At 37.4% G+C, this 72,089-nt stretch overlaps 1 protein-coding gene, 1 long non-coding RNA gene and 1 pseudogene across 2 annotated transcripts; 2 read left to right on the top strand and 1 right to left on the bottom strand.

Moving 5' to 3' along the window:
• The first annotated feature begins 25,536 nt into the window (after positions 1–25,536).
• On the top strand, positions 25,537–36,003 carry LOC113280498 (annotated as a pseudogene).
• Positions 36,004–37,403: 1,400 nt separating this feature from the next.
• Positions 37,404–40,335, top strand: LOC113280497. Its single transcript, XM_026529116.1, has 5 exons — positions 37,404–37,821; positions 37,959–38,369; positions 38,447–38,569; positions 38,678–38,779; positions 38,936–40,335. Exons 1-5 carry the CDS (start codon positions 37,404–37,406, stop codon positions 40,333–40,335), a joined length of 2,454 nt encoding a protein of 817 aa, XP_026384901.1.
• An 868-nt stretch (positions 40,336–41,203) lies between these two features.
• LOC113278433 lies at positions 41,204–44,770 on the bottom strand. The gene is made up of 7 exons (XR_003325519.1): positions 44,435–44,770; positions 43,884–43,983; positions 43,676–43,773; positions 43,351–43,567; positions 42,537–42,729; positions 41,760–41,971; positions 41,204–41,471 (listed from the first exon to the last, which is right to left on the bottom strand). It is a non-coding gene; the product is annotated as an uncharacterized LOC113278433 (long non-coding RNA).
• Positions 44,771–72,089: the final 27,319 nt, after the last annotated feature.

Raw genomic sequence — 72,089 nt, 5'->3', positions numbered from 1 at the left:
CAGTAGAAGAAATGATGGATATAGAAGAAGAACACGGAGATCCAAAAAGTTTATTAACAGAACCAAATAGATGGGAGATATTGGTAGATGGATCATCAAATGGAAAAGTAAATGGAGTTGGAATTGTTTTAATTTCGCCAGAAGGAATAAAGATGGCTTTCTCATTCAGATTGGAATTCGTATCGACTAATAATGAAACAGAATATGAAGCTGTGATACATGCCTTAAAATTCGCAATAGAAATGAAACTAGAAAATGCCAGGATCACTAGTGATTCGCAACTAGTTATTCGCCAAATAAAGGGAGAGTATACTACAAATGAACCATCTTTAAATATGCCAGGATCACTAGTGATTCGCAACTAGTTATTCGCCAAATAAAGGGAGAGTATGCCAAGATCACTAGTGATTCAACTAGTGTATGGCCTTTTGGAAAGTGGGGCTTAGATATTGTGGGGCCATTTTTACCAAGTTTTGGACAAAGAAGATACTTAATAGCCGCAACAGATTATTTCACAAAATGGACAGATTCGGAATTCCTGCGCAGTTGGTATCTGATAATGGGAAACAGTTTGAAGGACAAAACATAGAAATGTTACTTAATGCATTTAAGATAAAATGTGGAAAGTCTACTCCTTTATATCCACAAGCTAATGGGCAGGTAGAAGCAACAAACAAAAAAATTCCAGACATATTAAAGAAGAAATTGGAAGGACATCACAGAGCATGGTGCGAACAAGTACATAATGCAATATGGACTTATAATACAACTAGAAGAGAATCTACTGGAATGTCACCTTTTTGTTTAACATACGGAGTTGAAGCAGTGTTACCAACAGAAGTTGTTATTCCGACAACAAAAAGAGAAGCTTGGGAGAAAAATCTTAGTGCGGGTTTGATCTTAAATAAACTTGATGAATTAGAAGAAAGAAGAGAAGAAGCTTTAAAACATATGGAGAATTATCATCGAAGATTAGCCCGAGAATATAATAAACGTGTCAAAGTACGCAAATTCCAACCAGGAGATTTAAGTCTGCGAGAGACACCAATATATCAGCGAGAAAATGGTGGAAAATTAGCGAAAAAATGGGATGGACCTTACATCATTAAGGAGATAGTTGGAACATGAGCTTATAGATTAATGGATCCATAAGGTAGAGATGTTGGTCATAGACTTGACAGACCATGGAACAGGTTGTATTTAAAAAGATATTGTTCGTAAGAAGCTTTGAGAAGTTATGGATTCTGAAAAAATAATTGAAAGAATATTCATATTAAAACAAGATCATGATGTGCGAAATTTTCGCAAAGATAATCACAGAACAATGACATAAAGGAAGGGGCGAACCTTTATGGCGTACACCCTAGTTCGCGAATAAAATTTCGCAAGAGGCAAATGTAAGACCTAAAGTACGTCATATTAGAGGGTACCTGTTGCATGGCTCAGGGAAAGGATACACCGCCACCGGAACCTGAGTCATGGAGATTTGGGGTCAATGTAGCCCATCTGAGAGAGGCACCTTGGATTCTCAGCTTAAGCATGCGACTTGGGTTGGGAGACTAAGGTAGTAAGGACTCTCCCAAGGAATGCGGATCTGATCAAGGTGCCGAGGTACACGGTTGAGTCAAGAGTGCCAGGGACGTTTGAAGCTACTTTGCCATTCTTGACAAGTCTTGGCTTATACTGCACTCGGCCCGAAGAAAACCCCACTTAGGGTGCAGTCTCGTAACCATAACCCTATAGGTAAAAGGGATAAGAGGCTGCGAAAACAACTGGTTGTTGTTAAGACTGGATGGGAGGATCTAACCTTGTATGGTAGAAGTACGCCTCCTTGAAGGGGCAACCAGGGGGAAGATAAGGGCGGCACCCTCCATTAGGGAGCTTATAAGTGTCTTAAGACGCAAATGTCATGAGGCTTTTTATTCGCAAGAGTATTAAGGCTTGTCATATTTTTTCAACAATCCTGAAGAGGAAATAATACAAAAGAAAAAGATAAGACGAGATCAATGGGTTTTCACATGAAAGTGCGAAGACGTCCTTCGATTTCGTCGCAAGACGACAATGTCATGGGGCTTTATTTTCGCAAGAATATTTAAGCCTGTCATATTGTCGTAACATTCCTGAAGAGGCCATAATACAAAAGAAAAAAGTTAAGGCAAGATCAATGGGTTTTTGCATGAAAGTGCAAGAACGTCCTGCGATTTTTTCGCAATGACAAGAGGTGGCATAATAAGACCTTTAATTAGGAAGGAAAAATAAGACCACATGATAAAAAAAATATTTATAAGTATTCGTAACAGATTATTTTTTGCAAGAAAGATAATGAGAGGCAAGTATGGGAATCAATAAACAAGAAGCATTATCTTTCTCATCAGCAAAATACTAAAAGGAAAAATTGATTCCAAAGTTGGTTGAAGAATATTATTCGCAAAAGTGATAAAAGTAAGAAAATTCAAGAAGATAAAACTAGATAAGGAACTCAAGCTTCAGTATTAATTCCAATAGCAGGAGATAACAGACGTTCTTCGCCAATTTTCTCAATATCGCAAGCCTCTCCTTCATTTCGGTTCTGATCTTCGCCTTGACTAGCACCTTGATTATCGCCAGCAATTACTTCTTCAGGAGAGATTTATTTCTCATTTTTATTAACACCAACAGATGCTTCATTAGAAGGAATTTCTTATTCACCTTCCAAGAGATCATCCTCTGCACCACTTTCATAATCATAATCACTATCAGTAGGACGAGGAACTTCATCATCATCTACTTCCAAAGGTTCAATTGATGTAGGAGGAAGAGATTTGGACAATAAAATATCATTTACAAGGACTTAAGCCCGGAGATGAACTTGACGAAGAAGTGCTCTATGATGATTCCTATCTTGAATATCCTTAAAATAAGCAAGATAATCAAGTCTTTTTTCTGCTCGGTCGCGAGAACCAGTAAGGACAGAGACGAGCAATGCATTTTCTTTGCGAATTTTGGCATATTTAGCCTCCAAAACAGAAATGGAGGAATGAAGATTCTTCCCAGACTCTGCGAAAGGTAGAATACAAAATTTCAATAAGATGAAGAACTCAGAAAAATATGACAACGAAAAGATAGTTAAGGCAGTCAAACTATTATGACTACCTTCCTTTTGCGAAATAAGGTGTTGAATCAAGGATAGACAACTATTCTCCCAACGGTCCATTGCGTCATCAAATTTATCTCCAACTAGACCTTTAAGTTGAGATTGAAGGTTTTTCTCTTTAGAAATAAGAAAGGCATTTTTCTTCGCAAGAGAAGAATAAGATTCTTCTAATTTGGAATATTGTTCTTTAAGTTGATTCGCCTTTACACTTAAAGCTATTCTACCTTGAATGAGTGTATCTCTTTCAGTGATAGATGACTTTGTTACTTCTTTAAGTTCATTTCTCAAAGAGCGAAGAGATTGCTCTTGGTCATCACATACTTTCTGAAGAATGCTAAGTTGTTGCGAAGATATCGCCATTTTGTTTAAACAAGTTCGCTTATTTTGAGATAAGGTTTTATTCTCATATGATAAAGTTTCCATCCCTAAATTAGCTTTAGTTAAAGAATAAGAAAGGCGAGATACTTCATTACTTAATAAATATTGTCTCTGAACTAATTGGGTATTTCCATTGGTAAGATTATTTATATGATCAAGAGAATATGAATAGAGGTTATCTAATACTGATATGATAATAATATCTCCATAATTCGTTTCTGGTTTACAGCTTAACATGCGAAAGAGGGATTTAAAGGATAATTAAATATGAGAGGATGAAACTATTAAAAAGGAAAATTGAAGACATGGATAAGAAAATCATACCTCTCAATTCATCATTCTTCTTGAGAAGATTGTCACGATCCAACAAGACATTCTGAAGCTTTTGATTTTCAAAACGAAGAGCATTACACTCTTTTTCCAAAGCTATCTGCGAAGCAGCTCTGTCAGAACCTAAATGCTTTCTCAGAATTTCGCAAACATTAGACTTGATAGGATCAATAGAAGACTTCTTTCCATCATCCAGGACTTCAGATAAAACTTTGAAAGCAATATCTATTCCTTCCACGGTTTCTTTCGAAAGAGGAATAGACTCAGGTAGAGAACTGACAGTGATAGAAGGATGAGAAACATTCTCAATAGGAAGAGAAGAAGTTTCATTCATATAAGGATCAACAAGGGGGGTTTCAATCATTGAAAGGTCAGCTGAAGAAATGAAGTCTGAGGCAGCTTTTTCGCGAATTGGAGATAAAGGAAGTTTATCTTGCGAAGATGTCGCAGGAGATTTAGAAGAGATGAGTAAGTGGAATGGAACGGAAGTTTGAACAGTTTTAAGGTGGCGAGATTTCTTGAGAGGTTTATTGACATCCTTATCACCCTGCGAATTACAATCCAGATAAGAAACAGAGGCAACAATAATGTTATTAGAAAAGGATAGTGTTTCTTACTACCTTCTCATTCGCAGACTTTCTTTTATGCGCAACAACCTTATGCTGCGGTTTGGGGATATTAGGGTTCTGAACTGTAAATTTAGTGCTGGAGGCGCTTTTGCTGAAATAACAAGAGTATGGGAATCACATAAATAATATCAAATAAGGCAATAAACAAGATCAATTTCAGCAAAACCCATAAAGAAGAAAAAAGAAAAATAACCTTGATGAATCCATGGAAAACAGTAGCAGGAAGATTATTTCGAAGAAAATTACGAACGACGAAGATCTGTAGAAGAAATATTATGAAGATGAAGAAGAACTTAAAAAGATTGAAGAAGAAAGAAGAAAAATTGCAATAACGGATTTGCAGAAGAACGATGAAGTTGCAGAGAAAATAAAAAGAAAGAAAAAGAGAGTGAGAAAAATATATAGAGAGGGAATTTTTCCTCGAGAAGATAAACACGATTAATACGGAAAATATAAGCGGTTAAAAAGCAGCGGTTACAAAAGACGTGTCAAGAAACAGGTGGAAGAAAGAGTACGTGTGATAAATGCAGAATATGAAGAAATGAACAGCTGCGGCATTTCTCACATCATTCTCTACTTCGCAGAAAAGATATGAGAATAGGCAAGATGTAGGATCAGAACCTCGCAACAATAATATCTTAGCGAAATTATCAACAACACAACACCACAGCGTCGCAGAACAATTTCTGAAATGATATAGTAAACGACGTCAGCTAAGATCATGAGAAAGATGTGATGGTCCTGCGAAAATTAGAGAGTTTGCGAGATTAAGATTTGTAAGGTTGCGAGAATATCGCAAGTCATTTCCGAAAATAAAGGACAGATTAGCTGTCATCCACTATGTATTTCCCTATAAATAGTCGTTCAATTATAAAGGAAAGAGAGAGATCTTTTTGAGTAAGAAACAAGTAAATAGGAGAGAGAAAGTCTAGAGCAGATGTCATTCTTGATTCCTTTATCTTTTCTAGTAAGAATATTCAAAGATTGATCAATAAAATTAAGAGTGTAAATCTAAAAATGAGTTGAGTAATAATGAAATCATATGAGGGATGTAGTGTAGGATTTCCTGCAACTACAATAATAACCTAATTCTTGGATCAATTTAATTGACATAAAACAGATGAAAACTGAATCAATATAAAAAGTAGGAATAACTATTTAGTCCAATTTTTCATGACCCAGTTAATGGCTAGTCCACCCACGAAAAACATTTACTCGTTACTCCAAAAACATGTTTTTGGACTAGATTATTTACTCGCTAGTCCAAAAACTTTGTGGAGATTATAAAGTGTATTTTCTAAATGCCTAAAACACCCTTACAGATCTAATTAGTATCAACACATTTAATATTACTAGTAATATGTTACTACATACTAATAGTATCAATATGGTCATACTACATATCAATATGTACTATATTAATAGTAAAAAGAATATGTTACTCGTAAATTAAGTAACTACCCTACTATACTAGTAGTAACATGTGTACTAGTAGACTAGTTTACTAGTAGTAACTAGTACTATACTAGTATACTAGTAGTACTAATAGTAACTAGTATTATACTAGTAAACTAGTATACTAGTAACATATTAATATGTAATATCAATATATAACATACTACATACTAATATGACACTACATATTAATATGACACTACATATATTAGTTACATATGTTACTACATATTACATATGTATACTAGTAAACTAGTATTAAGTAGTAACTACTCTACTATACTAGTAGTAACATGTGTACTAGTAGACTAGTTTACTAGTAGTAACTAGTACTATACTAGTATACTAGTAGTACTAATAGTAACTAGTTTACTAGTAAACTAGTATACTAGTAACATATTAATATGTAATATCAATATATAACATACTACATACTAATATGACACTACATATTAATATGTAGTGTCAATATATAACATACTACATATTAATATGTAGTATCAATATTAATATGTAATATCAATATATAACATACCACATATTAATAATGTTACTACATATTAATATGTAGTGCCAATGTATAACATACTAAATATAGTAGTATCAGTATATAACATATTGATACTAGTAACATATGTTACTACATACTACATTTGTTCTATATATGTTACTACATATTTTACTACATACTACATATTAATACTAGTATACTAGTAGTTACTAGTATACTACTAGTTATTAGTTACTACATATTACATATGTTACTAGTTACTACATATTACTAGTTACATATGTTACTACATATTATATATGTATACTAGTATACTAGTAAACTAGTATTAATACTAGTATATATGTTACTACATATTACATATGTTACTAACATACATAGTATATTATATGTTAGGGTTAGTAGAGTAATTTTACTCTTTTCAAATCTTTTTTGGACTAGGGAGTAAATGTTGTTTCCCGCTGGACTAGCCACTAATCCGGATCGGGTTTAGTGGACTAAACAGGAAATCTCTCATATAAAAAGGGAATTAGTCGGGTAAAATAACTTGATGGGTCAACAACTCACCTGTCAGACTTAATCGGTCCTAGTTAATGGAACCAGGACATTATTAGGCTATATGTAATATAAAACCTTCAAACCCCAATTTCCATAAACTTAATCAGTAGTATATTTCATTAAATAATCAAGCATTCTGATCCTTAATTAATACTTGGACTTTTAATTGATTCCTTTAAAATTGAGTATGCGTTCACATTAATCACACCACGCCACAAGAAAACAGTTTGAGACTTGAGAGACGAATGGTTGGTCCACGTGTTAAGGCCAGAAAGAAAACAAAACGGTGACAATAAGGTCTCTTAACGAACAAAACATTTTGGGACACTCATTAACAAAGAACTATCATTTTGGCATACCAAAATCTTCCAAGGCATACTGAATGAAGACAAAAAGGTTGTGAAATAGCAAAATCAGATAACCCGTTAACCCAAAAAAAAATTAATGGCAAATCTGCCCTTTACGTATTAGTGTTAATAATCTTTATTAGTGATTAAATATTTTGTTTAGTGATTAAAATAATTTTTCAGAATTATAAGAGTTGTTTAGATGAAAAATTTGAGGAAAAAAAAATCAAAGTTTTGATTTGGTTAAGAAGGAGAGAAAGAGAAGGAGAAAGTGAGAAAATTCTAATTCTTGATTCAATGGAGGATGAGGAGGGTCATCATTCATCTAAAAAACCTAGGAAAATACATATCAACTACAACAATGATCCAGAAATGGCTAATTTCTTAGATTATGAGAATGATTTTACACCCACTCAAACTCAAGCTCAAACTCAAACACAAACTCAAGATGATGATTTTTATGAGCCAAATCCTGATGATGAAGACATTGATGAGGAACCCAATGCTTCTAATACACAGGTACACTTATATCCTATACTTAATCTCACTTCCATAGCTCTCAATTATCAAAAGTTAGGTTTTTTGAATCATGGTTCGACGAAACAGGTTGAGGTTCGGCTCACATCTATGAGTCGAATCTACCAATTGATGAACAGTTCGGCTTACTGAATCTGTTTACTGCATGCGCCGAACCTATAATTTCCAATTCCAACCCTTTTGCTAAACACTAGTTCGGCTTATATGAAAGTTTCATAGTAATCCGAACAACATCATGAATAGCCCGGAATAGAATCATTACTAATTCGGCTTATATATCCAAAATCGTATGTGCCGAACATAATTTTTTAATTTGTTAATTTTTGGGTTAATATCGTATAAGACGAAACCTCTTATGTTAATTTTTGAAATATTGTTACTGGTTCGGCACATATGGAGAATATCGTATAAGACGAAACCTCTTATGTTCAAGGTTCGACACATAATATGATTATCGTCTGAGCCGAACATGAATTTGTTAATTTTTGGGTTAAAATATTGTTCGTGGTTCGACACATATTGAGGATATCGTATAAGCCGAAACCTGTAAATGTTTACAGTTCGGCACATAATGTGATTATCGAATGCGTCGAACCTTGTTATTATATTCCCTTTCTAGTGTTTAACCTTGTGATATTCTTTGTAGATCGTGCTTGGACCCATGGAAAATCAACCTGATCAAGTAGACATAATTCACGAGGATACCAAGGATCACTTCCAAAATGATTTGGTATGTAAGAACCTTTTGTTTACCATAATGTTGTCGGAATATTCCAAAGTTTTTCTTACAAATTACTTGTTTTGGAATGAACGTAGATATGGAAAACTAAACCAGAAGTTCTGGATTGGCTTGAGGAACACGCGATGAAGATAAATTGTGTACTAGTTAAAGGACAACAAAGCCGATGGGATCGGTTTGAAATGTTTTGTGAGCGTAGTGGAACCGGCGCTAGCAAGGTTAAAAAGGGTACTGTATACGTTGGGAAGACCGGGAGAAAGAATAGGACGAAGACGAAGAAAAGAAATTTCCCTTTCAAGATCGTTTTCAACCTCAAGAATAAGTCCATGAACAAAGAAGATAATATTGGATAATGAATAAAGATATGGATTGTCGTCATAACCACCCACGTCCCAAAGACCTTCATGGACATGCGAAAGTAGCGCGACTCAAACCCGACGAGATGCTAGAAGTGGATAAAATGACACGAGCACGTTTGCCACCTTCTAGGATTCTTAGAAAATTGAAGGCGGACAACAAGAATAACAAGTCGACTATGCAACCTATCTACAATGCAAGACAAAAGATTAGAATACTCAATTTTCAAGGTAGGATGGTGATGCAACAAGACCTTGCAATGATGGTGTAAAGGATAGAAGACTTGTTCATGGATTTGTTCAAAATTGTCATTTTATCGGCCTCAAACTTAGACCCGGTTGCCCATTACCACCCTTGATGAGTGCAACCTTTTGGCCTAGATTTGAAATTAATTTTGCGGTTGGTGTGAAAATTATGCGACAGAAATGGATCTTTGGAAATCTTTGCATGTGCATCCTCCAAGTGGACAAGTAATTACGTTTTCAAGTGATGAGGATGAAGATATTAAGCAAGAGGTCAGTGAACATGATGAGAATGAGGTTAGTGAAGATGATGAGAAAGAGGTCAGTGAAGAGGATGAGATTTGTTAAGGATCTCCATAAAAAATGTTTCATGGATTTATCCGTTTATTTTGTGTCAGGTTCGGCTTATAAGAACAATTCACTGAAAGCCGAACCTGACAACAAAAAAATACTAGAGTTTTTTTGTCAGGTTCGGCTTATAATATTATTTCACTGCAAGCCGAACCTTGAAATTTTAAAAAACCAGAATTACTTTGCTAGGTTAGGCTTGTAGTATATTTCTGAAGAAAGCCGAACTATATACTGGATTACACCAATAATGATTTTTAAGGCTCGGCTTATAACTCAAATTATAGAAAAAGCCGAACCTGAAGGACAAATGATTCGGCACGTAACTAACATTTGAGGATAAGCCGAACTCTATACATTCGGCGCATAACTGTTAAGCTATTCATTAAAACATGAAATTGAAGGTGTCCATAACCCAATCCCAGCACCATTAAAAACAAAGTTGATCACCTAAAAGCAAAGGTGTTTGCAACACCATAAAAGTGTACTTAAAACTTAAGAAAAACATTAAAAGGAAGTTGGAAACATAAAAGGGCATTCAACCACGACCCCTCTTCTTAGTGGTAGGCCTTTGTTCGGGTTCCTCGGGTCCTTGTCCTTTGTTGATGATTGCATCCCACTTGTTGATGAGGTATTTTTGTTCTCCCACCGTCATTGGTGTTTTGCAACCAAGTTTGGCCTTCATTTTTTTCAACATCTCCCTACCCGCGGCATTGGTCCTGACACAAGTATGAAAGTTATAAGACTAATTCGGCGCAAGTATGAATCATGTCTTGAAATTTTTATTGGCTTACACAGAGAGTGGACCGGCTCATACCACAAAACAATTATAAGCCGATCTTATATATTTGGCTCACAACCGATACCGTCGAATAAGCCGAATCTATGATTATGAACTCAAACATGTATTCGGCTCAACATGATATCATATAAATAAGCCGATCCTATACACTTGTAAAATTTATGAAATTTTAACAATGATATTGGGCGCAACCCTAATACTATCGAATAAGCCGAATCTAGACTTATGAATTGAAACATTTATTCGGCGCAAAACTAATACAACCATACAAGGCGATCCTAAACACATGCAAAAATTCTGAAATTCAAACAACATTTATTCGGCACAAAACTAATACAACCATACAAGCCGATCCTAAGCACATGCAAAAATTCTGAAATTCAAACAACATTTATTCGGCACAAAACTAATACTACCATACAAGCCGATCCTACACACATGCAAAATTTCTGAAATTCACAAAACATATTCGGCACAAAACTAACACCATCGAATAAGCCGATTCTAAATATAAGTCTCTGTGTCACTAAGTTCGGCTCAAAACGGATTTCAGATCTACGCCGAGCCGTTCATATGCGCTTTCAGGGTTCAGTTCCAAGAACAGCTCGACGCACATCTAACATTTTTTTTACGCCGAACCATACCCTGTAACCGCCGCAGAACACATGATTTTGACGAATTAAATCTACCAAAAAAATCAAAAACATCAAATATGAGATGGGTTTGTAGAACTAACCTTCTTATTCTCATTTCCGGAGTTGGTTCTTCTTCAATCTCTTCTTCCGGTTGATTTTGTCGTTGATTTTGAGTTTGTTCTTCACTCTCTAAATCTTCTTCTTCATCAATAGGTTGTTCAATCAATCGATTTGAACGAGATATTGCCTTACGACGACCCATTATATAGATGAGTCTAATCGTCGATTAAAGTTTCACGATTCGACAATTAAATTTCCGCGATGAAAAAAAAAGAAAGGGAAGGGTGAATGAGTTCGGTTGTGGATAGGAAGAAGAAGAAGGTGAATGAAACTGATTTCTAGAAATTACTAGGTAGTCCAGGGAACTAGTACCGGTTACTCTCTAATCCACCCCTAGAATAAAATTATCCGCTGGTCCAAAAACATGTTTTTGGACCAGAATATTTATTCCCTAGTCCAAAACGTGCGGGTCACACAAGACAAGTTTTTCAAAAGTACCAAAAATACCCTTTCTGCAACTCCACGAACAAATCAAATTCAGTTTTTTTCTCTTTTTTTTCATCTCAGATTGTTTCTCTTTGGTTTTCTCTGCTCCTGCGTTTTGGTTCATCACAGTATCTGGTAGCGTCTTTCAATTAGGCTCATCACAGCTATTATCTCGTAAATCATCTGTGCTTCGAAATCAGATTCGAACAAGGTATTTATCTCGTAAATCATCTTCCTCTGCTGTTGTTCTTGGAATGTTGATGAATAATTAGGTTTATTCTGATCCGATTTCTATCAGAATAGTTGTCTATGATGTACATTGTTATCTTTCTTTTATGATTTCAGTTTTGTGATGATTTATATTGTTCAATTCAGTTTCCGTTCGATTTACATTGTGATTTTTGTGTGTTTCAATTAGGTATCTTAAAATCGAATTAGGTTAATCTCAGATTCGAACAATGTATGTTACTATAATCACCTTTTCTCTGCTGCTGTTCTGTTTTAGTTTCTTGTAATCTGATATAGGTTTGTTTTACTGTATTTTTTGATATAGGTTTGTTTTGTTAGATAGATCGTGTAGTAATTTTGTATTCTCTTTTTGATATAGCTGCAGTTCTTCTATTTATAGAAGATGAAACTCAAAACATATTGATATGTTGTAAAATATCTACATGTTACATACCAATACGTACTGCATATAGCCTGCAAATATATCTTACTAAAATACAGTAGATGCCAATACATATCAATATGTATAACGTATAGGAATTCAGAGACTTAGTTATTCTACATGTTACATACCAATACGTACTACATATAGCCTGCGCTCTTAGTATGTATCGTGCAATACAGTAGATGCCAATACATATCAATATGTATAACTTATATCCATTCAGAGACTTAGTTAATTTTTGGATCATTTACAGGGTTAACATGTCTGACGTTGCTCCCAAACCAGACTTCTCCATCTATTCTCATGTATACCATAAGCAATATCATTTTGCATATGAGGTTACATCGTTTTCAACTTTAGAGGATTTGAAATTTTGCATCTGTAATATGTGGAGCTGGTTGACTCCATCGACTATTCTGGTTAACTATTTCCAGAATCAAGCGATAGTTCCTATTCTTGCCGATGTAACACTCCAGGGCATCTCTGCATTACATTCTTCAAAGCAATCAGCTTTCTTTGATTTGCACGTGGATGTAATTTCAAATGGCGCGTCTAGGCGTATGGAAGTTGACAGTAATGCAGACTTAGTTGTCAGTGCAAAGAATAGTTATTTGAAAGAAGGTAAAGAAGCCCCAAGAGTGTTTTTTCAGATGGTTGGGATAAGATTTTTGATGATACAGATCAATTATTCTATGGTGGTGTTGATGCCGTACGTATAGCATGCCAAAAATACTGCATGAGAACTGGATATGAGGTAATTAAGAAGAAGAATGACCTTGAGAGATTCACCGCCGTATGTAGTGTGAAAGGTTGTTCATGGAAGCTTCACGCAACTGCCATTGGTAGTTCTATTGATGTTTTTAAGATAAAGGAATATGTGGGAAGGCACACCTGTGGCGGTGGTTATATGTTGAAGAATCCAAGAGTTAAAAAAACTCATGAACAGTCTAATTCATGAGATGGTCAGGCACAACCCTCGCATAACACCAGCAGAGATCATAGATTATCTTAAAGTTGGTGGTGGCATTGAAATCCAGTATCACCACGCATATCATGCAATTGAGTTGTCGCATAAACAGATTTTTGGTAATGATGTGAAGTCGTACACTGATCTTGCTTGGTGGGTGAATGCTGTTAGGGAAACAAACCCTGGGTCATTTATTGATTTCGATTTCAATGATGACAAAAAGATTCAATAGACTTTTTGTTTGCTTTGGAGCTTGTATAGAGGGATATAAACTATGTCGTCCCATGATTTTCTGTGACTGTACATTTCTCACTGGAACTTTTAAAGGAGGTCTCATGGCAGCAACATGTCTTAATGGCAATCAAGGTAACTGGTTCTTTTTTTTTGATATGTAGTGTCTGGTAGTTAGATCACTCATATTGACCTTACTTCACTATCTGACAATGAGTATTGACCATACTACATACTACATATTGACCTTACTGAGTATGAGATAAACCATACTGCATGTGAAAATGTAGTGTCAATCAGTTGCTTAACATGTTATTATGTAGTGTCAGGTTTTCACATATCAACAAAGAGGTAAACCAACTGCATGTCAATATGTAGTGTCAATATTAGTTGCTTAACATAACTAGTAATTCCTTTTTGCAGGATTTTATCCGCTTGCGTTTGCTTTAGTACCTGGTGAAGACAATATCAGCTGGGAATGGTTTTTCAAGAAACTGAAGGAGGCTTTGAATGATGATCGCCCAATCACTTTTATGACTGACCGAGGTGAAGGGTTGGTTAAATATATTCCCAAAGAGTTCCCTGATTCTCATCAAAGATATTGTTACTTCCATTTGGACAAAAACTTACCTATCGCAAAGTCTGACGAAAAGTATAAGGAAGTGACTGATGCTTTCCGAAAGGCGACATATGCTCTTTCTCCTGCAACATACGAGGAAGGTCTTCAAGAAATGGTTAATTTGGGAAGGCCTTGGGTTGCTGACTACTGCCGCAACATTCCAAAAGAAAAGTGGTCCAGTGCTTTCTTCAAGGGCTGTAGTTATGGTTACACTTCATCTAGCGTTGCTGAATCGTTCAATAGCTGGATTAACAAAGAGAAGAAATTACCTGCGTGTGCGTTCGTTGACTCGATCAGGTTTGTATCAGTTTCCTTAGTCACAGTACAAGCTTATATTAGTTTTCTTTTTGTAACAGTATTAGCATATATGTTCTGTTAATCTACGTATATTTTAGTATAACAGACTTTGCTATCCCCTTGTCGTGTAGGATACGTATGATGGAAATGATGTCAGAACGTCGTGAAGAGAGTCTCTTGATGGACCCAGAACTGCTAACCCCTACGTATCAAGCCTTGCTTGAACTACACATCCAAATTGGCCGTCCCTGGAAAGTTAGCCAGTCAGATGCTAATCGTTATGAAGTGCATTCTCCAAGGTTAGCGTTTACCCCTAATCTCTATCATCTGAATGTTATTTACTTTCTCTTTCTTTTTTTTAAGTACCATGTTTCTGTGAGAACATATAAATATGTACTGTGTATATTAGGTGTACTGAAAAATAACACATGAATATGTACTGTGCAGATCTCATATGGTAGATCTAGAGAGAAAAACTTGTACTTGCCAACGATGGCGCGTTTATGGTTTTCCATGCTCGCACGCTACTGCAGCTATTACTAGATCTGGAGGAAGGATTCTTGATTACGTTGAAGATTATTTCAAAGTTACCACTTTTCGTAAGCTATATTCAATAGCTATTAGACCCGTTCCTAACCACGACAGGTATGTGTCTTTAATCAGTACATTTTCATATTTTGCATAACAATATGTAATGGTAGATACCACTTACACATGTAATAGCAATTGAAACTGTCAACATAAACCTACTTACATATGGATGTTACATACTGATATGTAATGGTAGATACCACTACATTTTTTTATATTTTTTTCAGGAACAATATACCGTGTACATATTCATATGTAGTTGTGGTTCATTCCATTTATATGATACTGTTTTTTTCTCACAGGCCCGATGAGTATCACGTAGATGATATCGTTCTCCCAGCAGAAGTAATTAGGTCTCCACCAGGCAGGAAAAAGGGGAAACGTTTTAAGTCTGCATTTGAGACTAGTAGAAAATCTGTCAAGTGTTCAAACTGTAATTTGAAGACTCATCACAACAAGGCAACATGCAATCTTATCCGACAGTATGAACTTTCTGAAGAATGATTTTGTGTCAGGTATGTATTTCAGTCAGATACATATTAATGTCTTAATTAAGTAAGTTTGATACAATACAATGTACTTTTAAGCAAGTAGTGTTCTGATTTCTCTTTTTCTTTTATCACAGGCTTGAACGTGCAGCAGAATGTTATATCGATGATGTTGCCAGATTCCTTTTCCACAATTCTTTCCTCTAGCCCTTGTTCTATTCTACCGTTTTTCTTTTTGATTTTGTCAGTACCAACTGAATTTGGTTAATAAGTATTTCATTTACAGTACATACATTACAAGTGTACTGAAAATACTGTTTTTGTTGTTTCTTAGAACATCTTTTGGTTTTTGAAACATTATAAGTCTATCAAAATGTAGTTATTGTAGTTATTTTCGAATAATGAAATATGTTTTTAAGTCTATCAAAATGTCAGTATCTATCACCAGTAGTGAAGTATTTACATACTGAAATTACATGTCAGTATTGTAGTGTTAGTATCTACCACTACATACTGATATGTAGTGGTTGTAGTGTAACCATACTAGATGTTTGTAACAAGAAAACAATTAAATATGTACTGGTTTGTGGTTTAACCATCTTCCACTAAGATTATTTAGAACATATTTTGGTTTTCCAGCTGATTCACCATCTTTTGAGGGGGCAGCGCCCCCTCGTATCAACAACACAACATCATGTTTAAGTAACACAATTGAAATATCACTACATTAAAGTTAAACCCAAATTCAAATTAAAAATCACTACATATTAGATATATGTTTTTGAACATTCTTGAACTCATGAAATGAAACCAAGAATAAAAAGAAAAGAAAATAGGTAAATAGTGATATGTACTGTCAGATTACTTTTAGCAAGTAAGACTATTTTTGTGTCATCTGCCAACTGATTTCCGGTGGAGATGCTTTCAACAATTTGCATGCTAACGAGACCCTTTTGTTACGAATCTTCGCTTGCACTTCTTCATCATCTCCCAAAGGCACTCCCACATATTTTCTTTTTGACATCATCTTCATAAAATGCATCACAAACAGTAGACAGTCTGGCGAACCCCCTTGTTGAGGTGCTTCACATTCATTCACTATTACATTCTTCATTGTTACTTTGTTCTTCTCCAGCAAGTACACGTTGATAGGTACGTACATGTAATCTGCCAATTTGCAGGCGTGTGGATAACAAATACCTCCCCATTTAGCCTTAGAAGAATTGTAGTGGTTGAACACCATTTTTTCGCAGTCATACTCAAGTAGCATCCAATGAAGATTGTGGTGGCACATTGGTACAAGAATCTTCTTGATACTTTCATCCATCGTCAATATTGGTTTGTAAACAGAATCATGTGCTGCTCCTTTGAGGTTATCCGGGAACTCGACATTGTACTCAAAACATGGATGTACTTGAAATAGTTTATATCTATTTTTTTTGTGCAATATTGATATGTAGTGTACCTACCCCTACATACTTTTTTAATTTTTGAATATGTGCTGTAGTAAATATGCAGTGTAAGATAACAACTTACCCAAGCGGACGGATCCAGATGCAACACAGGCAAGTATTTCCTGTATACTTCGTGCATCGGTTGCTCATTATGAAATTTGGTGTTAAGCTTGTATTGTGCGTAGTTGAGAAGATCTTGTTCTAATAAATCGTTCTGCACCAAGTCATCAACTGTAGTTACACTTACACAAAGACCACCTTCTCCCACTCTCCAAGCAATTGAGCTAGAAAATAAACGATGTAAAGGTTAGTATTCTTTGTGTAACAGTACATACTGATATGTCTTTCTCAGTATTTTTTATACAAATATGTATGTATATCAAAAGTACATACACAAACTAATAGTACATATCAATATAAACGTGTCAATTGAGAACTCACCTAAGATTTTTTGCATTATTGATGTATGTGGAAAGAGTACTCTTTTGTTAATCGTTCATGTCATTATAGAATGGTGATTTAGTCAGTTTCCGGAAATACTTGCGCAATTTAAGCTTTCTCTTTTTGTTTAGTGGTAGTGCTTCTGCAGCTGCAGCTTTCGGTCCTTTATATGATGGTGAGAACTTACTTCCACTCTCATATATATCATCTACTTTCTTTGCAGGATGGGAACGAGTAACAGGTCTGGTGGGTGTTGTTACCTGCTTCTTTTCGGGCTTTGTAGCACGCTTTTTGTTCACTTTGACCATTTTTTGTTTCTGGCTTGGGCTAAACTGTTCCTGCATTTTTAATCAACATAAAAAAATATGTAAATATCTATATTGCATAAAACATAGTTACATCACCTAATCATTTTTGAAAGCATGTAGTGGTATATGATTGTATGGTATAGTGATTTCTAGTGCTACCATACTGATATACATATCAGTATGTAGTGATTTGTAGTGTAATATTAACTACACAAAATGAGATTTTTAGTACATATCATTCACCTGTGATGGAACCTCCAAAACATCTTGCGAGGGGACATCCAGAACATCTTGTGATGAAACATCCAAAGGATCTTGTGATGCAACCTCCAAATGACTTTTTGAACTGGTTGTAGGTATGTATTCTTGTTGCTTACCTGTAACTTCACCTGCATCTTTCGGTTCAATGAGTTTTTGTTGCTCAGTTGTTTCTTGTGGAATTTGTAAAGGCCGCAAATCTCTTCCAAACAGATTATCAAATTGTTCTCGTAAGTTAATACCAAAAAGACTATCGTTGTTATCTGGAAGGAGGTCTGCAAACTCTTCGACATAAACACCAATGCCAGAGTTTTCCATTTCTATAATATCTGGCATAGACAGCTTTTCAATGTGTTCCAAACTCGACATCATAGTAAATAAAGGTACATCCAGCAAATGAAACTCTTCCGCCGCCAATCCGGCGTTATACTCTGGATATTTCTGCGAATCAACTACAACTGAAGACTTCGTTTCTAGCATAGTTGTAAGCAACTCCTTTGCTGCTTCCTGCCTAACTTCAAGTTGATCAACCTGCAAAAATCAATTGAAACTTTCAACAAAAACCTACTTAGCTTGAGTTTTTGCTATGTCTACCACCACAAGAATGTTCTGTTACATATAAATATGTTCTACTACAAGAATGTACTGTTACATATCAATATGTAATGGTAGATACCACTACATATTGATAAGTAACAGATAGATATTGATATGTAACAGATAGATAGTGGTATACAAGAATGTACTGTTACATATCAATATATAATGGTAGATACCACTACATATTGATATGTCACAGATAGATATTAATATGCTACTTACCTGTGTGTTTTCTTTGCCCATTTTCTCTGTATCTCTTTGACTTTTTGCTCCAAATTAGACTTAGCCCAATTTTTAACCTCAGAACGCGGAACTTCAACATCATGGAACTTCAATACTGAAGTTGTTGACAATTCAAACTCAGAGGTGGCATTAACATGAGTTTGATCTTTCGGTGTTGACAAACCAACTTCAGGAATGTTGACATTAGCATCTGTTTGATCTTCCGGAGAACCTTGCATTTCGTTCTCAACTATTTGGTCCACATTCAACTCTTCATTGGGGTTTCTTGGAGTAGGTGTACATCCCAAGCTAACATAATCTTCCTGGTTAGCTTCTCTCTGCAAAGGGAAAGCTTTCCGGTAAATATCATGCAACATGAACTCAAGATTTGAAGCGTCAACCAGTTCGCCCTCTTGCTGAATTGTGTTGAATTCACTCCATTTGGAAGATATTGTATTCCTCAAATCATCGTATTTAATCTTCCAATCTTCTCCCCCCAATACTGAGTCCTCTTCTTCTTTCTCTTCTTCCTTCTCTTCTTCCTCTTCTTCTTTATCTTTTTCCGATTCGGAATTCTCATCTAAACAAAAAGCATCATCATTTGCTTCCTGTTGAATCCTTCTTGAAATACGATTAAGGATTTGTCTTTCTTCGTGTGTTATCTCATCTTTGAAATCAACATGGAACTGGTACAAATCAAATAAATGTAAAAAAGCAACTACATATTAGATATTACCAAAAAAAAAACATGTCGTAGTTCTTTCTCTATTAGATACACAGGGAGAACTACATGTTGATATGCTAATAACTACATATCAATATGTATCACCACAAAGTGATATGCTAATAACTAATACATATTGATATGCTAATATGTAGTAGCATATTGATATGCTAATAACTACTATACATATTCATATGCTAATAATTACATATCAATATGTCGAACTACGTGTACTTATCAATATATATTTTTATTATGACAAAATATGTACGGCAAGTTTACCTGATACTCAGAAAGATCAATATCTTTTAGGAACTCAGCACATATCTTTGTATGATTCCACCTAGCCACTCTTGACACATACATTCCTGCAAGTTCTGTCACTATATCCTCGGGCGCCACCAAATGGGTATGCTCCGCAAACCATGGCTGCAAAATATTGATTTGGAGTATTAGATATACTATCAAAATGTAGAAAACACATAAAACAAAAACATTTTGAAGTAGAATAAACAAACAAATAGATTCTTACCAACAAATAAATAGCACAACCATTTGTGCGTTCTACGGATTCCATGTTTTCATTCAGCTCTTTCTCTAAATGAGAATGGATGAGGTCAGTCCATGAAATATTCTTAGCCTTCTCAAGATCAAGAACGAAACCAATATATTTTTCAGTCAAAGCGTTTGCATCACTTGTAGTGAAAAAAATAAAGTGCACATATACAAGCAGATAATCCTAACAAGATCTTCGGCATCTTCCTCGTCTTCTTCAGAATCTTCATTTGATTGATCACCCACGCTTTGCAGAGACTCTTCATCAGATTTCTTCTTTTTCAGATTAATTGGTGTTCGTTTAAGGATATTCAAGATTGCCTTCACAATCATTGGCCTAGTCACTTTATCACCAGCTTTCATATCAGTAGGAAAAGTCCTTTTGAAAAATTCTGTTTCACGCCATCCACTTTTTTTATTGACTTGTGTAAGCCTATAATCAAGATATTCCCTATTTGGAATTCTCGGCATCCCATAAATAAGTGCCATTTCTTCTGGTGTGGATACTAGCTCATTCGGTTGGCCATGCCTTTTAAAGACAAATCTAAGCTTGTTTGGATCTTGACCCCTAACGTAACAGCGTAACATTTTCGTCATTGCATCTTCAATCTTCAACCAATGTTCCAACTCAAATCTTGTGTACCAGAACATTAGGAACAGGTTACCGAATGATGCTTCAGAAATCATCTCCAGCTGCAACTCACTCAACTCAAGGTCTTCAGTGGACTTCGCAATAGCCTTCTTAGTGGTACTAATAGTCTTCGCAAGCCCCCACAAGCCCCTGAAACCGCCACGGTATAAACTTCGTGGTTTTCCAGCTCCTTTCTTACGCTTATTAGCACCTACACAATAACAAGAACCAAAAACTAATACAGTACATATCAATATGGTATATCAAATATGTAGTTACATCATCAATATGTAGTTGTAATATCTACCAAGTCTTGAAACTACATATTATTAACAGTACATACGAGAGTATAAGTATCTACCTCTACATATTGATATGTAATATGTTATGAGAATATAAGTATTTACCTCTACATATTAATATATAGTAGTAGATACCACTACGTATTATTTTAACTACATATCGATTTGTAATAGTACGTATGGCATATGTATCTGCTTTGATACAATAAAAATGTAAAAATACTTAATACCAACAACAAGCACAACAATGTATCATTACATACTCATAAACATATGTTATTAAGGATACATATTATTCATACGCTTTGTTCTTATATATAGTTGTACTACATACCTTCTACATTTGCTTTCCCCCCTTTTGTTTTTGGTGAAGGAGTAGCAGCTCTCAAGGAAACTGCTTTCTTCCCCTACACCATATCAAATATGTAGTTAATGTATCTACCATGAACATGAAACAACTACATATCAAATACCACAATATACTGGTAATTTTATAACTACATACTGATAACTACATATGAACCACAATTTATGGGGGTCGAGGGGGCAGCGCCCCCTCGTTATTAAGAATTATCTTCAGTTTTAACATTACAAACCTTCTTTCAGGAGCGCTTTTTCTGTCCCCCTTTTTGCTTTTCCCTTTCCTTTTGGAGAAGGAGTAGCAGCTCTCAGGACAAGTGCTTTGTCCCCCTTTGCTGGTGGTGAAGGAGTAGCAGCCGTTGTCGCTGTTTTTCCTTTTGCTTTAGTAGTTTCCGCTGCTGTTTTTCTTTTGCTTTTTGCTTCAGGAGCAGCAGCTGCTTTCTTTCCTTTGGTTTTTGCTGTTTTTGTAAACCAAAAGTTTTGTACACATTACATATTACAGGCAGATAATAATATGTAGCACACATATCAATTTGAGATTCTATCATTACATATCAATAACTACAAATTGCAGACAACATATTGATATGTAATACAGATATAAAACATATGAATCACACACTGCATATCAATATGTTGTGTCAAATTACATACACAACAGATGAAAAACATGTAAAACATATGACTCACAGAGATGTTGTGTTTCTATTGAACAAAAAACATATGAATCACACATTTCATGTCAATATGTTGTCTCAAATTACATGTACAACATATGAAAACATGTATACCAGACACTACATACAAATATCTAGTGATTCCATTGAGCATAGAAACACACACTGCATGTCAATATGTAAGAGTAAATTGCATATACAACAGTTGAAAACATGTAAAACAAACACTACATACAGAGATGTAGTGATTCCATTGAGCATATGTAGGATATTAGTTGAACATCACTACATATCAACAGTTTTTCATCAGCACTACATATTGATATGTATTGCATGTCAATATGAAATTCAACAACAGTTTTCTAAGTATTGCATGTCAATATGAAGTACAAAATTAGGCTTTACTTTCTTCTGATTTTTGCTTACCTTCTACCTGAGGAACATTTGTTCGTGAAGGAGTACCAACTTTACTCATACTCCTTGTTGTCGGAGATTTAGCAGCAGGGGAGGATTGTGTTGGTGAATCATCAACATTTTTTCTTCTTCTTTTTACCTGGGTTTCTTCTACAATTTCTTCTGTAATTGTCCGCTTGATAGTTCTAACCATTTTTTCTCTTCAATTGGATGAATAAAAATTAGGTTAGGAACTGATGATTTATGTAATTGATTAGGTCAGGAACTGATGATTTTTCTGTAATTAATGATTTCCGAAATCGTTTTTCAGATGAGTTTGATTGAGAAGAAAGAAGAGATAGAAGCGATTGGTAAAGAAGAAATTGAAGGAGCGGTTCTGTAACTGAAGAAACAAGAGAGAGAGAATCGAAAATGAAACTGAAAATCACTTTTAACGTGTCTATGGGTAGATAGGTAATTTTAGGCAGGTTTAAACTTTATTGGACCAACCGATAAATGTGTTATCCCTCTGGACTAGCCAGTAACACGGGTCGGAATTACTGGACTAAATAAGAAATGTCTCAACTGATTTTAGGTGTAGTTGATTATAGGTTTTGTATTAGGGTTAGGGATAGATTAGTAGTAATTTAAAGGATTTAAGGGCATATAGGTAATTGAACCACCCCATAGGGTACCCCTTATAAGGTCACCCAAGTTAGAACTAGTGCTTTGTATGCCTAAGAAGATTTTGGTATGCCCAAAACCAGGGTTCTTAACAAAAGTTAATATATTTGGATCTTTACCATTGTGAAACGGACATTTATGACCAGCTGTGTTTGCCTCTCGTGGCCCATTAATTTCTTTTTATAGCTTAGAGCCTTAGACGATTACACATTCATATTATTAATCACAAGCCCAATAATTCTACATCTTAACCTAAGTGGAGTCTCTTACTTCGTTCTTCCAACCAAACTTACGGAAAAACAACTGAAAAATTAAGAGTTCATACATCAAACGAACAGGGATGTTCTTTTCCGCCTACCACTTATATATCGCTAAAAACAAATTGACGTCACTAACAATCATAATCGGTTTTCATGTATATAGTTAATCGGTTTATTGCGTATAATCAATCAACGGATGATCATGAGTTCTAAACACTAGCTCTAGATGTCAACTATAAGATTTATTTTATAGATACGTAATTTAGGATCGTTGAACTTCATGATAATCACACGATAAAATATGCAAGAATTATTAATGGAGAATACCTGATAGCGCTAGTCCGTGTTACGATACCGATCATCTTTGGAGCAGCGGTAATACCTTTGTGGAGGTCATGGTTTCTCTCTCTTGACCTTAGCCATAATGAGTAATTCCTTAGACCCAACATTGATGGTTGTTATGTCTCTTTTATAGGTAGAGAAAAGACCAAGTTCTTAAGATTTTAGTTTCAATTTTTGATCTCGACTGTCCATCAAGGAAGAGAATAATTAGGAAATAACTCCTTAATGAAACCTAATAAGTTTAGCAACATTTCAATTAGCCCAAGATTATCAGTTGGGCCCAATGAGATAATTCCATGTTATGGAAATTATCTTACATCTGACAGATAACTGTCCGACTTTATTTTTGACTAAGTAAAACATTGGCATATTGGTTTTTCTTCCTTCGATGATTATAATTTTTACCTGTGAAACCTCCTTTTCTGGACGCTCCATTTTCTGGTCTAGATGTTCTATTTCTACGTTTCTTGTCTCCCTTTTTCTCTGCTCGTTGTAAATCGATAAAGGCCTGTTGTATAAGTCGACAGCGAGGAATTGGTATTGATTCAGGAAAGCCATGCATAAGGAATTTTTTATTCTTTTTAGGAAACGACAGTATTTTTAGGAAACGACATGTATTTGATAACTCTTATATATACTGATCCGAAAAGCCCTTTCAGGGTATTTATGATCCGAAGAAAAAAAACCATGCATGGAAGAAAAAAACTAATGAAGAGTATGTTGGAAAAAATTGGGTTTCATAAAGGATGAATGACACAGAGAAGAAAGTGTTGCACTCCAAAACTTTCAAGGCTTGTATAAATTTTTTTTAGACAAATATTTCTACCCTCCCAATAACAATTGGCGATTACAACAGGTATGCGAAATATTGCCTTCAGGATACAATGAAAGCCCTGCAACGAAAACTGAATTCAAGGTTTGTACCCCTTGATTCAATCAAGAACACACAAAGAGATTTCTGATGATGCTTTTTGAAATAGAGAAAACAGATTGATTTTTCTTATATGTTAAACGAAACTGGGAGAAGCTATTTATAAAGGGTTTTGCACCTGTTGGGAATAGGTTTTTTTTTTTTTATTCGCCAACAGGTTTCTATTCACGAAACGTCAGGTTCCTTCATCAACAGACATCAATGGTGTCTTTTGGATTCGAAATTTTCGAACAGGCTTTTATCGGCCAAATAAAACCTTCAGTTCAAAAAATTCTTCTCTTAGGAATATTCCAACATTCTCCCCCTATTTTCAAAAACCATAAAACAAAGTTAAAACTTTTAAATCAGAGTGACTGCATCACCGAAGTGACTGCCTACGTACCCGAGTGGGATCAAGCCAACGTAGTTCAAGCACAATTGAGACTAAGCATCATCGTTGAAATCAACACATAAATGATAGGTATTTTTTGGATTTGAACCTTCACTTAGTGTAAGAAACTCAAAGCCTTATCGAGGTTCTATGGTGAAACCAGTCTTGAACCAAGTACCCCTTATGATAAAACCGGAGTCTCCACACATATTGATTTCATAAAATCATGTCTTCTGTAGCCAAGCACGTTAATGGCCATGTGCTTATATCCTTGTTCATGAGTCTTCTTTAGAGAACGGTCTTCTTCTCTTCAAAACGGTCTCCCCTGGACCCCCACGACCTGACCTGTCAGGTCGACCACAGCCTGGGGGGCGATGCCCCCCAGGACCCCCCTTTGGTTAGCGGCGTTGAAAATATTCCAACAGAGTATCAGACATAGTGGTGATTTTGACGACAATATATATGGTGAGATATTGAGTTGGCTTCCGGTGAAATCACTCGTCAGGTTTAAATGTGTAAGTAAAGGTTGGCAATCGATGATTAGCAATGATAATTTCTTTATCGATTTACATCTTTCGAGAACAAAAACACGATCAAACTCATCTACATTCATGGTGATAGTTCGCACAGTTGAAGAAAATATTATCGGGTTTGCGGATCTCATTAAGGAACTAGTACGTGTTAGAAGATCGATGATGCAGTTATATGAAGATGAACATGTGCTTAAACCTGTTAATGGTTTGATCTGTTCGTACTATAACTATTACTACCTTGGTCCTGTTGTTTTTCGCATAGGCAATGTGATGACCCGAGAACAAACTCCGTGGATCTTAGCATCAATGACCCGAGAAGAGACTCCGTTGATCTTAACATCAATAGAAGAACGAATTCCACCTCGGCCCTACGAGGCACTAGTGTATGGATTTGGATTTGACATTACCACGAAGGAACACAAAGTGATTTGCATACAACAGTTGAAGCCCCAGGAGGTGAAACGTCTTGGTTGGATGACATAGTTAGTAAGGTAATGACTGTAGGAAGGCAAAATTATACTGCATGGAGAACGATTGATGATTTCCCGCCCTACAGGACCCATGGTGATGGTATTTTTGTTAATACCTCTTTATATTGACTTGTTGTTCAGGAAAAATAAGAATTTCACGCACGTTGAAATCAATGGTATGCCAAGGAATAAAATGTATGCATCGAACAGAATGGCGAATTTCAAAGAAAGTCTTTTGCGGGTTCCCAAGCAGCAGCAACAACAGCAACAAAAGAGTACTCTCTGCTAAAGATATTATTATCATATCAGTATTAGTTGGTTGGTTATCAAGGATTATAATTATTATTTATGAGTGTTTAGTTGGTTTCGTTTTCCTAATTAGTTTCTGTTATTTTCTCTTTAATGTATTTCCTATATTTGTATAAATACGACTTTTGGCACCAAACACAAAGCTATACCAACCGCTATACTTAAAATATCCCTTATCCTAACAGCCATCCAACCGAGGTGGGGTGGCTTATCTAGGATCTAGCCCCCAACACACCAAAATGTATAAAAAGGAATGATTTTTTAGGGACCATAGGTTTTATTGAGGGACCATGATTTTATTAGGCCACCTTCTCTATAGTGATAAGGGGTGTCCTAAAACGTTGAAATGACTAATCTACTCTTAATGTAATTTAATTTAAAACCAACCTAATAACCACCTATATATATATATAATCACCACCTCCTCCCACCACCACCACCCACCACCGCCGATTACCACCACCACCACCTCCGATTATCACCACCACCAACCACCGACTACCACCACCACCACCACCGTCCACCACGCCGATTACCACCACCACCACCTTCGATTATCACCACCACCAACCACGATTACCACCACCACCTCCTCCCACCACACCACCAACCACCACCACCACAGCCTATTTAAGAAATTTAACAACATCAATGCAATCACAATTAAGTTCGGTTACATAATAATTTTATCGAGTATAAAAGACGCCATCTGCAACCTGATTCTGCCATGGGACCACTCCGGAGGTATTTTCCAACAAACCCTTCGCTTTAATTTGATTTTGATTGCTTCAATCGAATGGAAATCATCAAAATAGGGTTTTAATAGGAGTTACAGAGCCATGTTCGGTTAGGTCGATTTTCCAAAAAACCCTAGTTTACTAAACGAACTTCTTGAAAATGAAGAACACGAAGAACAATTCGGTTCTATTGGATTTAAAACTAAGTTACCGAACTCTCTGTTCGGTTGTTTCGCAAAAAAATTTAAAATTACAAAGTAACCGAACTCCACCCTTAGAACCGGAAAAAAAACAAATACAGTTTAACCGAACTGTGTTGTTGTGGCCATTATGTTGAGTTCCAAATTAACCGAACTTAGCCAATAGATGCTGGAACTTCACATTTTTGTTTGTTTGTTAAGTTCGGTAACTTCATATTTTTATCGCAGAAACCGAACTCAGAGTTTGTGTTGGTTAGCTGTTAGGTTCAAGTTTACGAAAGAACCGAACTTTGTAAACTTATATACTCTTATATTACGTAAAGTTCGGTTAGATCAAAAGTGCATGCAGTTTGCGAACCAACCGAACTTTGTACACCAAAGTTCAGTTAGTTGAGAACTAACCGAACATAACGCTGTATCTCCTAGAAATTATTGGAGAGTTCGTTAACCTGCGTGTTTGGAACAAGTAACCGAACTACACTTTCAGATGAGTTCGGTTAGTTATTCATCTCACGGGGCAACCGAACTACAGCTTCATATGAGTTCGGTCACTTGTTCTTCATATAAAGTAACCGAACTGTTCAAAATCCAGTTCAAATTCGGATCATTTTGAAGATTAACAAATATTCTAGGAGAGGATGGAGATGAAGAATCAGATGAGTTTTCATCATTTGAATACTCAAACTTAGTGAATTGGAAAAAAAAATTTATTTTTCATGTTTTTCTCCTTCATCTTCTCTAACTCTACTCTCTCAATAATTCTACTCAACTAATAATAAACCCATCTTTTAATTTAATCTCACTAATTATTTTTAACTAAATCATTCACTAATCATAACCTAAAATTAATTAAGAGGGTAGATTAGGTATTAAATAAATAACTAAATACGGGGTGACCTAGAATGTCTTTACCCAAAATAAAACCATGGTCCCCAAAAAAACCATAATCCCAAAAAATCGTTCATAAAAACCTTGACTGAGGCGCAATAGTTATAAATTAGCCCAGGTATAATTTTTAATTAGCCCAGCGCCGACAAAAGCCCACTTGGCCATTCCTTAATGTTAATGTTATCTGTGACTACGATGTGTTCACACCAAAATTTGATTGAATACTATATTTTAATTTGGCTTTTCCTGACAATTATAGTTAATATGTTAAGTGTATCCCGCGACTGTGATGATCACCGACTTACTCGTGAGGTTATAACTTATAAGCTTCGAAAATGGCATCTAGAGCACTTCTTAGAAGAAACAGGTTACTCTATAAATAGTGGCACAGTGCAACCCTAGTTCCTTCATGTAAACCTTCACACATTCTTAATATGACCGTGTTTGGTTCATACATTTTGGTAATGCAGAATTCGCTCTCTACTGCAATGTGGTTCCTCAACACTTAAACTATTATAATGCCAAGAACCAGGGCCATTTCGTAGGCAATTTTCTTGCACGCCCCATGAACATCCATATGTCCATGGGAAATTCCCTAACCGCCAAACTTACTTTTTAACTGCTAATTTTAGTGCTAGCTCGCACATCGACGCCACACCTGTCTCAAACGGTTAGGTCATGCCAAACTCGGTTATAAAGACACTTTATAACCGTCTCTAACTTTCTCCTCCACTTTGGAATGTGTGTGATGCACACACACTCGCAACTGACAACTTGAACTCAAGTCCAACAATCATTATGCATCACTGATCTTTGGCCCTGCCAATGTTCAACAATGATTTTGCTTCACTCACTCTTGGCCTACGCCAAGTATCCGAAAATGATTACGCTTCATCCAACTTGCACTTATGCCATGTATTCAACAATGGTTGCGCTTCATTCATCCCGATCATGCTCTTAGCTTATTTGGATGCCAACACCCAAATATCATGCCAAATGAGTCTTGACTTGCTTAATTCAACTTCATGCTTCATATGCGTCACTTTCATACTTATTGGCGAACAATAATTATGAATGACGCATTTGGCAACGCCACTGTTGAACATGCATCGTCTAAGCTTTGTCCAATGCTTGGAACGAGGCCAAAGGCATCTCATGACTTTGCATTCCATCCATTACTCTTTCCTTGAGCTGGGCTAACTCTGAGTAAGGATATGCAACACTATCACGTCGTATTGCATTTGATAAGTATCCTTTGTTGTCTCAGCCATGTTGGCGCTACATCGTGGCATATGCAGCTCCGTTTGCCAGGCTACATTCTCAGTAATGCGCAACTGTCGCGCTTAACTGTTGGGCCATGTCATAAGAGACACCTGAGCCATATTGAGGTAACATGGAGTATATGAACATACTGTGCACAACGGATCATATATATGTGAGCACCCCAATCACGAGATCATATGCGAGTGCACCACAAATTTGTGATCATATATATGAATTTGGCTCAAGTGTGTAATCAAGCTTTCCAAGCCTTACCAATTGGCATGGTCTTACAACACCAATACCTTCAAATTTTTTACCCCTAGTTTCATTTGGAGCAATTGGGAGGATTTTATGAGTGAGTGATTTTTTTTGTACTTTGTAAAGGCGTTTTATTTTTAATATAACCTTTCTTCGAAAAAAAAGAAAGAATGGACTTATCTTTTGGTTTACTAGTGAGAACGCATGTACATGAATTTGACTCATTCAACAATATTAAATTTGAAAGCAATGAAATTTTTTGCATAAAATAAACATTTCTTATTCTTATCTGTACTCGTCACATAGATAATCAAAAGAGATTTCCAAATATATAAATTTTATAAAAATCCTATATAAATTTTGAACGATAATAGGTTTTTAAGTTACGTTTTCGATTGATTCTTTCACCTAATTTCTTCCAATCTAATGTAATTTTTTTTCCAGATTTTCGTCAGAATATTAGGATTGCATTGAAAATTTACTATGAGCGTAAAGCCTAAAGGGTTCTTCAAGCACTTATATGAGAAAAAAGTGTTGGCTGCTGGGAATCAGTCCTAACTCCTTAGGTGTCAGCGTGAAATTCTAACCACTAAAAAGTTAAGGCAATTAATGAAGTCACATTGTTTATCGGCTTGGATCATCTGTCTATCATTTTTTGATGCATTGGGGTGATATCTTGGACTTCAAATATAGCCTTTTGTTTTTGTTTTTGTTTTTTTCACTTCACTAAAAGTCTAGAACAACAAAACAGAAAAAATTTGGGGATTTTTCTAGGGTTTTAGGATCTCAATTTGATTTGATTGGGGATGGCTTCTTCAACTTATGGCACTAGCAGATGATATCTTGATTAATATCTGTTAAGGCAGTTAGTGTGGTGTACCCTGGAATCTCTCAACCAACTCAACTCAGTCAAGTAACAAATCTGAAGACTCAACAACCAAGTCTGGTCAGCAACAATAAGATCCGACTAATAACATGGGATAGTTATCTTTATTTTGAATATCTTGTTATCTCAATGTACTTATCTCTAATATAAATAGAAGTGTTTCATCTCCACAAGTTCTATGGAAGTCATTCCTCCAAAATATCTGTTATAAGTTGGTATCAGCCAGAGATCCAACCCACGCTTCTCTTTCAAAAACCGAAAAAAAAACTAAAAAAAAACTTCAAAAAAAAAACTTCAAAACCACTTTCATATCAGCATCCAAACACTCAAATCCCCTCATTCTTCCACTGTGAAAGAAATAATATTCCCCTAATCTGCTCATCAAAATACTTCAGAGAGTTTTAAACTCTACATCATCTTTAGGTGTTTGTTTTTCACCCATATCACAAGTTCCATCACCTACTTTACTCACATCATCCATCCATTTTACCTGCAACACAAGTCTCTATCACCAAATCATAACAATTCACCACCGCCATTAACACCGTTTTCTGCTAAGCAAGCTTGTTCACATGTCTCTAGCTAGTGGCAAGGCCATGTATCAACACTTTAGATCTGGTATTAAAAACATTCTTAAAAACCAGTTCTAAACAAATTTCAATACCAAAACACATGTAACCATTACCAATTACATCTGTTAACCAACACAGATCAGTACTACCAATTGAAGAGGTATTTCGACTATCTCACACAACCATTTGAAGAGGTACTTTGATTATCTCACATTATGAATTTGAAGAGAAACACCAATTTTCTCATACAACAGTTTGAGGGGCAGTTACAAGTTCGTTTCATAAGTTCAAAAGATCAACAAGAAATTTTTCACAAAGATTTTGTCTGCAACAAGGATTCACTTTATAAGAGACAAGTTGCACATCCGTAAACTCCAGTACAACTTGAAGGGGGTGTTAAGGCAGTTAGTGTGGTGTACCCTGGAATCTCTCAATCAACTCAACTCAGTCAAGTAACAAATATGAAGACTCAACAACCAAGTCTGGTCAGCAACAATAAGATCCGACTAATAACATGGGATAGTTATCTTTATTTTGAATATCTTGTTATCTCAATGTACTTATCTCTAATATAAATAGAAGTGTTTCATCTCCACAAGTTCTATGGAAGTCATTCCTCCAAAATATCTGTTATAAGTTGGTATCAGCCAGAGATCCAACCCACGCTTCTCTTTCAAAAACCGAAAAAAAAACTAAAAAAAAACTTCAAAAAAAAAAACTTCAAAACCACTTTCATATCAGCATCCAAACACTCAAATCCCCTCATTCTTCCACTGTGAAAGAAATAATATTCCCCTATCTGCTCATCAAAATACTTCAGAGAGTTTTAAACTCTACATCATCTTTAGGTGTTTGTTTTTCACCCATATCACAAGTTCCATCACCTACTTTACTCACATCATCCATCCATTTTACCTGCAACACAAGTCTCTATCACCAAATCATAACAATTCACCACCGCCATTAACACCGTTTTCTGCTAAGCAAGCTTGTTCACATGTCTCTAGCTAGTGGCAAGGCCATGTATCAACACTTTAGATCTGGTATTAAAAACATTCTTAAAAACCAGTTCTAAACAAATTTCAATACCAAAACACATGTAACCATTACCAATTACATTTGTTAACCAACACAGATCAGTACTACCAATTGAAGAGGTATTTCGACTATCTCACACAACCATTTGAAGAGGTACTTTGATTATCTCACATTATGAATTTGAAGAGAAACACCAATTTTCTCATACAACAGTTTGAGGGGCAGTTACAAGTTCGTTTCATAAGTTCAAAAGATCAACAAGAAATTTTTCACAAAGATTTTGTCTGCACCAAGGATTCACTTTATAAGAGACAAGTTGCACATCCATAAACTCCAGTACAACTTGAAGGGGGTGTTAAGGCAGTTAGTGTGGTGTACCCTGGAATCTCTCAATCAACTCAGTCAAGTAACAAATCTGAAGACTCAACAACCAAGTCTGGCCAACAACAATAAGATCCGACTAATAACATGGGATAGTTATCTTTATTTAGAATATCTTATTATCTCAATGTACTTATCTCTAATATAAATAGAAGTGTTTCATCTCCACAAGTTCTATGGAAGTCATTCCTCCAAAATATTTGTTCTAAGTATATCTTTACTTATCTTCCTCTGAATTCAATCTATTAAGTTTAGATTTTTATCAAAGGTATGGTTATCTAACCTCTCAAACCCTTATTTCATTCTCAAATGGTTCAAACTTAACAGCAAGTCTCTTCCATGGATACAATATTATTCAATTAATGAACGCCGCGTTACTCCTGTTAGGTTTTAGTAATGGTTTGGTACTTTGTTATTCATTACATTCAGATGGTCAGAGGATATATCATGTTTGTTATCAACTAACTCAGCATTGGGTTTCAATTCCTTCACCACCTAGTGCCCAGATGAAAGGATATGATGTCAATGGTATATTTTTTGAGTATTCATCATCATTTGCAAGTTGTTATAAGGTTGTATGTATCCCAGAATTTGATTACCCTTCCAAGAAATTTAATGTTGATATATTTTCTTCTCACTTGGGAGTATGGAAGTTTCCTGTGATGAAATTGTTAAGTGGGTGTGGTCTAATTTTATCAAGTTGATCCTTAATGGTGTTTGGTTTTGGATTGGAGGGGCGCATAGAATGTTAGTTTGCAATCCCAATCAGAAAAATAAAACTGATGATTTGATTAATTTGCCAGATACTGAGATTGATGATGAAGGGTTTGGTATCTTTCGTAGTGGTATTGGGGAGAAGGCAGGATTGTTATGCTAAAACTAGAACAACAAGGGAAATGACTGTGAGTGTTCGGGGTGCTCAATGAGGTCAACTGGAAAATATTGCACAATTGTATTTCAGTAGGTAGTATCTTCGCAGAATTGGGTTCTCGAATTGGTAAAATTGCACTAATCCAAGTTTTAGGTTTCACTCCGATTGACCTAAACGTTGTTTTTCTTGGTTGTAAGCACTGGGTTTGGGGGTTTAATATTCAAACCGGAAGCTTCAAAGAGCTCTGCTTGGATAACAAACATGTACATGATCCAGGTGCGATGTTCCTGCCGTTTGTGGTAAAGCCAATGCCAACAGTACTTCCACCGCCCTCTTGGATAGACACGTAAAGTGATCTTCTCATTTCAAATTTTGAATAGAGGAAAGGAATGAAAACAGTGTAAGGTTTACTAAGGAACTCATTGTTCTCTTTTAGTTGTTTTTAATCTTCCTATTTGCATATTCAGAAACTCAGTGATGAACTTGATTCCTTAGACGCACTGGATTTTCTTTCAAATCCAAAAGATGATATTTTGTTCTTTCTTCTTAACTTTGCCAATTTGGTGTGGGTAGCTTAGTAGCTCTCCTACTTTTTATCATGTGACATTCTTGTTTGTAACTGTCACTGTTACAGCTAACTATTGTATTTGGTATCTTTACATTAACTTCTGCAGTACATTGTTTCTCTACTTTCTTTCTTTTTTGTGATCAGTTTCTGACTTTTCTAACTTGACAATTAGTCCTAGCTTTATTAGTATAAGTTATTTATTTCCTTTTATATATATATTTCTTATTAGGCTTGTTTTTGTTATTTCTGGTTTGTTTCCTAGTTTAGATGATTGCCTTTTCCTAGTCCTAGTATTATTTCTTTATTTCCTATTATGTTTCTTATTAGGCTATGTTTTTCCTAGTTCTGGTTTGTTTCCTAGTTTAGATGATTGCCTTTTCCTAGTCCTAGTACTATCTATTTGGCATTATACAAGAAAGTTCTGGAATCAAATTCCAGTTCTTAGATAAATAAATAGTCGAAACCCCTCCCCTGTCCTCACAAAATTATTAGCTTCACAAAATTTTCATAACAAATCTCTTAAAAATTTTAAACAATTTTTTTCCGTGAACAAATTTTTGTCTGTAAATTACTATAGTAATTTTTTTGTCTGCAAGCTATTATAGCAGTGGAGAATGGCAGGAAAAGGGGAAAGTCCAGCGATCGGTGGGTACAACATATTCATGTGTAGGAGTATCGCAACATGATAAAGTTGAGATTATTGCTAATGATCAAGGAAATAGAACAACACCTTCTTATGTTGCTTTTACTGATACTGAACGTTTGATTGGTGATGCTGCTAAAAATCAAGTTGCTGTGAATCTTGTTAATACCGTTTTTGGTAAGACATTGATTCTTTTCTAATTTTCTTTCAGTTATTTCTGAATAACTTGGTTTTTGGTTTGGATTGAGTTTAACGATCCAGCAAAAAAGAGTCTGCACCACTTTGTTTTTGATGGTCTTGAATTGTTGTGCATCTTCTTGTGTTTGATAGTGCTTGTAGTGGATTACTCTTGTTTATGAATTATTGTGAATGTTTGTACTGAATTTTTCTGGTTTCTGGCATTTGTAGATGCAAAGCGTTTGATAGGGAGGAGGGTTTCAGATCCATCAGTTCAAGCTGATATGAAGCTATGGCCTTTCAAGGTTATTGCTGGACCATGTAAACAACCCATTATTACGGTCACATACGAAGGAGAAGAGAAGCAATTTTCAGCTGAAGAAATATCATCTATGGTTGTTATCAAAATGCGTGAGATTGCGGAAGCTTATGTTGGTTCTTCTATAAAGAATGCTGTTGTTACTGTCCCTGCATACTTCAATGTTTCACAACGTCAAGCTACAATGGATGCTGGCGTCCTTGCTGGTCTTCATGTGATGCAAACTATCAATGAACCTCAATTGCTGCTGCAATTGCATATGGTCTTGATAAGAAGGTGTCAAGTACTGGGGAAAAGAACGTTCTTATTTTTGACTTTGGTGGTGGCACATTTGATGTTTCCTTACTGAATATTGATGAAGAGGGTATTTTCGAAGTGAAGACTACTGCTGGAGATACCCATCTAGAGGGGAAGATTTCGATAACAGGATGGTGAATCACTTTGTGCAAGAGTTTAAGAGGAAGAATAAGGTGGACATCAGTGGAAATTCTAGGGCATTAAGAAGGTTGAGAACATCGTGTGAGAGGGTGAAGAGGACTCTTTCATCCACTGCCCAGACTGCAATTGAAATTGATTCTTTATATGAAGGTGTTGTTTTCTACACTTCTATTACTCGTGCAAGATTTGAAGAGATGGACATGGATCTTTTTAGGAAGTGTATGGAGCTTGTGGAGAAGTGTTTGAGGGATGCTAAGATTGACAAAAAAAATGTGCATGATGTTGTTCTAGTTGGTGGATCAACTAGGATTCCGAAAGTACAGCAGTTGTTGCAGGAGTTCTTTAGTGGGAAAGAACTGTGCAAGAGTATTAATCCCGATGAAGCTGTGGCATATGGAGCGGCTGTGGTGGCTGGGATTTTAGGTAGTCAATATGATCGGGTCATGGGTTGAGATTTGCTGTTTGATGTTACTCCTCTCTCCCTTGGGCTCGAGGCAGCTGGAGGGGTAATGACTACATTGATTCCATGAAACACCACTATTCCCACCAAGAAGGAGCAAGTTTTCTCTACCTACTCAGACAACGAACCGGTACCAAGGTGGTGCTGGACCTGACATGCATGGTTTTGGTGGCGTGGGTCTTTCAATGGGTGCAGGACCCAACATTGAGGAAGTTGATTAAGTGGAGGAGGAATATCTCTTCTTGAAGATGGGGATGTCTTTAGTTTTGCTTAGTTTAGTTCTGGTTTGTCTTTCTTTGATGTTAATGATGGTATTGTAAATACTTGGAAGTATAAGATATCTGAGTTTTAGTTTGGTTAAGTTTTCAACTTTTCATGTCTTTATGCTTCTGTCTGGTTCTCAAAAACTACTTATATCTCTGAGTCTCTGACCTTACATCTTGTGTGAGCATCATTGAAGACAATTGCTGCACCCCAGAGGTGAATTTCTCTCAACAGACTGAAAATCAGAGGGTGAAATAGATTGGTAAAAAAATCTAACATTTGTATCAGTAATGGTGATGGTGACGTTCACAAATTCAAACCAGACCCCTTAAGCAATCTCCTCTGATTAGGACGACCAGAACCTGTCGTGATGCAGGAGATCTCTCAAGCTCAAATTCAGTATTTGGAAGGTTCCTCCAAGAGAGAGCAGCTTTTCCCTTGAAAACACTATATGGAGCATGTACTCTGCCTGAGCCACCAACAGCAAGATGATCCTATAGCTTGAAAAATAAAGCTTCAAGACAGCAGCAACATATCTTCAGTTTTATGACCTTTTCTTGGTAACGTTAAGCCTGAAAATGATCTACTAATCATCTGCAACTATCTTCATCGTTTTCTTCAGCAAAATAGGAAACCAGTTCTTTTACCTAAGTGCAGAATGCTAGTTAATTGATAGAATAAAGCGAGATTACATGGAACAAAAATTGCTTTGCAAGCTCCTCGACAAAAGCTGGCAGGAGAGAATTACACCTCGTCGTCATTCTCCTTGGCAATATGCTTTGCAAGCTCCTCAACAAAATCTGGAAGGTGAGAATTAGAACTCATCGTCATCATCCTTGGCAATGTTGCAAGCTCCTGCTCCTGTTGTTGTCTTTCCCTCCTCTTTTCTGCACTTTTCTTTTCCTTTTTATGTGAGTTTGGAGAGATTCGCAATGCGCACACAACCTCATTATGCTGCATGTTGAGGCAGAAGGAAATACTCGAGTTCAAAGGTATTAGGAAATAGCGTATATTTTGAGAATAGTTATTCTAGGAATGTTAGTTATTCCAGGAATGTTTATGGCTTGCAGGCCAAGATATTGATTGTATAAATATCCTATTTAATGAATGAGAAACCAAGTACTTATCGTGAATTTAACATGGCATCGAGCCATGTTAAAACCCTAAAACCCTAAAGTCAATTTATTTTTTTCATTAAACAGAATGGTAGAAGAAACATCAAAAGATGGAGAAAAGGGAAAACAACCGGAGCATGATTTGCCGAAGAAAAATCCGGTATACCATCTTGGATCCAGTGATGGTCATGGTATTTTAATCACTCTGATTTCTTTAAAAGGAACAAACTATGATGAATGGGCAAGAGCTATTAGAAGGTCGCTGATAGCTAAACGGAAATTTGGGTTTGTTGATGGCACCATTAAAGAACCAACAAATCCTGAACAATTGGAAGAATGGATCGCAGTGCAATCAATGGTGGTTTCATGGATTAATAACACGATGGATTCTTCAATAAGATCAATGTTAGGAGATTATGATGATGCGAGTGTGCTGTGGACACACTTAATGAAGCGATTTTGTGTTGTTAGTGGCACAAGAATCTGTCAACTCAAATCTGCTTTAAGTGAGTGTAAACAAGGAAAATCGGAGAGTGTTGCTGTCTATTATGGAAGATTAAACAAAATCTGGGATGAGTTGGTGACATATATGAAGATCCCACAATGTGAGTGTGGTCTTTGTACCTGTAACATTGCAACACAGGTAACTATCCTGCGAGAAGAAGATTATCTCCACTTTTGATCGGCCTGGATGGTATGTACAGCTCACTGCGTGAACAATTGTTAGCACGAGACCCTTTACCAACTATTGACGCTGCGTATCAAGCTGTGGTGAACTCTGAAAGATTGAGAATGGGAGATGTTCTTCTGTCTAAAGAGGCACAGGAGAATGTGATGACGTTTAAAGTGCAGCAGGATCAGACAACAACTACAAGCACTTATGATGCTACAAAGTTTTGTAAGCACTGTAATAGAGTTGGACATTCTGAAGATGGGTGTTTCCAGATCATAGGTTACCCTGAATGGTGGGGTGAACGATCCCGTGGTGGCAGTGGTGTTAGCAGTGGTAGTAGAGGAGTTGGCAGAGGTGGAAAAACTGGTGGTAGAGGCCACGGTAATTTTGGATCGGGCAGAGGTGGCAGAGGTTATGGAAGTGCCAAATTGTTGGGGTTAATAATCTGAATGCACCAGCAGCACATCCATACAATGGTACTACTTCTGCAGATGGAGCTGGTTTGGTTGGCGTAACTGCGACACAACTTCAACAAGTGCTAGACTATTTGAGTTCAAACAAATCTAAATTTCATTTGCAAGGTAAAAAAAATCGTACTTCCTGGATTATTTATACAGGGGCTACGAATTATGTCACATGTAATATTTCTGACATGATAGAAGTAAAAGATATTACGGCATGCTCAATAGGCTTGCCAGATGGGAAGTTTGCAAATTCTGAAAAGATAGGAACTGTGATTCTTCCTGGTGGTTTGAAGCTTCACAATGTTCTTTATGTTCCTCAAATAACATGTAATCTCATCTCGGTCACACAGATGATCGATGAGTTAACATGTGTTGTGCAATGTACTAACAATTTATGTCTTATACAGGACCGGCTGACGAGGAAGGTGATTGGAGTGGGTGAGAGACAAGGTGGACTATATCTGTTTCGTGGTGTTCCTTCAGTTAAAGTACTTGCTGTTCGGGGAGATTCGTACGAGTTATGGCATCAAAGAATGGGACATCCGGCAGAGAAAGTATTACAAAAGATACCAACTGTGAGTAGGTTAGTTAGGAAGAATAATGATGCTTGTGATATTTTTCCACGAGCAAAACATCGTCGAAGTAGTTTTCCTAATAGTAAGAGTAAAGCTATCTGCATATTTGAGTTGGTTCACTTGGATTTATGGGGGCCTTACAAGACACCCTCATCTTGTGGAGCTCATTATTTTTTAACAATAGTTGATGATTTTTCAAGAGGTGTGTGGATTTATTTGATCAAGAATAAAACTGAAGTTGAATTGGTTTTCCTTAACTTTATTGCTCTTATTAAACGTCAATTTAACAAGGAAATCAAGAATGTTAGAAGTGACAATGGAACGGAATTTAATACTTTGCTTGGCTATTTTCAGACTAATGAAATTATTTTTGAAACGTCTTGTGTTGGCACACCCCAACAAAATGGGAGAGTTGAGAGAAAACATCAGCATATAATGAATGTTGCGAGAGCTTTGAGATTTCAAGCTAATTTTCCAATACAATTCTGGGGGGAGTGTGCATTAACTGCAGCATACTTGATTAATCGAACACCAACACCTATACTCAATAACAAGACTCCATATGAAATCATGTTTGGCAAGGTACCTCCATATGATCAGTTGAAAGTGTTTGGATGCTTGTGTTATGTGCATAATCAAAATAGTAAAGGAGACAAGTTTGCAAGCCGAGGACGAAGGTGTGTATTTCTTGGCTATCCATTTGGTAAAAAGGCGTGGCAAGTGTATGACTTAGACACAAAACAATTTTTAGTGTCAATAGATGTGGACTTTTATGAGCACCAGTTTCCATATATAAAAAAAAATGTTGAGGATTCAAATAATATTGCTCCATCAAGTATGGAGACGTGTTGGAGTGATGATGAGGATGGTGAAGAAGTACGGTTGTCTAGAGAAGTTATTGAAACTCAGCAGCCTGAGATGCAGCAGCAACAAAGAAGTGATGAAACAAAACTTGGTATTGAAGGTGCAACAGAGGAGTTGCGAACAAGTACTCAAGAACATTCTGAGCAGACTGAACAGGATGATACATCCAATGAAACGTCGGGCAAAGTTATGATAGATAATAACATCAGTGAAATGGGTAAAGGGAAACGTCAGAAAATTCCTTCTAGCATACTGAAAGGTTTTGTGACACATACAGTATGTGAGAATAGTCCACCTTCCACTCAACCTACACAATCATCGTCCTCAGGTACGCCTTATCCTTTGACATATTATGTTAGTTGTGATCGTTTTTCCGCTGTGCATAGAAAATATCTTGCAGCTATAAATGCTGAAATGAACCCAAGAGCTTCAAAGAAGATATGAAGCAGCAGGTTGGAAAAAAGCCATGGCTGAAGAAATAAGAGCTCTTGAGGAACAAGGAACATGAGAATTGGAAGAATTACCACCTGGTAAGAAGGCATTAGGAAGTAAATGGATTTATACTGAGAAGCGTGATGAAAATGGGAATTTAATACGTCTAAATGCAAGATTGGTGATATTTGGTAATTATCAAGTTGAAGGATTGGATTATAATGAAACATTTGCGCCAGTAGCAAAGATGACAACAGTTCGTACTTTTCTAGCTATTGCAACAATTAAGAATTGGGAAGTGCATCAAATGGATGTACACAATGCATTCCTTCATGGTGATTTGGAGGAAGAAGTGTATATGAAGATACCTCCAGGGTTTTCCAAAGGAAATTCTAATATGGTTTGTAGAATGAAAAAATCATTATATGGTCTAAAACAGGCGCCTAGGTGTTGGTTTGCAAAGTTGTCCACAACTTTGAAGAATTACACTAGTACAAAAATGCCCTTTAGCCACGGTATATCACCATGACTAAAGGATTATGGTCACGGTATTTCATTTTTAGAAAAGCGTGACCAAAGCCTGCGAGGCCAAAAGTGTCACATGTAGTCTCGTTAATTCACCGTGACCAAAATTTATTTAGTGACGAAATTTTACAGGAACCGTGTCCAAATTTGACCTATGGTCACAGGTTACGTCTGACACCGCCTCCAAATTTGCTCACTGGTCTCGTATTACATTTTTACCCCGTGACGAGTTTGCATGTTGGTCGAGCATTTATACAATGAAAACGAATATAGGTAACGCAGTAGCTAACATTAAATAGAAATTAGATTCCAAATCAAACAATGTATCCACGATATGAAATTTTCCAGCCTCAATTAACAGAGTACATTGATTTTGGGTGGAATTTAGGAGCTGTTAGTTCCTCAATATTCCATAAACACGTACAACATACAGTTAATATGAACGAACAAGAAATGGATGAAGATATCTCTACAAAATTCTGAAAGTACTTGGAATAATAAGATATCCAGAAACTCCCGTTTGTCGTCAGAAACTTTCAAATTCAAGTTTGTTATACTATCTTGTTTATAACGCATGGAGACGTAGAAGACATCGAAAGATGTGAACTCTTTACTTCAGCTACCTGAAATATACAGTAGTATGTCATCAAGATAGAGTAAAACTTCGAGAACTCATAACTAAAGATGAACCACATGATCGAGAATGCAAACATAACTTCAGTGGCAGTGAACTACCATTTGGTGCATCCACTAAGAACCAACTTAAGAAAAAACAGAAAATTCTTAAGATTGAATGTCGAATAAATACATCTTGGCCTTTTTGAAAACTTCGTTATTTTGTCTGCTTAATTCAAAAATAAAACAGTAGTACTAAGGAAACTAGCAGGTAATTGGATAAATGACCTACTTACCACTAAGTGTTCATTGAGGGATATATGTATTGTCATTAGTAATGCATCAATTGATAATGCAATGTTCAAAAACTCCATGATTGTATCCAGGATTGCTGCTCGAAGCCTGCATCAATCCCGAAAATGCTAACCAAATTTTGTACTCTCTTTGCTCCCTATTTTACTTGGTTCTCTTGCAACTTTAATGATTTCACAACCCTGTGTTCCTTGGTCTACATGTTACAACATAGGAAATTATGAGCTGCAGTCTTGTTAATATAGTTCCTTCTTAGACAGTTGTAGAATGCAAGCAAATGAAGAAAACTGAAAATGTTACTGTCTGTCATGTGTGGATCAATTTAGGATAAAAAACATAAGACCCTAACAGTCATGAAAAGTAAGGACAAACAAATCTACATCTAAATATTTAAAAAAATCCCCCTATTTTTTTTAGCATCATCTATAATATGGTATGAAATATAAGCCAATGGCTTCTCTTCGAAGACTTGACTACGAGTTTCAAAATTAGCAGTACTAAAGGGAAGTACAGCCGTCAAGTGGACGTTGATTCACACAATATGTAATATAGTATTTTGATGCAGTGCATTAAACAAAGACCACCAGGAGATACACAAGTCAAAATCTCATCCGAAATACTAACTTGGCATGACTAGATTTGGCACAATGAAAGTAGGTGAATAAGGTTACGTTCTTCATACTGACGGGAACAAACTGTGCAAAATTAGTATGGGCAGAGCTAGGCCGTGCAAGATTCGACGGAAATTAAGAAAGGTATACCTTTATGCACACTTTGGCTAGCACAATAGGTGCATGGATCCATAGCCCTCCATATTTGAGTCTGACAACAGTCAATCGTGTATTCGTGGAAATCGCTACTAAATCCTAGCACTTGTTCTTGATCAAACAGAATGTATAATCTTAATCATCCAATAACATGTAATAGGAAAAGACAAGAACTGCCACATAATGCCTGAAAAAACGTAGGATAGAAGTTATAACATAGATTACCTACCTATAGTGGACTTATAAGCTGCCACTACTACTAAAGAGAAACAATACAATTCAGTCTTCGTGGCATAAACCAAAATCAAAACAATAACAATGACTCATCATGGAACAAACAAATTATGTACAATATATATCCATTATCTATTGAGAACATGAAACGAGTGATTTAATGAACCTATGATGATTAACAGTTATCCGAAGATTCTAAAACGAACACCAAACTTAATTTGCAAATAAGATGACCAAACAATCAGTCAGGATATACATGTGGCACTCCTACTACGTGCTTCACAAGCTTGTACACAACAGTAGCACTGCCAAGCTTTCCTAATTGTGTTTGTTAGAAAAATGGACATCCACTACCAAATCAATGCCTTCTGATGCTTCCAGAGTAATCTATTTAATAAATTCCAGTTGGATCAGAATAAAAATACATCCTTCAAACTAGACAAAAAGCATAACAAGAATTTACACTGGTAAAAAGTTTCAAGAGAGGTACATACTAGATCTTTCCGCTTGCATGAAAATATAACAACAAAGTTAGCAATGATGCCAATGGAGAAACAATTGAAATCGACCATACCTCTTTAATCAGAGCATGGCCCAAGAAGCATGACCAGTATTGCACTCTGAAAGAACTTTCAACATAAAAGGCCTTGCTTGAGCAATTCACGCAGCGCAGAAATCACTCCGCTCCTTCATATAGCATTTTTCAGGTGTGTGAGGCATTCCTAGAAGCTCCAAAGTGCATGCAGATGCAGGTTCAAGTACCTCCGGCGTTCCTTCTATCTAAAAATCACCTGCAGCCAAATTATTTAAGCAACCAATGTGTAGAAAATCTAGGAACCCAAACTCATAAAAATTGAAAGACCAAAAAAAAATTGGCAGAGAAATTCTAAGATGGATACCTGGGAAAAAATGGCATTTTCCCTAAAGATTGAATAAACACTCCATAAAAAAATTAGGATGAGTTCTCCACCCTTGTTGATGATCTTCCCTCAGCTAACTACATAAAGAGAAGCTAATCATATGAATCCAAAGCTTAAGTATGGATGTTACATAGATGAACGGCCAATGTAGTGACACCAAAATTCAAAAAGAAATGTTCGAACTTACCTGAGTTAACACACAAATGTAAAACATTAGTCTAATATGAAACTTAATAGTCTGCAGATACAAGTGTGATGTGTCGCTTCTTTAAACCAGCTTTTTCTACCTGGAACCCCAACCAACCAAAAAAGTAAAGGAAAGAAAATACCGAAACAATTTTAGGCTTCCAGTGAAACTAACAGGACTCCAAATTTCTGAAAGTAACTATAAACCAAGAATGTAGAGATACATATTCTTGAGAAGGGTAAAAACAGAGAAAACGAGACTAACATTCTAATCTTCCGAGTCTCAATCACATATTGAGTTTGTTTACACATTTTATGCAACACAATTCTTTGAATTCAACATTAATGGAAGAGGATTTGAGAAACAATTCAAAACCAAATTTATATCTAGGGTTTGCAGTGATTTTACGAACTACTAGAGAAATCAAAATGAAGTCACAATAAAATTCAATTGTACAAAATAAATTAGATTACGGTAACATACCAATATTGAAGAACAAATAAAAAACATACAACCGAAAACATGAAAGACAAAGAAGAGAAGACTTCCACCTTACAATTTCGCTTCATCATGACAGCAACGACAATCAAAAATCCCATGCAAACAAGTTTCAATTTTACACCACCAACATTCTAACAGTTCCCATAAGAACCCTAATTTAGGATCTTTTATATACTCCACGTTCAATTTTGGGGAAACGGAAAAGAAACATCTCGGACGAAATTGATTAATCAATCAAATAGACAAATACAACATGCATCCTTTTCTACAGAAAGATTTGTGAATTGGATCAGAATTTAGAAATGTTATTGTGGTTAATTCATGGAAGGAGGTAACCAGTCACTCCACCACTTCAAAAAAAAAAAATGAAACGAAGAAAGTGGGGAAGCAGAGAGGACTTGAGATCGTGGGAGCCCTTATCACGGAGCACTCCTCGTTGTTTTAGACACACACCAAACTAAATATCGTGTCTAAAAGGTAAGTGTTTAGTTATTTAGAAACCGTACAAATTATGGTCACGGGAATATACATCCCCATGACTAGGTTAACCGTGACCGAATCCCCTTGTTGTACTAGTGTTATGGTTTTAAACAATCATATTCAGATTATTCTCTTTTTACTATGACAAAAGGAAAAATGCAACTTAATTTCTTAGTTTATGTGGATGATCTAATTGTGGCAGGCAATGATCTTGTTGGACTTCATAATCTTAAAAATTACTTGGGACAGTGTTTTAAGATGAAGGATTTGGAAAAATTGAAGTATTTCTTAGGATTGGAGGTGGCTCGTAGCAAACAGGGTTTCTACATATGCCACAGGAAATATGCATTAGATATGATAATGGAAACAAGATTATTGGGTGCTAAACCTGCAGAATTTCCAATGGAGACGAATCATCGACTGGCATTGGCAAAGGAAAAATTTCTTGAAGATGGGGAAAAGTATAGAAGATTGGTTGGTCGTTTGATTTATCTGTCAGTTACAAGACCTGATTTGGCTTACTCAATGCACATCTTATCACAGTTTATGCAACAACCAAGATTGGAGCATTGGGAAGCAGCACTTCGTGTAGTCAGATATTTGAAGAAGAGCCCTGGACAAGGAATTTTGCTGCGTTCTGATAGTAGTCTTAATTTAAAAGGATGGTGTTATTCAGATTGGGCGAGTTGTCCATTGAGTAGACGTTCTTTAACTGGGTGGTTTATTATTCTTGGTTTTTCTCCCGTTTCTTGGAAGACTAAAAAGCAGCACACAGTGTTGCGGTCCTCAGCAGAAGCTGAATATAGATCTATGGCAGCAGTGACATGTGAATTGAAGTGGTTGAAACAATTACTTGGTGATTTAGGAGTTCATCATACCCATGGGATGAATCTCTTTTGTGATAGTTAATCAGCACTATACATTGCTCAGAATCCAGTGTTTCATGAGCGAACAAAATATATAGAAGTCGATTGTCATCTGGTAAGAGATGCTATCATAAGGAAGATCATATCTCCCTCCTACACTCCTACAACAGTGCAGTCCAATTTCTTTTGTCCAAAATGGGCATTTGTGATCTGCATGCTCCATCTTGAGGGAAGGTATTAGGAAATGGCGTATATTTTGAGAATAGTTATTCTAGGAATGTTTATGGCTTGCAAGCCAAGACATTTATTGTATAAATATCCTATTCAATGAATGAGAAACCAAGTACTTATCGTGAATTTAACCAAGTACATCCCTAGTCTCTAGTCTCCTATAGGAAGCCAAGGGATCCAACAAGAGCTTTACGAGAAGCTTGCAGGAGGCTCTCTTTCATATCAGTGTACTCCAACTGAATAACCCTAACCTTTCCCATGTAAAAAGGGTATCGGCAGAACTGCATAAAGAAAGTACAGTTACATAATCTGACAACAAGTGCCTCACTTAACTTAAGTTGTTAATGGGGATATTTTTGAGTGTTGTTAGTGTAACTGGATTCTCGCTGTTACTAACATGGATAGCAGTAAATTTCTGGAAACAAAAGAAGTTAGGAAAACAAGATGCATCTATGGAACATAAAAGCTCAGGTTTTACGAACTTCGTCCGTTTTTTTTTTTAAAACATTTTTATTTCAGACTTGTCCTCATGTTCTTATGAAATTCGGAAGCTAAAAGGTTCCGTTTATGGGCAATTAATTGGACACTAGTAACAGCTTTTGTTCTTCTATTTTTTATGTGCGGAACAGAATTGCCAATATCGAAAGGAAATGGCTTATAGTATGCTCATTTTCTGGTGGACATATTTAGCAATTTTTATTACACTCTCCAGAATTTGCCACCTTCTTGTTCAGTTTATTCCTCTGTTTCAATCATCTATATTTCAGTTATAGGCATATGGCAGTGAGTTTGAGAAGAAACAATTGAAGGCATTGAAAAGAACAAGACAAGGTTGATTAAAAAGCTTTGGCTTGTAAAGACAAGACAAGAATTTAAGTGATAGAGTTGAAACTGGACCTTACATCACCAGATAACTTGACTAAAGTCGATTCCGATAGATGACCATGTCTGATTTTTAAGAGAACTACATGAACAAGGCTAAAATAGAAAATCAAGTAGTACATATTCTTTTTACTTTCTTTAACGTTGATCTCCCTGGATGTAAATGTTCATTGTTCTAGTCGTAGTCATCTCGAACCACATATCAACGTACTGCTTTTCAACAAAGCGAATATGCATGCTAGGAAGAAACGCACTCCAGGCCAAAGTAAAATCATCACTGGTTGGATTGTTCAGCCAAAAGAAGGCACTAAGGGGAGGAGCATGATGGCCATTAAGTAGTTGTACGTCGATACAGCGTGGGAGAACAATGTTAGCGTCACTTGCCTTGTGCTTTAAAAAAGGCCTGTTGTTACCCGTAATTGTAAGATTACCCTTTAAGTCAGACTTTGTTAACTTTTTCCTGCACAACTGGTACAGACGGTGTGGCGGGGTATTGTAGGTGCGCTGGAATCTCTGCCATGCCGGGGATTGGATGCTCAATCGGAACTTGTGGTTGTGGTCATGTGGTGGTTGCGGGTTCTGAGCTGGCTCGCGTCTGGTTCTTGTTCTACGTTGTTGTGGTGGTGGAGGGTTCTCAACTTGATCGTGTCTGGCCCTTCTACGTCCTTGATTTCAAGGAGCACCTAAACAAAGAGTTAATCGATTCAACTTTCATTATATATTTTATCACCTAAAGCTGGATTGGGAAGGACACCAACTGTTGCAATTGCTTATACGTTATGGTTTGGCGATTTGAATGTAAGTCTTTAATTTAGCCTTACTTGTCCTGTTATGTATACTGTATTCGTATTATTGAACCGGCCAAGCATTTTATTTTTCCTTGCTATGCTTCATTTGAAAATCAAGTTAATGCTTTAAGATGAGTAGAGTCGTACATGACCCAATCTTTATCTAGCTCTTCTAAGCAATCAACACAAACCAAAGCTACTACGCCTAAACACGAGGAATGATCCAAAGCTACTACGCCTCCAAGACACACACAACTTCAGTTTGTACTGTGTTTTTGGGCTCCCTAGGAATGTATTGCAACTTTTGTGTACCATACTCTATAACATACGATATTTTAGAAAGTAGGATTGTATAAATAAGGGAAGTATAGATCTGTGCATAGCATTTTCGCGGAAACAAATGGCACATTTGCTTCATCTTCTTCATGTGTTACTTGGTTTGTTCTTGTCTTCATATTCTGTCTTGCTTCCGGCATATTGAGCCCAACGGTCTGGTAAAAAAAATATGAAAACAACCCAAATTATCGTGATTTTAGCAAATCAATTTTGCAAATATACCTTAAGAGCCATCTTTCATCTTTGAATCAACCACTTGATTCGCTATAAGAATGTCGTTGGTAATTTTTCTTCCATCAACGTATGCACTTTGAGTCTCAGAAACAAGCCTGTTTGCCAAAACCTTAGATATTATTTCGTGTAGATCTTCTTTTGGCATCAAAGTAATGAATGAAGTAGGTGAGGGTATAGGCATATGGCAGTGAGTTTAGACTTATGAGTAGTAGGCTACTACTAGTAGCAAGTCAAGGCAGATCAAGGCAGAGAAAATTGAAAAGAATTAGACAAGGTTAATTAAATGCTTTGGCTTGTAATTCCTGTATCACTAATGGATAGATGAAAAACTTAAAACACAAGCATTTAGAGAACTACATAATTAAGTAACTGAAATATTGCACTTACTGACTTACATCACCAGATAACTTGATAAAGTCGATTCCCATAAATGACCATGCATGTCTAATTTTTAAGAGATTCATACATAGAGAACACTAAAATAAAAAATCAAGTACTAGATATTAATTAAACTCCCTGGATAACATTAGCTTGATCTCCCCGCTGGATGTAGATATTCATTGATGTAGGAGTCATCTCGAACCACATATCAATGTACTGCTGTTGAGCAAGGCGAAAATCCGTGCGAGGAAACAACCCACTCCAGGCCAAAGTCAAATAATCACCACTTCCACCTGGATTGTTCAGCCAAAGGGGGGCACTAAGGGGAGGAGCAGCACCATTAAGTATTTGTACGTTAACATCTAGTGGGAAAACTGCTATATTAGCCTCTTTTGCATTGTGCATTAAAAAAGCCCTGTTTTTACCCGTAATTGTAAGATTACCCTTTAAGTCAGACTTCGTTAACTTTTTCCTGCACAACCGGTACAGCCGGTGTGGCGGGTCTCGTAGGTGCGCTGGAATCTCTGCCATGCCAGGGATCTCATGTTCAATCGGAACTTGTGGTTGTGGTGGTTGCGGATTCTGAGCTGCCTCGCGTCTGGTTCTTGTTCTACGTTGTTGTGGTGGTGGAGGGTTGTGAACTTGGTCGTGTCTGTCCCTTCTACGTCCTTGATTTCGAGGAGCACCTAAACAAAGAGTTAATCGATTCAACTTTCATTAAATATTTGATCACTCTAAAACCCTATTCCAAGAATCAATTCATTGTAAAAATCCAATACCAAGACTTGCACAATTTGTTTCAAGAAGAAATTAATTTTCATAAATCAAACAGTAGACATAATTTCAAACAACAGATCATAAAAATTCTAACTTAACATAGACTAATTAAACAGACTCACCCTCTCCAATAGGAGCAGCAGCCATAGAAACCTCTGAACCTCCAAGCGGAGCAGGATTTTGTTGAGGAAAAACATTGGGATCTAAACCAACATCATCACTTATGATCAAACCCATATTATCATCACTCCATAATCAAATTAAGTCTTTAAGAGTTTGCAAAAAAAGCTTACCAGCAGGGTTAACCATATTCCCACCAATCTCAGCAGCAACATTTTCATAAACTAGCAGTGGATTTAGATCTACAGCATCAAACGAAACTCATCAACACAAGATCCATAAAAAACAAACCGAAAACCAAAGTTCTTCATCAACATGAGCATGATGATCTGCAGCTATCATCAAACTCATAATTACGGGTTAGTTTTAACAATTTTGACAACATCCATATAAGACACTGGTATATATTCGCAGAGATATAGAAATATCTACTAATACTACTCAGATGAGTCTTTGGACGGTAACTTCATCTGAGAAATCTCTTTCAATAATCATAAATCCTACAACTAGTTAGAAATTAAAACTCAATACAAAGTTGAACTCATAAATCAAACATTTGATTACTCTGGTTTACTCAGTTGCTTTCATGAACAATGTATATATATATATATATATATATATATTCAAACAATTATCTAACCTTTTCTCCATATGCTTCTTCTTCTTCCACTACAAGTGTTTCCTGCATCGCCATGAGAACCAGTGTTTCCTTTATCAGCCATTACCAGGAAAGAAGAAGAATAATGAAGAAAGAAATTTAGATTTGATTCTACTGAGTTGTAAGAATGAAGAATCAAATCAATGCTCATCAACACAAGATTCATAATAAACCAACCACCAAAGTTGTCAGAGTTGATGTAAAAAACTTACCAACATTGACCAAGTCCCCTAAATCTCCAAACACATTCTCTTCATCATCAACATTAGCATGATGATCTGCAGCTGCTATCATCAAATTCATAATTAGTTATATGATGAAAATACTACAAATACTACTCAGATGGAATTTGCAAGATTCAAGAAATCTCTTTCAATACAAAGTTGAAATCATCAATCACACATTTCCAGATCATTCTTTAGCTAGAATTTGATTAGTCATTTGAGATTCTTTCATGAACAAAATCGACTAAAAATAACACAAACCATCTTTAATCATGAACAACAAATAATGAGTATATATCTAACCTCTACTTCTTGTGCTTCTTCTACTTCCAGCAGCACCACCACCAGTGTTCCCTCCGTCAGCCATTACAAGGAAGAAGAAGAAGAAGAATTCTGAAGATTGAAATTTTTAGATTTAATTCTGAATTCTAAGAATGAGAATGAGGAATGCGTGATATATAACGAGTATTAGTGGTGGTGGAGAGCACAGGGGACCCACACAATAAATATTCCCTTCTTAATTCACCTCGGCGGTTATTCGACAGCTCATTTCAACAACGGTGCACTCTTCCCTGTAGACATAGAGCACGTACTCCTCCTTTATTTCCCTTTTTAGAATGATTACGGATTGCTGTACTCTTGCTTGGCTACTTGGAGTACGTACTCGTTCTTTCTTGTTGTCATAAAATTGAGTAGGGTGTGGCCCATGTTGGGACATTCTTTGGCCCTTTAGAGCGGTCAAGTGCAATAGCCACAACAGTGTACAATTCATGCAGGTACAGGTACTGTAGAACCAACAGTCTTTAAATCCTTCTGCCCTATGTATCAAACAAATAAACAGATCCAAATTAAAAAGAAATCAACCTCGATGCCGGTCGGAGGGATGAATCTGAACACCCCAGTACCGATACCAAAGAATCAAGGGTAATTGTCCGACAGTGTACCATTTGGATACTTGACTCATTCGACACTCTCTTTGGTGGGGGTAGTAATAGTAAATATGATGCTGTTATTATTGTCTCCGTATGACATGTCCATATACATTTTTTTTTTTCATCTTCACTCTATAAGCTGATCTGAAGTAGGTAAAAAAAAATGAGAAGAGAAAGAATTAGTGGAGTTGGTTTTCGAAGATGCATTTAAAGGGACGGTGATCTCAATCAACATGACTTTGAGTATCATGGCAATTGCAATGGGAATGCCAAATACTCAAAGTCTGAACTCTAAACTTATTATGGATACTGATTTAGTCATGCAGCACGAGTGCAAGAGAAAGACACGACACCGAATACGTAAAGCACTCCAATTGATACAACTGGTTTTAAGCTGGTTTAGTGCTTTGGCAATTGCTACCTGCTGCAATTTGTTGGACAGTTTCTTAGGCTTTAGTTGCCGTTACTTTTTGTAAACTTCTTCTTTTTATTATAATTGATATTTGCTTAGGAAAAAAAAAACAGCACTCCAATTGGTAGTTTCATAATCATCCTTCTACTGACTACCCTCATGAACAAAGACTAGCTTCAGAGTCTCCAAATGGGGGAGTCCTAGCTAGGTTCACTATCCAATGAAGAGCTATATTAGCAGGCATCCAATTTCCAAGCCATACTTAATTGCACTTCGTATCTGACATACTTGGGGAATGGTATGCTGAATTTCTTCCAAACTTCACGTACAAGTCGTTGAACTCAGCATGCTTTATTATATCTGTTTCTATAAAAAAAGGAAACAGAGTCAAGTAGAAGCAGTGATGGAATCAGACCCCAGAGTCATCATCTCATGTTCAAGTTGATGGTGCGAGGGGTTCTGTTTTATAATAAAGATGATTTGCGAAGTGTTAGGAAAGATGAGTAGGGATGTGACACTCACAAATGATGCTACTGGAGATACAAGTTATCTCTCTAAAGCTGATTAACCTGCAGTGATGGATGTTGACGAGGGGTATGATCTAATAAGAACGTAGCAGTGACAACAGCAAAACAAGATCAGGGGTGAGCAGGATAATCAAAAGAAAGCGAAACTAGTCATGAGGAAGAAGTTGTTCAAGAGGCACATTTGAGAAAGATGGGTGACATGAGAAGACATTGCTATGAAGATGAAAATAGCTTCTGAAAGGGAGGTAGTATTGACAGAGATAGCAGGCTAGATCTATGTTTGGAGAAACCTCATGGATGCAAAAGTTAGATATGATTTTCATCCCCCCCAATAGAGAATCTTACCCTAATCCTGCACATGAATTGTATCCCAAGACCACAGACTTTGAAATGCAGACGGATAGTAGTTCTGCTGGAGCTCGACAAAGAAGAGATGGCGAGACGTATGGGAGAAGGGTAAAAGACGAAGACACAAGAAAGAGATTGGGTCCAGGCACGGGAGTAAGGCTCATGGAACTGAAAGTAATGAAAGAGAGGAGCAAGATGAATTGGCACGTAACCTTGAATGATCTTCCCACTAAAGAAAGAACTATGAATGTTGTCAGCATCGGAAGTTATCAATGGGGTAATCAACAATTGCCCAAGTTCCTTTTTCAGTATTTTGTTGGCATTGAGTAATGGAATTGTTTGCTTCAGGTGTAGGAACCAAAGTTGAGAGAACTTGAATTTCGGGGTGGATCTGCACAATTACAAATAACAACTAATTTATGCATTGCCATCTCGTGCATTCAGTAGGATAGTTATAACTACCAGATGCAATGAATTACTGGCATGCCCAGAAACTCCTGTGGAAATAATTTGAACAGTTTTTGGTTTCGAGACAATAAAAGCGCAAAATCAAATCATGAGTAATGCTATTTACAAAAACCTTGAAACTGAACTTTTTTTCACTAAGCATATTTTCTACATATGAAAAGCATTTCTCATATTATCGAAAATGTATCTAAAAATGCATCATAGTAAGATTATCCAGAAATAATTAAATACTTGCGGCATCTAAAAATGCATCGACTAATGCTATTCTGGTCGCATATTTGAACGGGTGTTTCACGGCAAATGTTCTGTTGCAGAGCTCTACGTTATATGGGCTTTATATCTAAGGACCAAATCCATGTTATCTTAAGCCGCCCAAGTGTTTTCCAAAGCAACACTATGGATTTCTTTTTGTGGCGGTACCATCTCTTAGGCCGGTTCCTATGGGGGTGGCTAACCTACCCATTTTCCATGGCAGGTGGCCTGAAAAACTGGCTTCGCAAACTGGCCTCGTCACTATGGGGAAAAGGATAAGCGATAGAGTCTCCACCTAGCGGTCGAGACTACACCGTTAGTGGTCTACTAGCGACCGCCAGGTCCACGGTCAGTGCTCTACAGCCTATAAATATCGTTATTCCCTTCAGTTTTCATTCACAAATTTTTTTCTTTCGTCCCTTCTGTAGAGAGCAGACCAGAACAATTTTTAAGAAATGAGTAGTTCCAAAACAGATAGACAAAGGAAAAGTAAAAGGGAAATCTTTTGCAGATAGTGATATCGTATGGGTTTAGGATAAAGAGCACGAGTTCGCTAATGTTAGGAAACTAGTTGGATCTGGTGTAACATCTACGCATTTATGTAACCATCCCGAGCGAGTTTTGTTACCTAAATTAAGAGGTGGGTGGTCTGAGCTAAGTGAAATTTATGAGTTACTCCCCGAACCTGTTCGAGAATCCTTGAGAAGATATCCTTGGCAGCATTTATATTTCATGAAAGGAAAAACCAGAGGATTCAAATTGTGTGAAGTTGGTGGAACACTACAACTACAATTACTTCACATGATGATCGGATAAAGTTGATAAATAATGGAGAACCTTGGGAAGAAGCTCAGGATTTGATCCAAGAACCAGAAAATGACTATGATTACTACAGTTGGTTCCAAAAGGTATGCAAGCTAAATATTGTTGTTCATCCACAAAACTTAGGTATTGTTGACTTTCCAGCAAATTTCATTAAAACGCGTCCCCAAAATGGAATAAGACGTAACGCACCATCAACGATTGGATGATTAGTGTAGAAAACATAATTCTTGCAGATGCATTCATCTTCTAACATGTTAAAATTGCGCTGATGTGCAACTCTCCAACTATTTCCTCTTCTTAATTCATTTTGCACACTAGCTCGAAGTGCGACTATTTGATTTTCGGCCGCATGTTGCTCTTCTATGAATTGAGCCATAGACATGTATTGAACCATTCGAAAATCTAATAGGAAGAAGGTATGAGTTAAAATGGTAGAGGAATGTGGTATTTATAGGGGGAAGATATATGAGCGTTGGATCAGACTCTACTCAGCGGTGTAAACTAGACCGCCAGGTCTTATAAGAGCCGCTAGCGGTGTAGTAAACACCTACCGATGTAAACTTGACCTGAACTGGCTAAGTGAAAAATTTGCCACTTAGCCAGGCCGATTTGCCAGTTTGCCAGCTCCATAATGGGTGCAAAAATGGCAAACTTTTTGGTTTGCCACACCCATAGGAACTTGCCTTATTTCATAAACTGGAACACCTTTCTCACGCCACTATTATTGATCTTCTTGTTTATTTTACCCCCATAGTTATAAACGTTATTTACTGACCGCGTAGAAAGATATTTTTTAATAACAATACAATGAATGTGGTTTGTCAGTGATCCTACATATTCCGGCATAACTCACGTGGAATTTTGGACTCATTAACTTTTTATTTTCTAAATTAATATGCATTAGTGTCTGAGACTCAACAATGGGCAATATATATTGCGCGTTTGGATATAAATTTTCTTCGGACTTCTGCTCGCGAGTGTGCATCAAAATGCCCTAATAAACTCCGATTATGTATAAAAACGTGTCACCATGGATGACTCATTACCCTCATTTGTTAGACATAAAATATCATACCGGACGAACAAAAAACCCTATGACGTGGTTGTTCTTGCACTACTTTTAGTCTGACGAACGGGCTATGATTTACTCTTGGGATTGAGAAGTGAAAGCTTTTGATGTAAATTGATTACCAGCTCATTTCATTTTCAGGAATAATATGGTACAATTGAATCTAACTTGGAGGTCAATATTATATCGGATTTAAACAAGGGTACATATTCTTGTTTTTAATACATATATTTGGTGAACCAATGGCAGAAGAATTATGCACCGTAAGTTGCAGCTCTAAACTTAGACCATACAATAGTTCAAACAAGAGTTTCTTCTGATAGAAATAAAGTTCCTCTAAACTGATTCGTGTAATTGATAAATTACTTTCTTCTCATGTATGCTGCTCAACCGAATTATTTGCAAAGCCAGTGCATTTTGAATTTGACCTATCATGGCATGGTATTACTTGGCTGCAAGAAGTGCAGGGAGAAATTAGTTGGTGAAGACGACGACTATGGAGACATTAAATGCGAAAGCAAGGTCGAGGAACCCGTACAACAGTATGTTCTTGGGGGAATTAGTTTCCTTTTGGTTCAGTAGCTACAAGTTATGGGCAAATAATCACCACCAAAGGATTAACTTGATTTAGGTACCTTTTTTACATTGAAGTAACAGACCCATACCTGCTTCACCATATTTGTTGCACTGGATAGACAAAGTCTAACAGATTGTCCGAGCCATTGCGTCCGACGTACTCATCATGGGAAAAGTACATAACAGATTCTCTCTCAACTTTATTAAACCATCTAGAGTTAGAGTTAGAAAATCATTTTCATCGTGTACACACTTAATTTTAAACGCACATGTGGGTATGGATGAGCTGCACAATGACTAGGTTGTCGTACCTTAGTTCACCCACCTAGCATCAACTGACTCAAGTCCTGTACTCATAACTGTCAAGGAAGAATCTGTCCAAGATAGAGATGATGCAACGTCTAACGAAAAAGGCTCGGCTTGGCGATACGGTTCCCGGTCCTGCCATGGTTCCCAAATATGAAGACTGGAGACCTGACAGGAGAAGAATCAAACGAACGAAGATCAAAAGAGATACTACATGCAAGGAGATCATCTTCGCAAAACTTTATTCCCGAGTATGGTAATGACAACTTGAACTGGACAAATGAATAATTGTCGTTCATGTCTCTGTAGGGATAGTAGGAACCTGTAAAGAAGTGCAATCACAAACCTAGAATACCAACAACAAATGTCATTTACTTATCAACTTAACACTGTAAAGAACAAATAAACTTTAAAGCAGGAAAACCAAATTAAATTACCTTTGGAAGCTTACATATATTTCAGATTTCTAAAGATCAGCACTAAATCAGCACAATATTGGGGGAAAACTAGAATCTCCAAGATTGAACTAAAGTATATTAAAGGAAAACATATATATCAACCGCGAAACACCTCCCACATGTATCACTAAAATAGCTTTGTGCTCGACTAGATTGTAGCCAATCTGTCAGTATGGACAAATAGACAATCAGATGTGATTAGATGGATCTCATATGATTATCTTTCTTTGGTGATTGTTTGCTTTTCCTCGGCTGCGTCTTGTTGGCTGATGTACGAAGACTTTTTTACGTCGTTGGTTATTTGTAGGTTTCGAAAAAAAATTCACATACTGTACTGCGCATCTTAAACCAATACGTACAAGTCCACATAACAACCAAAACGTATGTTTTGAATTTAGTTTCAAAACCTAGCTTAGGTTTAAAAAGACACGTCTCCTGGTCGGGAAACAGCTTCTAACCTAGGTTAGGTTTGAAAAGACACGTATCTTTCCCAGTAACAGCCGGTTTGCCACATGGCACTTTATATGTCCAGAGAAAACGTAGAAAGATGCACTACATCAATTATGTTTTTCAAATAAATTTTTTTCCAATATTTTAACTATTATATGCATTATTATAGATTTAATCAGCATAACGAAAATAAAATATCAAAAATTGACTAAAATAAAGACTTTTATGTGAAATATATATGAAATGTGATGTATTGGGTTGTATTTTATGCATGATTTGGTGTGCTTTCTAGGCGTGCCGTGCTGTGATGTGCGTCGTGCTTCCACGCGCCACGTGTTGTGCCGTACTGATGTGCCTATTTATCTGACACATCACATCACATTAAGTTAACGTGTTGTGTCCGTGCTGTGCTCGAATTTTAACATGTTGTGTTATGTCATAAACGTGCTGACCCGGCCCAATTTACACCTCTAGTTGTTGGTATGGGAGTTTACTCCTATTATTTGTAAACCAAGTGTCAGATGATTTCATTTCTTATGTATGTGAGCATTGTTTTGTTGCTTTTTCTATCCATATGTGATGGCTTCTTCTAATTTATACCAAAGCTAACTTTGTGTGTTATTCATATACATTTACGTGAATGCGATTTGCTAAGATTGTATTCTAGGCCTCTAGCTGCTAAGTTTTGTAAGAATAAAGAGTTCAATGCATGGGTCACAGTGTGTTGCCTAAATTGAGAATATCAAGTTCAAAGTTACAGTGTCGCGGTATCTGTGGTAGTCGAACCTAAAGGGCTTGGCCTAGTCAGGTTAGTGATGATCATACATGAACCAAACGGAAGGGGCAGAAGTCCCAACAAATTCCTTAGACACATACAAGTATAGTTGGTTGTAGCTAGTATTCTGTCGTTGTCAGATTGTTATTTATAAGACAAAGGAGATTTTAGATCACAAATCAAACTAAGAAGAGATGGCAGTTAAAACTTATTTAGGAATGCCAGCAGGATCTCTTTACAGAAGCAAGGTTCATTGGGCTCCCATTATAGAAAGAACAGAAAAGAATCTACAAAGTTGGCAAAGGATTTATCTCACTTATGGAGGAAGGTTAGTGCTAGTTCAGTATGTCTTGAGTACTTTATCTATATACATGATGTCTGTCTTCTCATTGCCAGCCTCAGTAGCAAAGAAACTAAATAGTCTTATGCGAAATTTTTTGTGGGGAAATAATACTGTTAGTAAGAAGATTGCTTTGGTTTCCTGGGAAACTGTTTGTAAAGATAAAGAACACGGTGTGTTGGGTATTCGGAATCTCAAGACATTAAATGATGCATTGTTGTGTAAATGGATTTGGAGATTTTCAATTGAACCAAATGCTTCATGGAGGAAGATGGTTGCTCAGAAACATGGTGTGGACAGGAATGGTTGGGATGCAGTGAGGTCCAAATTGACGTACGATAGGGGTGTGTGGAGAGGAATTACAAATAGACTGGAAATTTTTCAAAATGGAATTCAATACAAGGTGGGGAAAGGGGACAAGGTGAGATTCTGGCTGGATAGTTGGGTGGGGGTAGATACTTTAAAAACTCTTTTTCCTAATCTTTTTGAAGTCTCTCGGAAGAAAACCAACAATGTTATTGAGTTCTACCATATAAACCCAGACGTGAAAGTGGACTGGGACCTCGATCTTAGGAGACGACTCACAGATTTAGAAATTGAGGAAGCTACTGCACTTTCTGTGCTGTTAGAGGTTACCGTGGTTAATCATGAAGAAGATTCGAGAAAATGGAAGTGGGAGAAGGACGGGAAATCGGTAAAATCTTGCTATACTCATTTGGCTGAGGAACAAGATTTGGGTATCTTTCCTAAGGAGTCAGTTTGGAATTCTAATGTACCAACAAAAATATCTTTCTTTATATGGTTGGTACACCATGCTTCCATTTTAACTCAAGATAATCTTCAAAAAAGGGGGAGAAAGTTAGCCAATAGGTGTTATATGTGCAAAGGTGATTCAGAAACAATTAATCACTTGTTCTTACATTGCGACAAAGTTGGGGCTATTTGAAACCATTTCTTTTGAGAGTTTGGGGTGTTGGGGGTACATAGCTTTGATATCACACAGATCTTTAAGGAGACAAAGAGCCGTAATTTTTCTATAGCAGGCAACCACTGGTGGGAGCTGCTGCCATATGCCATTTGCTGGGTGATTTGGAAGGAGCGAAACAACAGATGTTTCAATGATAAAGAAAGAGACAAGCAAAAGATCATTTTGGACATCAAAGCCGTGTTGTTGTACTGGTCAATCCCTGTAAAACCTCTAAGAGGTATTAGATTTCAGGGTATGATCTTCAAGTGGGCAGAATTAATGCGAAAATAGAGTCCCTTGCTGTCCTAGAGATAAAAGAGACACTGATGGGTCTGACTGGTGTCTTTTTGTTGTAGTGGATGCTTCTTCTTTTCTTTTCTCTTGGTTGCATGGCTGGTATGTCCAGCAACGTATAATCCTTCTTATTCATTTTTCTTCCTATATATATATTCTTATAGTTTTGCGGATCAAAAAAAAAAAAAGAAAACTGCACTTACATCGTTAAGTAACTAAAGTTGTGCTACTATATATATATATACTTATAGTTTTGTCGATCAGAAAAAAAAAAAACTGCACTTACATCGTTAAGTAACTAAAGTTGTGCTATTGCACCCACGTCATTAATAGTATCTAAGGAAATATTAGAATTAGATAACCTGACTAAAGTATACCTGCATGAGTTATATTTCAAAGAACTGCGATGGTAAAGCATCTAAAGTGGATTACCCTGAATATAAATGTTAATAGTTGGAGGAGCTATCTCGAACCACATTTTTCGTATGTTTCTTATTTTTGTTTGTCGTAACATTTTGTTTTCTCTTATAATTCCTCTTTTTGATCTGAAAGTACTCTTTGCCTTCATTAAAGAAGAACGTTCAAAGAGGAGCATATATTAAAAGAGAAGTAGAATTTATAAGATGAATTTTATGCAAATCCTCGTTGCTGCATCTGAATTTATTTGTTCATTATAGAATTTGCTTGAATCTAATTACATAAAATTCAAAGATAATTGCTTCAGAAAAAAAATATTCAAAGATAACTGTTGTACATGATTCATTATATTGAATTTATAGTCAATTAATTGGACTTCGAAAAAATCATGCATTTCTTTAGAGCCAGTCCCACGGGCGTATATATTTTGGACTTTTTACATATCTCCCGGTCTTTAATGCTTGAGTGAATTCCAGGGTTGGATATAAAAATTTCTGCAGTCAGTACTCATTTGGCAATTAAGGGCAACCTGCACCAAATATGACACGATATATATCATCTTGTTTTATAACTGATACAAAGCTTGAGGTCTACTCAAACATGAAAACATGAGTTAAGTTGCATCTATATGAGCAGATTTAATGCATCTAAGGATAGCGCGTGCTTTCTCCCTAATCAAACAAGAAATGGTAGGCTGCATGTTTTAATTTGATCTCTGTTTTCAGAGCGAGAAGATATCAACTAAACTAGAGATCTCTAAAAGAGGGGCGGAAAGGACCAGGTAAAATTCACTTAAATGTTGCAGTATAATTACATAAACATAAATATAATGCAGCCAAAGGGTGCATAACAGAAAACAAAACCACAACAAATCTAATGAGAGAAAACAAACCCCTAACTAATTCATTAAAATATTCGATTTGGCGATAATATTTCCAGAAAACATGTTATTTTATATTTTTTTATCCGCATCTGAAACGCCTTATCTTTTTCAAGCTATTAGGGTTTACGATCCAAATAACACAATACAAGAGAAATAAAATACCATGACTGGAAGAAAAAAACTAATGAAGAATATCAGAGTATGCTGTGATTTTGATGACAATATATATGGGGAGATACTGAGTAGGCTCCCGGTGAAATCGCTCGGCAGGTTCAAATCTGTAAGCAAAGGTTGGCAGTCGTTGATTAGCAGTGATAATTACTTTATCGATTTACATCTTTCACGAACAAAAACGCGCCCATCTTCATCCACACTCATGGTGATAGTCCGCACACCTGAAGAGACTACAATGGATTTTGTAGATCTATCTAATGAAACAGTACCTGTTATTAGACTGATAATAAAGTTAAGAAAACATGAACATGTGCTCAAACCTATTAACGGTTTGATCTGTTCCTACTATGATTACTATCGCCCTACTACTGCCACCGTTCGCATTAGTAATGTCATGACAAAAGAAGAAACTCCGTGGATCGAAGCAACAATAGAAAAAGGATCTCCATCTTGGCCCTACAATCACTATCACACACTAATGCATGGATTTGGATTCGATATTACCACCAAGGAACACAAAGTGATCTGCATATGGAAAACAGAAGTTAAAGTGTCCCAAAGTGATGATAATGATGGTGAGGATGATGAAGTTGATACTTTTTATCTGGAAGACGTAGTTTGTAAAGTTATGACTGTGGGGAGACAAAATTACAGTGCATGGGAAATGATAGATGATTTCCCACCCTATACTATCCGAGGTGATGGTATCTTTGTTAATGGCTCCTTATACTGGCTGAGTTTACATGCTATTCCTACATCACACTGTACGAATAACAAGTCATCTCCTTCTGCTGTATACATTGGTAATTTTTTTCAAGTCATTGTTAAGTTTGACCTCGCAAGCGAAAAATTTAGGTCTATACAAATTCCTAATTTCATCATGGATCAACCTGACCATTATGTGGGCTTGGAATTCCGAGACCGCTTTGTTTATATATTAGAAGTGGATGGACATATCGCGCTACTGGATGAAGTGAACGGTCAGATTGTCAAGTTGTGGATATTTGATGAAGATGGCGATAGCCACGAGAAGATTACTACTAATATTACTGGTGGTAGTAGAGATAGTAATTGGATTGAAGAGACAATTTTGATGCCTTTTGATCCTTCAGGTTTGAAACTTTACTTCTTTGAATCTGTTACCGGTACAAATCGCCTTGTTATAGGAATCGTAATGCCAATGGTTGCTACAACATTATATAGTCTTTATCTTTATGATAGGAAAAATAAAACTTTCACGCTGGTTGAAATCAATGGAATGCAGAGGAATATATTTTCTCAGGCAGACCGAATGGCAACTTTCACAGAAAGTCTTCTACCGGTTCCGAAGCAGCAAGAACCATAGCTATCTTTGAACATAAGCAAATATGAAAGTGAAATAGTTGTCTTTTCCATCTATTTCTTTATTTTAGTTGATTTTACATTGCTTAGTTTGTGTATCTATTCCAGTTTGGCTTTTGTGTTCGGATATCAATTTAAAGTTGGCAGGTCGCCATAGAGGCATCTCTTTTTATTCATATATACTGGACAGGACATGAGTCAAAAAGGAGAATTTCTACACCTTGCATTGTGATCCATGTAAACTTTCCCTAATAAATTAACGTGCCCTCGCAAAATCTGCCATGAGCTTAAAGCTTAAGAAATTTTTTCAATATATTAATTTGACAAACATGTGCCTGCAAAAGTTACTCGTATACAACAAAAAGGACTTGAAATGAGGCTTCCCACAAATACACAACCGGCAAAGGAACTCTTTGGTTGGCTAAAGAAATTCTAAAACCATTACTTGTAAGCCTTAACCACATAAAACCAAGCTTATTATTTCTTGGCAACTTGCTGATATTCTCTGTTTGAACACCTTATATGTGTGATAAAGTTTTGACTTATAAAGTTTTGCTAAACCAAGGATCGAAATATGTTATGCATAAAACCTTCTGAAAATTAAGCTAAATGGGTGTTTTACTTAGCCCACATATTAAGTTAACTTTGAATTTTCAATCGTCTTTTTCGTTGATGCTCTCTTCTTTGCACATCCCGGTCCATGAACATCCCAGCATAATATTTACGACTTCATTTAGGATCTTCTCACCTGGATTCTGGACACATTTAGGGATATTTGACCATAAGAACTAAGAGTATTAAAGGAGCAGTCAAGCTGTTTTATTTCATGTGAATGGCGCGAGCAAATGGGTTTACTAATATCAACATTGGCAGCATTTCCACTTGATCGAGGAAAACATGAATGCTCGGTCTCCTATGAGTTTGTATCAATTTGGATCTCTCCAAGTTTGGTAGACACTCATTTTTCCAAGGTGGCTCTCGACAAGTATTTTCTAGAATGATTTTAATACCCAATCAGTAAACAATGTGAAAGAGCCTATTCACTTCCATGCATGCTTCTTCAAGAGTATGTGGCAGTGAGTTTGAGAAGTAGCAATTGAAGGCAGAGAAAGTTGACAAGAATTAGACAAGGTTAATTAAAAGTTTTGGCCTGTAATTCTTTTAATCGATTGATGAAAAACTTAAAACAAGCATTTAAGTGAAAGAGTTGAAACTGCACCATACATCACTTAAATTGTGCTATTGCACTTACATCACTAGATAACTTGACTAAAGTCGATTTCGATAAATGACCATGTCTGATTTTTTTCAGAAAACTACATAGACAACACCAAAATAGAAAATCAAGTGCTACATATATTGTTTAACTTCCTCTAACGTCCCTGAATATAAATGTTCATTGATGGAGGAGCCATCTCGAACCACATATCAATGTACTTCTCTGCAGCAAGGCGACAACTCATGCGAGTAAACAACTCCCTCCAGGCCAAAGTCAAACTATCACCACCTGGATTTCTCAGGAAAAGGACGGCACCGATGAGAGGAGCAGGATCATTATGTACTTGTACTGCGACACGGAGTCCGTGTCCGAGAGCTAAACCAGCCTCATTTGCCATGTGCTTTGAAATAGGCCTGTTGTCGCCCGTAATATTTAGAGTTTTCAAGTCAGACTTCGTTAACATTTTCCTGCACAACCGGTACAGACGGTGTGGCGGGTCTTGTAGGTGCGCTGGAATCTCTCCCATGTCAGGGATTGGATGTTTGATCGGAACTCCTGGTTGTGGTGGATGCGGGTTCTGAGCTGGCTCGCGTCTTGTTCTTGTTCTACGTTGTTGTGGTGGTGGAGGGTTGTGAACTTGATCGTGTCTGGCCCTTCTACGTCCTTGATTCCGAGGAGCACCTAAACAAAGAGTTAATCGATTCAACTTTCATTAAATATTTGATCACTCTAAAACCCTATTCCAAGAATCAAACAGTAGACATAATTTCAAACAACAAATCATAAAAATTGTAACTTAAATGGACTAATTAAATCACCCTCTCCAATAGGAGCAGCAGCCGTAGAAACCTCTGAACCTCCAAGCGCAGCAGGATTTTGTTGAGGAAAAACATTGGGATCTAAACCAACATCATCACCATATCGTGATACGTGCATGTTTTATGGTCTGGTTGGTGTTGGGTACAGATGTCTAGTACGGTTGGTATGGTATATGACGGATATGTTCTGGATACGTATGTACTTGATTCAGTTTACCATTCTTGTGCTTAATAGAAAAAGCATACTAATTTGTGGTAGATAACCATCTATCATGCATTCAATTAATCTTAGCTGAAGTTTATAAAAACTTCAAATCTTGATTGTTAGTGTTGACAACAATTTCATTATGAACTAGATAAGGATGCCAGTATTTTAAAGCTTGAACCAGAGGATATAATTCAGGTTCATATGTGGACAATTTCTTCTTAGCAACTGGATGATCATCTTGAGATTGTACGGCTCCAAACCCCACTATAGATGCATCACAATCAACTTCAAAAGGTTTAGAGAAATTTGGCATTGCAAGTACTGGTGCACTACATAATTTTTCTTTAAGAAGATTTAAACTCTTTTCTGCTTCCCCAGTCCATAGAAATTTCTCTTGCTTCAGACAATTACTTACTCCATCAGCTATAGAGCTAAAATTGCGAATAAAACACCTATAAAAAGATGCCAAACCGTGGAAACTTCGAACATCTTTAATGCATGTTGGAGTAGGCCATTCAGAGATAGCTTTAATTTTAGAGTCATCAACTAAAATTCCTTTGTCAGAAATAATATATCCTAAAATGGTTACCGACTTGGATAAAAAAATACACTTTTTGAGGTTTACGTAAAGTGCATTATCAGTAAGAGCTTGAAATACTTGAGATAAATGAAAAAGATGCTCCTCTTCATCACGACTGTATATCAGGATATCATCGAAGTACACAATGATAAAATTACCAAGAAAAGGTTGTAAGACTTGATTCATTAGCCTTATGAAGGTACTGGGTGCATTGGATAGTCCAAATGGCATTACTAACCACTCGTATAACCCTTCTCGAGTTTTAAAAGATGTTTTACATTCGTCTCCTATTCGTAGATGAATCTGATGATAACCACTTCGAAGATCAATTTTAGAAAATACTTCAGAACCAACAAGCATATCTATTAAATTATCGAGTCTTGGTATTGGAAACCTATACGGAATAGTAATCTTGTTGAGAGCTCTACAATCTGTAATGAGCATAATTAGGAAGACATGCACCTGGAATAAAATCTATCTGGTGTTGTAAATCTCTTAAGGGAGGCAAAGATTTTGGTATCTCATCCGAAAATAACCAAGGAACTGATTGATGGATTTCGCTTTTCATGGTATGACTATCATTGGCTTAGACTCTTCATGTGAACACAGAGAATGTGTTTGTAACTGCTTTACAATGTTTGCCACTAATGCGCTTGTCTTTCCATCACTATGCTCCCTGTAAATAGTTGTAGATTTACAAGGAACCAAAGTTTTCTTCTTTCCATCCTTGAAAAAGGTGTATGTATTCTCAAAACAATTGTGAACATCACGTACATCTTATTGCCAAGGTCTTCCAAGAAGTAAATGTGCTTCATTCATATTGATTACATCACATAAAACTTCATCTTCATATCCAATGAACAAGAACTTAACAATACACTGATGTGTAATATCTTGAGAAGAAGAACTATTTACCCAACCAACAGAATAGGGTTGAGGATGTGGAGTCACTAGTAAACCCAAATTCTTAAATACGTCAGCTGCAATGTAGTTATCCATACTTCTACTGTCTATAATTATATCAACTATTTTTCCTCCTGTTGATGGTGGTTTTTAGCCTAGGGTTAAAATCGTAAACCTGTACATCTGGCATGACGTCACCATGACCTCTAGCGCATACATTGACCATTAGCACATTTATTGAATTACTCATCATGCTTACGTAAGAATTACTAGGGTACATTTTTTTTATACACGAGTCATGTTCCACGGCAGAACCCTTTCACGCCGAAACCCTAATGTTCATGCTACCGCGCCAAGGCATGCCAACCATCCCAGACGCACCACTGTGCCAATGGAAAACCGTGCTAGCCGCATCTACCGCGCCAAGGCATGCCAACCATGACAGCCGTACCACTGTGGCAATGACAAACCGTGCCAGACACATCCATTGCGCCAAGGCAGGCCAACCATGCCAACTGCACCACTGTGCCAACGATAAACCGTGCTAGCCACATCTCCGCGCCAAGGCATGCCAACCATGCCAGCCGCACCACTATGCCAATGACAAACCGTGCCAGCCACATCTCCGCGCCAAGGCATTCCAACCATGCCAGCCGCACCACTGTGCCAATGGAAAACCGTGCCAGCCACATCTCCGCGCCAAGGCATGCCCGACCATGCCAGCCGCACCACTGCGTCAAGGCATACCAACCATGCCAGCCGCACCACTATGCCAATGGAAAATCGTGCTAGCCACATCTCCAAGCCAAACGCACCTTGCCTTGGCCCTATCCATACTAGCCGCACCATGTGCCAAACGGCATGCCAAGCCATTGGCCCCACCTCGCCAAGCCAAACGCACCTTGCCTTGGCCCTAGCCATGCTAGCCGCACCATGTGCCAAACGTCATGCCAATCCATTGGCCCTACCTCGCCAATCCAAACGCACCTTTCCTTTTCCCTAGCCATGCTAGTCGCACCATGTGCCAAACGGCATGCCAAGCCATTGGCCCCACCTCGCCAAGCCAAACGCACCTTGCCTTGACCCTAGCCATGTTAGCCGCGCCACCATGCTAGCCTTCCCTATGCGGCTACTAAAACGAAGGCGTGAAACAATCAACGGTCGCCCTTCAATCCCAAGAGAAAATCCTATCCATCCAAGGTTACCATACAACGCATGGTAACCTTTGGCCCCAAACCCTAATTTGGCCACGCCAATCCGCGCCAAGGGATGCCATGCCAATGGCATGCCAACCTAGCCGCGCCACCATGCTGGCCTTTCCTATGCGACTAATAAAACGAAGCCGTGCGACAATCAACGGTCTCCCTTCAATCCCAGGAGAAAATCCTAGCCATCCAAGGTTACCAGACAACGCACGGTAACCTTTTGCCCGAAACCCTAATTTGGCCATGCCAAACCGCGCCAAGGCATGCCATGCCAATGGAATGCCAACCTACCCGCGCCACCATGCTGTCCTTCCCTATGCGGCTACTAAAACGAAAGCGTGCGACAATCAACGGTTGCCCTTGAATCCCAGGAGCAAATCCTAGCCATACAAGGTTACCAGACAACGCATGGTAACCTTTGGCCCAAAACCCTAATTTGGCCATGCTAAACCGCGCCAAGGCATTCCATGCCAATGGCACGCCAACCTAGTCGCACCACCATGCTGGCCTTCCCTATGCGGCTAAGAAAACGAAGGCGTGCAACAATCAACGGTCTCCCTTCAATCCCAGGAGCAAATCCTAGCCATCCAAGGTTACCAGACAACGCATGGTAACCTTTGGCCCGAAACCCTAGTTTGGCCACGCCAAACCACGCCTAGGCATGCCATGGAAATGCCATGCCTGCCTAGATGCGCCACCATGCTGTCCTTCCCCATGCGGCTACCAAAACGAAGGCTTGAGACAATCAGCGGTCTCCCTTCAATCCCAGGAGAAAATCCTAGTAGTCCAAGGTTACCAGAGAACGCATGGTAACCTTTGGCCCGAAACCCTAGTTTGGCCACGCCAAACCGCGCCAAGGCACGCCATGCAAATGGAATACCAACCTAGCCGCGCACCATGCTGGCCTTCCCTATGCGGCTACCGAAACGAAGGCGTGCAACAATGAAAGGTAGCCCTTCAATCCCAGGAGAAAATCCTAGCCGTCCAAGGTTACCAGACAACACATGGTAACCTTTGGCCCGAAACCCTAGTTTGGCCACGCCAAACCGCGCCAAGGCATGCTAACCTTGTCGCGTATCCATACTAGCCTTCCCTATGCGAGTACAAAGAACGGAAGCGTGCGACGATTAACGACTACCTTTCCTCTTAAGATGCAAAATCTCGACCGTCGAAGGTCACCAAGACAGCAAGTCTCCCAAGCTCGACTTGCCAGGCAAACAACAACATGTTACATGTTTTCCACAAAAACATTCGAGACATCAACACATATCACAAACTGGGGGATCCTATTTGGGTATTGGTTTGGCAGTTTACAGAGTGCGGCGTACACTACGCTCATTATAAGAAAGTATAATAAGAATGAGGCGGTTAGTAAACATGGGAAGTAATGGTGAAACACTTACTTTTATGGAACATTAATTCCAAGCGCGACCGGTCATCACCTCCTCCCATTTACTCACTCATTTACCATTTCTTTAATGAGACCAGAGTACGTTTCACTTCGACTTGTATAAATAGGTCTTACCTATTTCCACCGAACAACAAGTTCATTCAGGAGCATACAACACTCAGAACACATCTGTTATATTTCTATCTGTTAGCTTCCCACCTTCTGATACAAGTGGTAGAAAACAACTACTCTTCCAGAATCAACTATTCTGGTCTCAACATTTTCCTTGCTTCCCTCCCCCAAACCAACCCATTCTCCTTCACTTTTTCACCCACAAAAAATTGGCGACCACAGTGGGAGATTGATCTTTCGGTTACAATGTCAATTTTCGACCATCAATCTCATGCTTCGACCCAGACATCAAGACGGTAGAATCAGGCGATCCATTCAGGGATCGACGACTCAGTTACCAGACGACCCGATTATTAGTCATGACACAACAACGGACGACTGGGGACTTCCCGGAGGTCAGAAGCAAACGATCCGCTCAGGGATCGACGAATCGGCTACCAGACGACCCGATTGTCAGTCTTGACACGACAAGGGATGACTGGGGACTGCCTAGAGGTTAAAACCGAACGATCCGACCAGGGATCAACGACTCGATTATCAGATGACTCAGAGATGACTGGGGACTTTCCACAATCGCGGTACTTCGCACGAAACTCGGACTTGCACCTGACTCATTTTTCGTTAGCAGATCCAAAAAACCGAGTAAGTCTTTCCTAGACAAAATACGTGGTTTACTATTTCAAGTTTTCACGGGGATGATAAAACCGATAGCCATGTTATGTTTCGTTCCGATGTCATCTACCGACACGCAATATTGACGGTTCCATATCTCCCCTGGGATGTTTGTGTCACTTACAATTATAACCAAAAACGGCATCATCCTAAAATAGTTCATCCCGAATAATAATCCAAAACCCTCATAGGTAACACTTGTCTATCAACCCAAAAAAACAGAAAATCAAAACCATAATCCAGATGTTTCATTTGCCTTTCAAAAAAAAAACGAAACAGAAGAATTTCAGAAGACATAATTGCATTCAAAGGAAGCCATTCAACAGTGGTTTGCTCTTCTCGAAGAAGTCGTCCTTCGTCATTTGGAGGACCGCCTGTTTCAGCTCCAACACTTTGGACAACCTTTCGACCTCCGCCTCTTATTGTTTAACCACGTTCGCAGAAAGACCTTCGGTCACCGTGGCCTGCAACTTTTGGATCTCAGAGAAACTCCAACACCCAGTTCTTCGTGGAATGAGTCACTTTCTCATACATACCTACTTTACATAATAACTATTACCACCCTACTACGGTGATATTCGAAGATAAGAACAATATTTTGCATAATTTATGGAAGGCATACCGATGACTAGGGTTTGCACCAACAATATTTGAAGAGAGGAAACGCTGGAGTACATAACTGGAATATGCTTTCCTACTTTATTGGTACAGCGCCTCGCCAATCCAGCGCCTTGCCAAGACAGCGCCCATTCCAAGATGATCCGACGCTAACAGCTTGCATCTTTCCAGGCCAGCAGCTTGCATCCTCCCACCGCTGACATCTTGCGTCTTTTCATCCCCGGCAACTTGCATGTTTACAACAGCTTCAGCTTGCATCTTTACAGCAGCTTTCATCTTTATAGCAGCTTGCATCTTCCAAGCGCTAGCAGCTTGCATCCTTCCAGCGTTGCACTTGAACTCCCAGTAGAGAATCATCAATCCAATTTCATCGCACGTAAAGGTCAGGAACGACTTCTCCAAAATCGAAGTAAATAAAATCAACAACCCCCCTGAGTTCACAAAGACTCTCTTCTTATCAAGAGATGCATGATTTCTGGGGACTTCGCCCACAAAGCTGTGCAGTGTATGGTGAAACATTTATGTGAGATTCTATGTTACCAAAGGCACAACGCCAAGACATATTTGCAGCCCTCAACTGCACTGCATCAGGGAAGCAACTTCTTCCAACCAGGGAAACCGTTCCCAAACCCCAATCTTTTTTGGAGAACACAGTTGATAGATGAAACTGGGGACTCCTAACCACCATTCTCTTGAAGGGCGTCCAGTTTTACAGCATACTGATTGACGCATCCTCTCCAGCGGCTCCGCTTCAATGTTCGTTCCAACAACCGTTCCGATTTAGCGTTCTCTCCATAAGCTGCTCCAAGATCCGAAGACGAAACTTCAGCGTTTTACACCATAAGTTTCAACGTCCTCTCCAAGAACCGAAGCCACTTCAACGCCTCCTTACTTCCAAGGATCATGTCATGGCCGCCAGTCTTTCTTTTTGAGGATCTTGTCGTGGCCTCTGCTATTCCTTGCCGAGGACCGTGTTGTAATCGTCACTCCTTCCTTCCAAGGTTCGTGCCACCACACTCCCCATGCCAAATATCATGATCTCAACCAGCTAAATTCCGTAGCCGTGACCACCTTTTGTTCCATTCCACCAAAGCTTGTGGTCATAGACGGTTTGCTCTCTTACGCATTCAGCCAATCCCTTTACTTCCATGAACAATCCCTTCTGAGCACATCTGCTTCCAAGAGCTGTTGCCGCCCTTTTGTTGATACCATCCAGAGATTCGCAATCTAAACAATTGTTGTAAAGGTAACCCATACTCCTCCATATTTTAGTTGCACGTGGAAGAAGTAACAAAATCACAAGTACGAATACACGATGGTGATATCCTTATCATGGTCAACCCACCTACCACACAAGATGGAAACATGCAAACTAGACTTGGGGACTGGGAATCTACATGGAATCCGTTCACTGTCGAAGCTAAAAAGACACGATCAACCACCAGATCACGACCAGAAAAGTCGAAACCATACCGGAAATGCTTTATTCAATTATTCAAAAGCTCTGAGGGGAATGGAAGGTCAAACAACCTATTCTAATGGAAGATTGAGGTCTTTCAAATAAGAAGTTTTATTCAAAGATGTGAAACCGCAAGCGGGATGCTAATTGGCGAAACCCTAACTTCGCCATGAATACAAAGAAGAAAACAATAATTTTGCAAAGCATCAAGGTGTCTACGCAACAAAGAGAAACAAATGCATGAGTTTCTCATGCCTCTGTCAGAACTTCTTCAAGCACTTTCCCCAACAATCTCTCGAGCAGCAAGGGTTCCATCCGAAAGCAGTATCAGCAGTATCCGGCACCTCAACATCCCACCTAGAAACCGTCTCAGCGAAAATAACATTCGTCTCCTTACTGACATCCTCTTCAACAGCTGACCCATCATAGGCCACCATGACTCTCCCAACGTCACCAACAACAGTTTCGTTGCCGCTCCGTAAGCTATTTCAGTTTCATCGTCAACCACAACGTCATCTTCCTCGAAAATCTCCTCAACAACCTCTTTAATAGGATTCTCCGATTCATCCGCATCGGAATCAAGGACTATGAGACAGTCTTGGGCTGGGAATTTACGCTGGCCTTCTCCTACAAGTTTTTACAAACTCAGTTTTCAGCCGCTTCAACCGAGAGGCGGACCGTTCCGCCATAGCACCTGGCCGTGAAGAAGT

Source organism: Papaver somniferum, chromosome 5, assembly GCF_003573695.1.
Source record: "Papaver somniferum cultivar HN1 chromosome 5, ASM357369v1, whole genome shotgun sequence".
Lineage (NCBI taxonomy): Eukaryota > Viridiplantae > Streptophyta > Magnoliopsida > Ranunculales > Papaveraceae > Papaver > Papaver somniferum.
This window is presented reverse-complemented; position numbering and strand designations above follow the sequence as displayed.

Excerpts from the sequence above, each read along its gene's own strand:
- LOC113280497 (XM_026529116.1), top strand. The coding sequence starts at position 37,404 with ATGGTAGAAGAAACATCAAAAGATGGAGAAAAGGGAAAACAACCGGAG. Across the intron at positions 38,570-38,677 it reads ATCTAAATTTCATTTGCAAG|GCTTGCCAGATGGGAAGTTT; the intron begins GTAAAAAAAATC and ends CATGCTCAATAG. Across the intron at positions 38,780-38,935 it reads TTATGTTCCTCAAATAACAT|TTAAAGTACTTGCTGTTCGG; the intron begins GTAATCTCATCT and ends GTGTTCCTTCAG.